This window comes from Eschrichtius robustus, chromosome 17 (assembly GCF_028021215.1).
Source record: "Eschrichtius robustus isolate mEscRob2 chromosome 17, mEscRob2.pri, whole genome shotgun sequence".
In the NCBI taxonomy this organism is placed as follows: domain Eukaryota; kingdom Metazoa; phylum Chordata; class Mammalia; order Artiodactyla; family Eschrichtiidae; genus Eschrichtius; species Eschrichtius robustus.
In genome coordinates this window covers 65,079,957-65,152,045 of record NC_090840.1, presented here as the reverse complement: position 1 = coordinate 65,152,045, position 72,089 = coordinate 65,079,957, and the positions used below count along the sequence as shown (strand labels likewise).

At 39.1% G+C, this 72,089-nt stretch overlaps 1 protein-coding gene across 1 annotated transcript; it reads right to left on the bottom strand.

Moving 5' to 3' along the window:
• Window positions 1–22,737: 22,737 nt before the first annotated feature.
• On the bottom strand, window positions 22,738–64,902 carry SLC30A8 (solute carrier family 30 member 8). Its single transcript, XM_068525855.1, has 10 exons — window positions 64,769–64,902; window positions 64,575–64,661; window positions 58,818–58,971; window positions 47,462–47,661; window positions 37,778–37,924; window positions 34,526–34,679; window positions 30,482–30,632; window positions 28,726–28,831; window positions 24,170–24,304; window positions 22,738–22,883 (listed from the first exon to the last, which is right to left on the bottom strand). The coding sequence occupies exons 3-10, from the start codon at window positions 58,886–58,888 to the stop codon at window positions 22,738–22,740; spliced, it is 1,110 nt and encodes a 369-aa protein (XP_068381956.1). The 5' UTR covers window positions 58,889–58,971; window positions 64,575–64,661; window positions 64,769–64,902.
• Between the last annotated feature and the right edge of the window lie 7,187 nt (window positions 64,903–72,089).

The following is a 72,089-nucleotide window of genomic DNA, read 5'->3' as shown; positions in this document are numbered from 1 at the left end:
CTTTTGAAAAAAGTATAGAGGTCCTCAAAAAATTAAAAATAGAACCACCAGTTGATCCAGCAATGCCACTCCTGGATATATATCCAAAAAAACTGAAATCAGGATCTTGAAGAGTTATCTGTACTCTCATGTTCATTGCAGCATTATTCACAATAGCCAAGACATGGAAACAACCTAAGTGTCTATCAACAGATGAATGGATAAAGAAAGTGTGATGTATACGTAGTGGAAATATTTTTTAGCCTTAAAAAAGAAGGAAATCCTATCATTTGTGACAACACGGGTGAACTAGAAGACATTATGTTAAGTGAAACAAGCCAACACAGAAAAATGCCTACTACATGATCCCATTTGTATCTAAAATAGAAACTCATAGAAGCAAAGAATAGAACGGGGGCAGGAGGAGTTTGGAAATGGGGAGTTGTTTACAGTTATACAAGATGGAAAATTGAAGAAATCTGCTGTTCTATAACGTGGTGCCCATAGTTAACAATACAGTGTTGTACACTTAAAAACTTGTTGAAGATAAATCTTATGTTAAGTGCTATTGTCTCACACACACACACACACACACACACACACACACAAAACCAGAAAAGCAAGAGGTCACAAGAAGTCTTTTGGTGGTGATAAATATGTTTATTACCTTGATTTTGGTAATGTTATCATGAGTGTATGCTTATGTCTGAACTCAGTAATATGTATACATTAAATATATGCAATTTTTTGTATATTTAAGTTTATGCCAATAAAGCTATAAAAAAAAAGAAAAAATTTTTAAAATGAAAAGTAAGTGAAATAAACAATTACACTTAATAGCACATTTCAGGTTTTTAACAAAAGATTAATACTACGATTACATTAATAATATATGTATATTTAATTCCAGTTTAGAAAAAAAAAAGTAAAATAAAAATCTTAGATCAGATTTTCACACTACTACAAATATTTTTTTTCTCCAAACTGTTCTGCATTCTCCTTTCCAAAGCAAAATCTGAGAAAATTACCCATAATGTACATTGGGTCAACACTAGTGTATCATGCTACATTAGGTGCCAATGAGTAAACTGACACCATCTGGACCGAAACACGTTGTCTTTGCTTGCTGTCAAAAGAGCAAAGACAGCAGAAGTCATATTTAGTGTGCTGAAAACTTCTAAGTATCAATCCACAGAAGGCTTCTGAGGTTGAAAAAGCCAAATCCTAATAGTCACAAATAGCTGAGAGTCCTGGAACTGGCCAGGAAGCTTGATGGAAGAAATGGACAGAGAACACATCTTGCAGTCTTAGGAGACATCACTTTCCTACCCTATAGGAAAGAAGTGGAAAAGCTGCATTTGTCCTCAACCCCTGGCACATACAGCCTCCAAGTGGGATTTGTGAGAGAAGGGGCAAAGTGGAGGCCTGAATCTCCATAGTTATGATAGGGGGGCGGGGCGTCTAGAGCTTGCTTTGGGATTACTGCCAAGCTGTAATGACTCCAGGCCCCAGTGGGCTTAATCCAGTGTGTAGCAGCTTCTGTTTCCCCATCTTGGTTTGAAATGGTTTTAAACGTGTTTTATTGAATTTGTAATAAATAAATAACCTCTTTGGTGTTTATTTTATACGTGAAGAGTGTTCCACTGTATCAGAAATCTCTGACTTCCAAGAAGGTAACTTCTTTTTTTTTTTTAAATAAATAAGGATTTTGACTAATTCAAAATTAATTTTGTAAGTGAAATAGGGAGCATTTTCTTTTTTCTTTTTTTTAATTTTATTTATTTATTTTATTTATGGCTGTGTTGGGTCTTCGTTTCTATGCGAGGGCTTTCTCTAGTTGTGGCAAGCAGGGGCCACTCTTAATCGCAGTACGCGGGCCTCTCACCATCGCGGCCTCTCTTGCTGAGGAGCACAGGCTCCAGATGCGCAGGCTCAGTAATTGTGGCTCACGGGCCCAGTTGCTCCGTGGCATGTGGGATCTTCCCAGACCAGGGCTCGAACCCGTGTCCCCTGCATTGGCAGGCAGATTCTCAACCACTGCACCACCAGGGAAGCCCCCCAAGAAGGTAACTTCTGAGTCATCAAAATCATGTATCCCTCTGAGCAACTGGTCAAACACGCATTAACTTCCCCATGAGACTCATGGCCTGTGCTCTAGCATGAACATTTCTGAGAGTGTCTGAGTTTTGTACAGTGGGCAGGTACATACACCAAATCGTAGACAATTCTTAGAATCACAGAATGGAGCACACATTAGACATTGCTTCTCCCAGTAGCCCATTTTAATTTTATTATTTTTTTAGCAATCAGTAAAAATTTACTAATTATATTACATACTTTTACACCATTAGGAGCACATTGTATGTGCAATTTCATGTCATATTTTCACTTTCCTTAGTATTATAATGTATATTTTCCTGTGTAATTTTTTAAATTGAAGTATAGTTAATTTACAATATTATGTTAGTTTCAGGAGTGCAACATAGTAATTCAATATTTTTATAGATTATACTTCAAAGTTATTATAAAATATTGACTATGTTCCCTGTGTTGTACAGTCTATTCTTATAGCTTATTTACTTACTTATTCATTTATTTATTTATTTATTTATTTTTAATTAATTAATTAATTAATTTTTGCGTGTTGGGTCTTCGTTTCTGTGCGAGGGCTTTCTCTAGTTGCAGCAAGCGGGGGCCGCTCTTCATCGCGGTGCACGGGCCTCTCACTATCGCGGCCTCTCTTGTTGCAGAGCACAGGCTCCAGACGCGCAGGCTCAGTAGCTGTGGCTCACGGGCCTAGTTGCTCCGCGGCATGTGGGATCTTCCCAGACCAGGGCTCGAACCCATGTCCCCTGCATTGGCAGGCAGACTCTCAACCACTGCGCCACCAGGGAAGCACCCTTATTCATTTATTTTATTGAAATATAATTGATATACAATATTATATGTTAGAGGTGTACAATACAGTGATTCACATTTTTTAAAGGTTATACTCCATTTATAGTTATTATAAAATGTTGGCTCTGTTTCCTGTGCTGTACAATGTATTCTTGTAGCTTACTTTATTTTATTTATTTATTTATTTTTGGCTGCGTTGGGTCTTCGTTGCTGCGTGCGGGCTTTCTCTAGCTGCGGCGAGTGGGGGCTACTCCTCGTTGCGGTGTGCAGGCTTCTCATTATGGTGGCTTCTCTTTTGCAGAGCACGGGTTCTAGATGCATGGGCTTCAGTAGTTGCGACACGCAGGCTCAGTAGTTGTGGCACACAGGCTTGGTTGTTCTGCGGCATGTGGGATCTTCCTTGGTTGTTCTGCGGACCAGGGATTGAACCCGTGTCCCCTGCATTGGCAGGTGGATTCTTAACCACTGCACCACCAGGGAAGTCACTGTAGCTTATTTTATACAGTACATGATAGTTTGTACCTCAGCTCCTACTCCTATATTGCCCCTCCGCCTTCTCTCTCCCCACTGGTAACCACTCGTTTGTTCTCTATATCTGTGAGTCTCTTTCTGTTTTGTTATAGTCATTTGTTTCATTTTTTTAGTTTCCACATATAAATGATAACAAAGTATTTGTCTTTCTCTGTCTGACTTATTTCACTAAGCATAATACCCTCCAGGTCCATCCATGTTGTTGCACATGGCAAATTTTCATTCTTTTTTATGGCTGAGTAATATTCCATTGTATATATGTACCACATCTTCCTTTATCCATTCATCTGTTGATGGACAATTAGGTTGCTTCCATATCTTAGCTATTGTCAATAATGTCAATATGAACTTTGGGGTGCATGTCTCTTTTTGAATTAGTGTTTTCATTTTCTTTGGGTTTACACCCAGGAATGGAATTGTTGGATCCTATTCCAAGCAGCCCATTTTTGAAAGTGGTAGTACTTAAAAGTAATTTTAGTTATTGGTACCCACATTCCTCTCTCGTTTTACATTCAACATAGTAGAAAACTACAGGGTTTTGATGATCAGCTACCCCACTGACAATTATATTTTCTATCTTGTTTATAGCTCCTTCTCCAAATTTCTATACACTTGCATACATCAATTTTGCCACAATAATGCTGTACAGAAAACTTAGTAACTCGAAACAAGCATTGCCATTTCTCACAAGTTTATGGATCATCTGGGAATTTCTCTCTGGGCTTGGCTGATGGTGGTTGGCCTCACCCTGAGTCTGCAGTTACCTGGTAGGTTGTCTGGGGACCTCTGATCTAGAATGGCCTCTCTGACGTGATCAGTGCTTCACTGAGATAACCAGGTTGGCTGTTCTGCTCCATGTGTCTCATCCTCTAAAAGACTAGCCTGGGCAAAGGAGGAAGAAAGAGAGCAGAAATCCACAAGACCTTTTAAGGCCTAAACTTGGAACTACCATTTCTACATTTCCAGTACATTCTGTTGACTAAATCAAGTCAGGGTCAGTCCAATGTCAAGGACTGGGGGAAAAGATTCCACCTCTTCACAGAAGAGTTGGAACAGATTCGTTGCAAAGGGCATGGTTATCATAAACCATTGATAGGTGCTACAGTTGGTAATGTTATCGTTTTGTATACTGGAAATCTTTACAACCATCTTTTATTTAGAGATTGAAACATTTTAGCTTATTTTGACTTTCAGAGTGACTTTTCAGAATGGGACTTAACAAATCCCTAAGGCTCACACTTTATTAGATCCCAGAGTGGGGCATCCTGATTGTGCTAAGCAAGATTCAGATAAGCACAATAGATCAGACTGCCAGGGCCCTTAAGAGAGAGAACTTCCCAACCAAACCAACAGCTTCTAGCCTCCAGGTACTACTGTGCTTGAACAAGAGTGCTCATAACAGTACAACCTGACTTAAAAGTTGTCTGTAAGCTTAAGTACAAATCAGCATGATGGTGGGACCCTTGTCCAGAGAAGGTTAGCAGGGAAGCCCCACAGGTTGATAAGGTAAAGCTGACCCTAACCTGAGTCTCACATCTGGAATAGGTATTCAGCACTTGAGCCAGTCACTTTACCATCACACTCATGCCCAACTGAGCAGATTAAAACTTCAAACAAGCCATCCAAGATGGAAAATTCTCTATGTGCCTCTCTATCTTGAAATTCCACAAGAAACACCCTTACTAGTGGCTCCTTTGCTTAGGAGCCTAAACTGCTGCTCGGACCTACCCTGCCACCAAGAGGAAAGTCCTCCATTTGAAAGCTACAAGTCGGGAGTTGACAGGAGGGGAGGGTAACAACCACATGTAAAGAAGGCCACCATGCCTCTGTCTCTGTTCTCCGCTGGCCCCAATAGCCTTGGGGCAAAGTTGTCTAGTGCTAACAAATGATAATTTTAAAAATCAACCCCCGTATAGGAGCCTATATATTGATATTTGTACAGAAGAATATATGTGTGTTTATATACTTATGAAATTGCAGTATCCGTAAGAAATTCACCAAGATCTTGCTTCCTGCTGACTTGCTAGTTGGTGGAGCTAAGCTTTTTGGAAATTTAAAAAGCAAAGTAATTTGAAAAATTGATAGCAAGGGCTTCCGTGTTATTCTCAAGTATAACTTTCAATTTACAAGTCTTTCATCTGTCCTCGCTTTTTATCTGCCCTTCTTCCTTTCAACGTTATTTGAACCACAGCATTTCCATCAGCATGAAGATTCTGAGGAATTGCCTGAAGGCTTCCCTAAGGAGTACAGAACCATCTAGTCATATATTTTAGGGTACTTTTAACTGCAGGACAATGGTCTCTGGACACCTGCCATATGTTGTATCAATCGGTGAAATCCAATCAGCTCAGGATTAACCTGAAATAATAATAATCATAGTACATAGTAATAGTAGTAGTAGTGGTGGTAGTAGTAGTAGTAATAATAGTAGTAAGGGTAATAATAATAGTAATAGTAGTAATAACATTCACCAGCATCTTGATCCCTTTATACACATTGTCTCAGTAAATGCTTTTGACAAGCCGTAAGATAGCTCTTTTAAAAGCCGAGGAAACTGGCTCTGATTTTTCAAAACCATACAGCTAACACATGGCAGAGGCAGGATCGAACCCAGGTTCATCTCACACTCTTAACTGCTTCTCTGTGTTGTTCCTAGAGAGACAAAAATCATGCTAATTTGCATTTGCACAAGTGCTAGGCTGACATACTGGACCAAGATTATTGGCGGCTTTACCTAAAGATGCTCAAGCTGTGGCTCATAGGGAACAGAAAGGACACAAGGGCAGGCCGAACACGGATAAAGGAGAACCACACACCTGGCAGGAAGCCCCATAATGGAGCATAGATCACGCCTGGGCAGAAAGACACATTGGAGTGTGTGGAAACTTGAGACAGGCTGACTCTGAGCGGAAAGCATTTTCACAGCTACTAGGGCAAAGGAGCAGAACAAAGTGACAGGTGACATGCCACAGCAGCCATGGCTGCTTATCGGGAATGTGGCGTAGGTAGGTCAGGTGCCACACTCTTAGCCTTGGGCGCTATCAGCGCTCAGATAATTGTAAGTCACAACACCCCCAAAGTGTCAACTTCTAATTGAGATCATGCATATTAGACATGCATTCATAGCTGTGATTGTTGTTCACTAGGCCAGGTGGCTGTGTAGAACAAAGCATAATCAACCCTTTTATTATTTTTCATTAAATACTTTTTCATACTTTATGTTAGATTCAATATATTTCCACCACTGGCTTCTGTCTTTGAAGACTATAGAATCTACTGGGGAGTTAGACACATAAACAGCTACTGGGATCTATAAAGCATGTTAGAAGTATTATAGTTGAATTTTTTAGAACCACGTTCTTGAGTTATGGTTGACATACGAATAGCTGTACATATTTAATGGACACGACCTGATGAGTTGGGAGATAATTGTACACCCATGAAACTGTCACCACAATTTATGTAGTAAAGCTGTCTGTAATCTCAAAAACTTTCTCCAAAGACTTGTAATAACAGGCCCATGTTGATAAACTGGGAACCATATTTATTATTGCAAAACACCAACCATAGCCAAATAGCATTTATTTATTCGTTTATTCAGCCAATACATATTTCTCAAACCTCTATTAAATGTCAGATACTATGTTCGTCACTGGTGTATACTTACAGTCAACATAGGGTGGCAGGAAACAGACATTTTAAAAGTCTATGTTTAATTATAGATGTAGTTAGTGCTACAAAGGAGAAGTTCAGGATGCTATGGGAATGTAGTGCGGGGGATCTATACCAGGCCTAATTGTGTGTCATTTAAATCAAGACTTGGATGAGAATTTAGCCCTTTTTTATAAGAAAGAAGGTAGGAATCTTCCAGGCAAAGGAATAGAATATGCAAAGTCCCTGAAGGAGAAAGTTGGGATGAGTAGAAATATGGCTGGAGAGAGGGAAAGAAAAGAGGTGCCAGTTGAGGCCGAAGATATGGGTCATGGAAGACATTGGCAACCATAGTTTATTCTATGATTGACATAGGACTTTATTCTAAGGACACTTTATTTATTTATTTATTTATTTAAATTTTATTTGTTTATGGCTGTGTTGGGTCTTAGTTCCTGTGAGAGGGCTTTCTCCAGTTGTGGCAAGCGGGGGCCACTCTTCATCGCGGTGCGCGGGCCTCTCACTATCGCGGCCTCTCTTGTTGTGGAGCACAGGCTCCAGACGTGCAGGCTCAGTAATTGTGGCTCACGGGCCCAGTTGCTCTGTGGCATGTGGGATCTTCCCAGACCAGGGCTCGAACCCGTGCCCCCTGCATTGGCAGGCAGATTCTCAACCACTGCGCCACCAGGGAAGCCCTAAAGACACTTTATATACATTAACTCTACAGGTGGAAATCTGATCTTCCCTCTTTTATACCTGGGGAAGCTCAGCCTTAGAAAATTTCAGAGAGAACTTGGATTCACACCAAGGCAGTCTAGCTCTAGAGCCCAACTGAATTGTTACCTGACACGGCCTCTAATGATTAGCTTTGTGTTTCAGAGGGGAGTGCATTGGTAAGCGTGGTCCATACATCAGTCATATCAGTGGGATACATGAGTGAACAGGAGTAGACTAAGATTTCAAGAAGAAATCACTGGTCATCCATCTGCCTTGGGTACATACAGCTGCAGGAGGCGTTTTGACAAATGCAGCCATCACTAGCACAAGTACTTTCTGCACCTATTAGACATTTTGCACTTAAGAGGCTCTGCAAAAATGGGAGGTAGAGTCCATATTTCAGCAACTTCCATTAAACTGTCATATACCTTCCCTGCATTCCCTGCCTTATAGCAGACCTTGGATTAATAAGATCTTTTTCACTCAGTAAGAGTTTTCCCCTCTCACCTGCGCAAACATCCTGCATTCTACTCCTATCACAGTCTAATAATTTTAATGTGAGATGCACAAGGTCAAACCCAGATCTTGGGCCCTTGGGTGATTGTGAATCATTTAGCAACTATACCCAATCTTTAGTGAAGGCTAGAAAATATTGAGAGTATTGAGCTTTTCTTTTCCCCAAAATGAACTGTGCAATAGAGCAGTGATAATCACTCTCACAGGCAAATGTGCCTTTTCTGAAATTCTAGGTAAAACTCTGTCCCACCCAATCCCTGAGTATGAGAAACAAGGGGAATATAATAGTAGAAAAAGCTAATCATTTAATTTTGTTTTGTGTATTTTTGTGTACGGAAAGTTGACAGACTATAGATGTACAACTCTACGGATGTAAGTGTATTATAATTTAGCACTTCAAACTATTGAGAGTGACTGGTTTTCAAAGTTTATTTTTAAATAAGTAATATATTCACACAAACACAATTTCCCACCCATCTCACTGAAACATTATATGTATACATTTATATCTAAATACATATATGTATATACATATGTACATAAACAAAATTCTAGTTCCTCATTCTTTAAGTAGAAAAATTGAGGCATATTCAAGATCAGCTGGTTTCTTAGGACATTCAGTGTTCTCAGGACATTGCATGTGTGAGTTGCATTTATAATTCTATAGCTAATGAACCTTATAATCTTTTGAGTATTATTCGACAGCTGAGAAAATTTTCTCTGAAGCTATGTGGTCATCATCATCGCCATTATGATTAGGATAACTGCCATTCTCAAATGGGGCAAAATTCACTACTCCTCAGGGTAGTGGGTCCAAGAGACAGAATGCAAAAAAAAAAAAAAAAAAATAGCATCACTTGACTTTCTTCACTTCTAGTCTGCTCACTTCAGCCCCCATCTCGTCACCTCACCGAGAAATTTTGCTCCTTTGGTGACAAATGAGGGAATTGAAGGCCCCCTCTTGACCCTCAAGTCATTTTTCATGTTATTCATGTAGCCATAATGAGCTGGGGCGGGGGGAGGGTTATAAAGTAAAGTTTTAGAGCATGTGTTTTGGAATGTCACAAACCTGGGTTTGCATCTTAGTTCTATTACATGTTAGGTTTGGGAAGGTCACTCATACAGTTTGGGCTGTTTCCCATCTGTAACATGGAGGTTATCATACATACATCATGAAATTTGGTTGAGGGTCAAATAAGAAAATGTATTTAATTTCTCAGCGCAGTACCTGACACCTTGCCAGGCCCTATTAATGTCATTATCGATATTATATCAACAATATATCACTATTATGATTATCCTTTATAATGAGGAAAAGGTTGGACCCTGTTCTCTCCTTCCAGCCGTCAATTCAGTATCTCCTGTCCCCTGTCCAAGACTTTTGAAGGGATATGCCAAGTTTGGGCTGTTATTGCTATTTTGATTATTTAATATTCACTGAGCATGGAGATGGTGCAGCATTTGTGGGGCCCATGAGGAGGTAGGGGCAGCCTCTCCTGCTCTGAGTTGAGCTGGGAGCATGAAGCTGGCTGGATGTGTGGTTGAGGGCAGCACAGCCAAAAAAGACCATCTGGACCAGTGCAGTCAGGGCTCTCAGGAAACCTGTAGGGGCTCTGACTAAGCCAAGTTATTTGGCTTCTAATCAACTTAACATTAACATTCCCCCAGCCCTCCTGTCTAAGATGCTAATTCCTCCTAAAGAGGTACGTGATATGTAGAAGCGCACATCAATCAGGATGCTGATTTTTCTTCTGCCTCATCTCACTCCTGTCAGCTGGATTGATCCACTGGAAAACAGAGACTTTTCCTTTATAATAAAGCAAAACCCTAATTTGAATAAACACCACTGCCAAACTCTCACTTTAAGAGACGCGTTTGGCGGTTTATGGCTTTGTCACTCCAATAATACTTCTCCTGGAACAGATGCCAGATTCCTTTTCTTGTTAGGAAACTGGTCAGGCTTTTTTGAACCAATCGTACCTTCTAGAACCACCCAGCCCTCAACTTCCAACACTTCTAAAAATTGTCTGAAGGCCAAGGGTGTCCTGAATTCCAACATAACTGTAGTACAGGGCTTCCCTGGTGGCACAGTGGTTGAGAATCTGCCTGCCAATGCAGGGGACATGGGTTCGAGCCCTGGTCCGGGAAGATCCCACATGCCACGGAGCAACTAGGCCCGTGAGCCACAACTACTGAGCCTGCGCGTCTGGAGCCTGTGGTCCGCAACAGGAGAGGCCGCAACAGTGAGAGACCCGCGCACCGCGATGAAGAGTGGCCCCCGCTCGCCGCAACTGGAGAAAGCCCTCGCACAGAAACGAAGACCCAACACAGCCATAAATAAATAAATAAATAAATAAATAAATTTTAAAAAAATAAAAAAATAAAAGTGAGTCATGCATTTAAAAAAAACAAAAACAAAAAAAAACCAGTAGTACAGAAGCTGTCTCCTCTATCATGTTTATCATATGATAAGATTCTATTCTAAGTCACAAAATGCATCCTGTAATTGCTCTCTTTACTTCATTACCTGCTTCAGCCAGGTAAACGGCATTCAGAGAAGTCTAATTGTACCAACATGCTCACAAAAAATTAAGCAGGACCTTCATATTAAAACCCTGTATTATAAAGTTGGCCTACAGTGCTGGGGCAGGGGCCGGGGGACTTGAGATCACTCTGCCTTATTTTCCATTGAATTACCTTGAGTTCCCAAGATACAGTGCCAGGCGTATAAAGCTGCTCGGTCAGTGTTTGCTGAAATGAGAACAACAGTTAACTACCAGAAGAATTATTTCTCAGCCTCCATGGATTTGTATTTGCAGCCCCTCAGTCAAGTAGTCTTACAGGAAGATCTCAATAAGCTATTCTCCACAACTCAGACAAGCAAAAAGTGTGTATGTGAGTGTGTGTGTTTTCGGTAGTTGAAGGTTGGGGAGGGGAGGCAGCTATACTCTTGTGGACACAGGTAAATCTATTGTATAATTTCTACAGTAGAGTGCCATGCAGTAACCACTGCAGTTAGTAATAATAATAATAATAATATCTGCTGATTATATGATGGTTTACAGTTCATAAAGTGCTTTCGCCTATGCTATCCCATTTGGTCTCTGTAACAACTGAAGGGAGATTCTTATTCCCATTTTACTTGTGGGGAGACAGAACTCCAGAGTTCGCTGTGAGTAATTTACAAGGACAGAACTGGCTCTGTTGACAGCTGTCCTGTTACACTTCCTATTACCTGTTCTCATCTGCTGTCTACACTCCACTTCCTTAAGGGCTTGATCAGAGATCATGAGCTGCTCCTATGTTTCAGAAGTTGACATATTCCATTATTATTCATTCGACAAGCTATCCCACGATTACTTAGATGCTAAGCACAATGACAGTTTCTAGGGGAGGATACAAAGCTAAATAAGATAAAGATCACTGCTTTTGAGGGGCTCAAAATCTAACTGGGAAAGTCAACATTTAAATATTTAAATATTTATGTAAATAAATATTTTTTGTGGAATGTGATAAGTTCCTACAAAGTGTTGAATAAACAAGGAAGATGGAGGAACTAACTTCTGAAGGAGGAAGGCAGAGAAACTTCAGAGTCAATCTTTGGCAAGACTTTGGAGGATGAATAGGAGAGTTTTTGTTGTGGTTTTCTTCCAGTTTTATTGAGGTGTAATTGACATACAATATTTTATAAGTTTAAGGTGTATAACATAATGATTTGATACATGTATAGGTTGCAAAATTATTACCACAATAAGTTTAGTTAACATCAATCACTCCACATAGTCACATTTTCTTGTAATGAGAACTTTTAAGATCTACTCTTTTAGCAGATTTCAAATATACAATACAGTATTGTTAACTATAGTCACCCTACTGTACATTACATCCCCAGAACTTATTTGTCTTATAACTGGAAGTCTGTAGACTATGAGATTTTTGGGGAGGAGGAAAAGGGAAGAGAGGGCAGCTCAGGAAGGGAAATGAGCCAAAGCATAGAGCTGTGACCTGTGAAGGCCTGCTTGTGAACAGGTGAGACTCTCAGTATAGGATACTTGTGGGCAGTGATCATAGACGAAACTGGAAGGTGAAATCAGGCCAGATGACCTCAACTGCGCAGTCTAGCTTTTAACCCTGTGTATGATGTATATGTTCAGAATGTAATTGTTTAAAAGGCAACAAGGTTTGTAAATAATAAACTTTAAAATACCTTCTCTGGAGAAAGGCCAAGATTGTCCCAGATCAGGTACGGATAAGATATGGGCCTTGAAGTCAATGGTGGGGATTGTCTGGGTACCATGCCTTTTCCTTGGTGGCTGCATGAAGGAAAGGGGCAGCTCCTACAGACCCAGAGGAGGAATTCATGCCTTAAAAGCCAAAACAAAACAAAACAAAACAAAGAGAAAAGGAAAACCAACTTTGGGTTTATTTTATCATAATCTTGTTTAAATGTTGGTGAAGGCAGATAGGAGAAAAGCTCCCAAGGAGAGATGCGTCCCAGGAGCGTGGAGTTTACTAATCATCTAGTCATCCTGTCTCCCCCCGCCACCTGGTGATTCTCCTCACACTGATCATGGGGTGTGTTTCCCTGAGTGTAGTGTTTCCCTTTCTCCCTGTGTGTGTGTGTGTGTGTGTGTGTGTGTGTGTTTAAAAATGAAGCATTTCTTTACAAAGGATTTTTTGATACTTGGTAAATCTTTGATGAATTTGTCTGAAAATGTATTTTGCAAAAAACACAAAATGCAGAGCTACAGAACTGTAGCAGACCAAGTTTCTGGTGTAGTTCCCCCTTCCATCCAGTGGAGATCTTTGCATTTACTAAAATTCCAGCTTTTTTCCTTGACAGCCCAGCCCAGCATGTCCCTCTTTCCCTGGCCTTGCTCATATGCTCAGGCACGCTGACTTCTTTTCTTCAAACATGCCAAGTTCTTCCTGCCTCGGGCCTTTGCACATGCTGCCCTCCCCTTTCCTCCACCACTTTGCATGGCTGGCTCCTTCCTAACATCCTGGCTCAACCCAGATGTTATCTACTCATAAAGGGCCTACATGATCGCCCTGCATAGATAACTGCCCCCCTCTATCCCACACCAGTCATTACCATATCATCTGCTTTCATTTTCTTCTTACTACTTACCCCTATCTGAAAAATGTCTTATCTAGGTCTTTGTTTATTTCTTTATTGTCCATATCCCCTACTAGAATGTGAGTATCATCATCAGTCCTGGATCCCCATGTCTGTCACAGAGCCTGGCACGTATTAACCATTAAAATCTCATTTAATAAACTAGTGGATGAAAAAGCAAAGGCAGTTTTAGGTGACTTAAATTCTGCCCTACATTGGCATTAGTATTTAAAATACCCCAATTTCTATTTGACTTTGCTAAGAATGGAGGGAAACAGCCGTCTTTTATTACACTTGCATCACATTATTTTGATGTCCTCCATCCAGGATATGTGTAACTTATGAATCAGTTTTACCCGATTATCCTCAACCTCTTACCCTTCTCTCTACCATATCCCATTCTCCACCGCATATCTCCACTTTCCCAGTTTATTCTATTTCTGTGCACAATGGGAAAGTAATTTACACTTATCTTATTATCTGGGCTGGTGCCCTAGCAAAACAGGCACTGTGCTAAGCATTTTAGATGCATTATCTCAATGCAATTTGCTTTAAATACCTTCCAAATATTGTCAGGTCCTATAAATTTGCATTATAACTCCTTTTGAGGTTATATCCAAAAAAGTTATTGCCCAAACCAATGTCAAGCTTTTTCCCTATGTTTTCTTCAAGTAGTTTTACAATTTCCAGTCTTACCTCTAATTCTGTAATCCATTTTGAGTTGATTTTTGTACACACTTTGAGATAAAGGTACAGTTTTATTTTGCTGCATGTGAACCTGCAGTTTTCCCAATATCATTAAAGAGACTATCCTTTCCAAATTGTGTGTTCAACGAAGATCAGTTGACCATAAATGCATGGATTTATTTCGGGGGTCTCTATTCTATTGCATTGGTCAAATGTCTGTTTTTATGCCAGTACCATACTGTTGATTCCTGTTGCTTTGTGATATATTTTGAAATCAGGAAGTGTAATGCCTACAGCTTTGTTTAGCTCAAGATTAGTTCGGCTCTTTAGGCTCTTCTGTGGTTCCATATGAATTTTAGGATTGCTTTTTCTATTTCTGTGATAAATTGCAATGGAATTTTGATAGTAGTTACATTGAATCTGTAGATAACTTTGGGTAGTATAGAGATTTTAACAGTGTTAATTCTTCCAATATATGAACACATGATATCTTTCCATTTGTGTCTTCTTCAGTTTCTTTCATCAGTGTCTTACGGTTTTCAATGTACAGATTTTTTCACCTGCTTGGTTAAATTTATTGCTAAGTGTTTCATTATTATTTATTCCAGCACTAACATTCCAAGCCTATCTAACCCTCAAGTCATTGCCCAATAATTGCTATTGTACAGTGAGAGACACTGATATCTCAGTAATTGGAGAAGGAAGTGAAGTGAAATACTTCACCAAGTTTTAGAACTGTCAGTAAAATTTCATTAGGAAATGTGACTTATTTCATGATTTGATTACACCTGAGCAATATCTTTATAAAATACATTTTTTAAGGGAGAAGCAATGCAGGTGTGTTTGCTTCTCAGAGTTGATGCCTAGCATATGAGTATTAGGATTTTTTCAGCACCGCCAAGGTTTAGTTATTCAGTCATTTCTTAATCTTTGATATAAATAAAAGTCTTCTAGACTAATATAAATGTATCTGACCAATATCATACTCCCATACACTGTGCCTGACATGTATTTGATCAATAAATATTAGTAAAATAAGTTGAAAAAATGAATTACATGAATTAATGAAAAGTTTCAGGGTAGGGAATTAGAAGTTTTCTTTGAAAATCTATATACTGCAGTATATATTGTACAAATATTTATACCCAGGTAAAACATCCTCCATAGTTGGGGTATAAGTGGTAAAGTCTAGGGTGTTTAAAAGCTATCAAAATAATATTAATTATGAGAAGAAGAAGAAGGAGAAGGAAAATAATTGCATATTCTCATCAGCTATGTTTGATCATAGTGCCTCCTTCAGAATTTTGTCTTTAGTCAGCATTAAAGATGATCTCATCTAAGATCCTGAAAAACCTTCTCCATGGTTTTCTGTTTATAAAGGATTGGAGATTGAATGGAAAAAGAATCTGCTTCTTATTTACAAATTCAGGGCTTCCTGAGCCAGGGAAATCTGAACTGTCCTTTCCTCATCCAGATTCATACAAGGTGCTGAACTCTGTGAGAAAGTGGAAACCAGAAAAGGAGGCTTCATCTTTCTGGGCTATTAATTACTCATAGAAGGTATTGCTCTAATGAAACGTCAACACAGAGTACTCATATTTTTCTGGTTGTGGCTTCTGCCATGTCAGAGACACATTTGGAGTGGAGAATGGGACAGTAAAAGAAATTCTTGTTGATAAATCCCATGTACAGGCCAAAGAAAATCCCCTATTCACCTCTGTAAAAAAAAATAGGGGAGGGGATGGAAAAGAAACAGGGTATTAGTTTATGAAGTTCCTGCTGAATCCCATTTGAAGAATTCGGTTCAACTTCAAAGAAGACCCCAAGATCACATCTGAAGCTGATTCCATTGTACAGGTTAACTCACCATGGTTTACAATATCTTCAGTGCAGCTGGCACCCTTTCTTCTTCTGTAGTACCCCAAAACACTCCTAGACTCTACAGGTCTAGGGAAATAGCATGTGACGGTGCCATTGGACTGTGTACATCAACCACGTGGTTTTAATGGCTGCAAATAGGACAATTATGTTTTCAGCAAATGGGTACCCCTTTGAAGAAAGGAAATATAGGGCAATTATATTGATACATTATCTCCTGGGGCTTGCCTGACATACCTGAAAAGGGTGCAATTCAGTTTGACATCTCTCGTCACTTCCTGGCCTTTATGGTTGAAGAAGCACAAGTGTGTTTGATTTTTTACAACTGTCAAGGGCTACCATAGCCTCTGACCACCATCCTCTTCCCCCACTGGGGTTTCATAGCAATGACCAGGGTGATTTCAGAAGTGCCTCTGATTCTTAGGTCACCTTTGATCTCTCTTAGACCAATCTGCTCCTCAAATGGGTTCTTCCCTCCAATAAAAGACTGAGACTGGATGTGTGTATTCTCAATACAGTCCCGATTGGTGTCATGAGAAACATTTTCTGTCATGATTTTAGTGATCAAAAGACGATGACTTAACCCAAATTCTCTTTTTCCTCATTTTGTTTTAAACATATATTAACATTTTAAAATAGAATTTAAACAGATGCCCAGTAACAGAATGACAAACATGAAGTGTGAAATCTGAAAGTTAGGAAACTTAACCACATATGGTCACCGTTTTTTTCTTAACATACGCCTGCGCTGGACTATTAGGTGGTTTCATCACTTTCAGGCCAAGCAGGACTTGTAAAACTGGGGAGGTGGGTATTCAAAGACAACATTTGCTTGGTGCCTTTAATGATTTCTGTAATTAGTCATTTAAGCAGATTGCCCTGTGATCCCAAACAGGGAGTACAGGGAGATGAGCTGAGAAAATCATTTCCTTAAGGTACTTGAAAGCTAATTGCAGAAAATGAGGTCTGTCTCTTTGTGGGGTTCTCTGGCTCCCGTTTCATTGGGTGGGGATGGCGCAGGAGAGCAACATTCTCCAAGAATCTATAAAATGTATATGCCCAGGAGAACTGTTTTTTTTTTTTTTTTTTTGACACCAGAGTGCTAAAGGCCTTTGTTGGCTTGCAAAATTTAACAGGTAAGTAAATGATCCGAATATGGCAATGACAATTTAGAGACCAGCAGAAGGAAATGCACCCGGTTAGAGCAAGTCTCAACTCCATGAGAGAAAGAGACACCAAGAAACCAAGGAAGTGATGTTTCATAGGAACAGGGTACAAGGTCTAGGGGGTCTATGACTCTGCCTTCATTGAACTGGACAGTTAGACTTTGCTAACAAACGCACTTTGAGTGACTCATTCAGCTTTTACTTCAAAGATAAAAGTAGAAGTTATCAAAGCATGTCAGAAAGGGACGTAACTATTTTAATGAATCCAGGACTCCCTTACTAGGTAACACTCTCTCAGACAAGCCTTCATCTCAGCAGGCCTCAGTCGCTCCCTGTGAGAGAAAGCCCTGTTTAATTCTCACCAATAATTGGGCCATTCTCTTGTGGGAGTGTGTTGATGACTCAAAACCTTTTAAAAGTTGGCATGATATAGGAGATACGGGGATATATGTATATGTATAGCTGATTCACTTTGTTATAAAACAAACTAACACACCACTGTAAAGCAATTATACTCCAATAAAGATGTTAAAAGAAAAATCTCTGTGCACACATGCACACATACTCACTTTGTACATAACAATAAATAACAGTTAAGATTTACTGAGTGCTAACTACCTGCTATGCACAAATGCAACTTCCTTAAGTGTCCTCATTTACTAAATTCTCATGCCTCTGAATAGGGAAGTTTTGCTGATCAGGAAACAGGGACAGAGCATTTAAGTAACTAGCTTGAGGTCACAGAGCTAATAAAGGGAAGAACTAAGATTCAAACTCAGGCAGTTGACAGAACTGCTGTTCAAAGGATAAGCATTCTTTCCTTCATGTCCTTCAACATTCCCATTTTCCATCTCTAACCAAACATATGGAACCCATAACTTTCTTTTATGGGCCCTAACATCACCATAGAGTCCTAGATAAATCTTGACCGGGTGCTGGATGCCAGTGAAGCATATTAAGGATGGAGGGGGGCGGCAGTACAATTGGCCTGATTTTAGTATTCTGCTGAATAAAGCATGTTGCTTTGAAAGTCATGAAAGATCATTAATGTTTCAATAGCCAGAGAGAGTACAATGCCACGAAGTAAAGAATTCTTCTACACTATTCCAGTAACTTCAATGGCCTGGAGTTCTGACCCCGCCAAGGAGGGGGAAAAAGGAGCAGCAGACCTTCAACAGTGATGCCTGGCACATGAAGTCCCTTGGTGGCAGCTGCTCTTTCATCTCAAATCCTTAAAATCCCCGTTGCAGATTGTCTTGACTTTAACACAAAAACATCTACCATCCAGAGTTTTCAATCTAGTCAACTAAAGAAGTAGAATTTCAAGGGAATAGTAGAAATGGCTTGGAGCCATGGGCCATTCCTTTGGTTGACATACAAGTCCATCTCCCTTATGATTACCTGGCATTCAATGTGTTTCTGACATAAAATCGAAGATTAACACGATTTCAAAAAAGAGCAGAGCAGACAGTGCCACTAGAACTTGTGTGTTTGCCAGGTCATCTGTCCTTTAGAACTCTGTCCTGTACAAAATATAGAAAAGCGTAACCATTCAGCGGCCCTTCAGACAGGAGACATGAGTTGGCGTGAACCATCCCTTCTGTTCCGAGAGCCAGCTGAGGCAGGAGCCACTAGGAACCTGAGTGCCCCTCATTCTGGTTGCCTAAGCGTGCTTCCTGAGGTGTGGGACAGGTCTGTTTGTCTCCACCGAGGAGGGCGAGCCGTCAGCAGAATGCTAAGTAGCTCTTTCAGCGGTGCTGATTGATTTGCAGAGATGACACAGATGTGACCTCCTCAGTCAAAGTCAGTGTTTTCTTGGCCCTCACAATTTCAGAAAAATACAAATGTAAATGAAAAATAATGACAAGGCCCACATATAGCCCCAGAGTCATTGCCTCAGCAATTATTGATGCCTGCTAGGTTTCCAGCACCCTGCTAGATGCTGACAATGACATAAAAATCATCAAAGGCAGAACTCCTGTTCTCCTCAATATTAATAATGACAAAGTAGCAAAAATTACATCGTTTTAAACATCACATAGTTAATCGTTTTCTTTGCCACATATATTCTGCTTTTCAAATTAAAAACCAGCAGAAAAACACAAGCATGACTTACTCATAGTCTTCCCTTTGTCTCAAATGCCTGGAGGACCTCCATATATAATTCAAAGTCTAGCATGGCTGTCAGCTCAATGGCATGAAGTCTCAATGGCCATGTCCACACTGCAATCTCCACCACTCTATGCTCCCTTCGTACCCCATCCACATGGCTGCAACTTAAGAAATTATTATAGGTATCTGGGTATGTGTCTGAATCCCCCACTTAGGGACCTCCTTTGGCTGAGGTTCTTCTAGACTCTGGCTGTTCTTTAGAATCATCTCCGGGTATGTTAAAAAATACAGAAGTTCAGGTTCCAAACCAGACCCACTGAGGCCTGCACATCTTTATTTTACTCTCCACAGGTGAGAGCCACACAATAATAGCAGAATACAAATCAAAATAGTACGTCCTTAATATCTGAGGCAAGATCCAATAACCCAGTGAAACGTTTCCGCATTCAGAACACAGGGCTCCAGCTGGAGGCTGACGTGAGCCTTCCATTTCCTTCCTACTACTTAAATCTAAATCTTGAGACCAGCACATTCAATTCCCCCTGTGCAAAGACGGGGTGGGAAGGAAAGATGGATGGCCAGATCTGCACAAAAGGCCTTGGTGTAACTTACCCACTCAGCTCTCCGCTCAGGGGAGTTGGAAAAGAAAAGAAGAGAAGCATGCCTGGCCTGGACCAAGGAGACACACTGTGCCTGGGTTTATTTACCATGAGGCAAGGAGAGAAAAAATGAGATCATGTGTCCCTGGCTATAAGACACAGTAACCCTGTCTAGGAGAAAACCACAGCCCAAAGAACGTCCTAGTCTCAGACAAATCATGTTAAATACTCCTGTCCCCTTGTTGGAGGGTCTGGAAAGTGAACAGAAGTGGACCTGGAATGTAAGGAGCAGGCTCAAATTACTTCCTCTTATCCCATTGGCTTCTTGTCAAGAGGCAGCCGTCCTGAGTGCCAAGACCTCCATGCCCCACTCAACTGCTATATTTTCCCTTTTAGTCTATAAGTGTGTGTGTGTGTGTGTGTGTTGGAGAGTGCTAGTAGTAGCTAGTGGGTAGAGCCCAGGGATGCTGCTAAACATCCTATGATGATGCACAGAAACAACTTTTTGCTGTTGTGTTGGAACAGTTCGTCCACAACAAAGAGTTGATCCAGCCCCAGATATCAATAATGCCAAGGTTGAGAAACCCTGGATTGGAAAGAATATCTATGGAGCACTTACTTTTTACCACACAAAGAACCTTGTTCTTTTTTTTTAATATTTATTTATTTATTTGGCTGCACCGGGTCTTAGTTGCAGCACGTGGGATCTTTGTCGGCACATGTGGGATCTTTTAGTTGCGGCATGCGGGCTTCTTAGTTGCGGCACGTGGGATCTAGTTCCCTGACCAGGGATTGAACCCAGGCCCCCTGCATTGGGAGCTCAGAGTCTTAACCACTGGACCACCAGGGAAGTCCCAAGAACCTTGTTCTTTACATTATCCCATGTAGTTCTAACAGAAACCCATTGATGAAAATATAATCCCCATTTTCAGATGAAGAATCTAAAGCTCAGAGAAATGGAGTAGCCCCTGAAGGTCCCAGATCTGGAAGGCAGCAGAAAGGGACTCACACCAGGGTTTCTAATTCCCTCTCACGTTCATTCCTCCACCACAAAGTCCCCCGTTTCCACCATGTCACTCCCCTCTCCCTTTCATGTCCCCATTGTCACTGGTATAATTCAGGGTCTCTGGGGGCAAGGTCTTTTGGTAGGTCAGCCTACAACCACTTCCATTAGTTTAGGTTTCCTCTTTCTTTCGCCAGACTTTTGTGTAGACAAGATACAAATTTAGTGCTACCTAAGACAGGATACATTACAGAAGCACTGCCCTGCCTTTACTTTTAAACTCAGCAATTTATTCATCCCATTCTTGGAGGAATGTAGGCTCGTCTTTAGCAGGCACTTCTGAAATAATGGTTGATTGTCAATGCAGACTACTTGGTCAAAAAGAAACAGCCAAAAAAAAAAAAGTGTTCAAAGAGAAAGTGTAGATGGGATTTTGGCCAAATTAGATCTGGTTTCAGCTACTTTCAAACTTGGACTTGCTTATTCCTCCTGCTCTGGTCCTTCATATTCTTTAACTCATCCTTCACTTAGTATGCTCCAGCCACAGGGACCTTCCTCAATTCCTCAAATACACCCAGTTCTTTCTTCAGGGTGTCCTCTCATTCTCTGGCTTCTTCTAGAATGTGCTTCCCTCTACAATGCATTTGGCTATCACCTGTCTTTTCGTTCAAGTCTCAACTTGGATGCCATTTCTTCACAGGGGCCCTCCATTGACCTCCCCCAATCTCAATCAGCCTCTTCTTTCATATCACTTGCTGCTATTTGTAGTACATTCTTGGTGGTGTTTATTAGTCTAATGCCCGGCTCCCCACATAGGGGAAAGAGTTCTATGAGGGCAAAGGCCATGTCAGCTTGGTTTAACCAATGCTCAGCCCATAGCCTGCATCGAAAAATGTTTTTAAATGAATGAATAAATGACATTGGTTACTTTACTTAACGTTTACGCCCATATCTATACAATGATGGTATTAATTTGAACTTTTTAAAGTTATCATTAGAATGAAATAAGAGGACATATCTAAAGAGCCCAGTATAAGATAAGAGCCAACTAGGACAATAATTGGTGCTCCATAAATATTATTCAAGACCTGGGAGCTCTTATCTTAATTCTTTGACTAAATTATTTATGTGACTTGGGGTAGATATTCTGCCTCTCTGTGCCTCCTCGCTTTCTTTTATTATTAGGCCACACCATATGAAAACACTCAAAAAGCAGCAGTTTCATCATTTTTCATTTGTACAGGTGCCTTTTATACAGGGAAGTAAAATATAATTCAGCAGTTTCAGACATATCACAACATAGTGTGCAAGCAAGATAAAGAGAGGGAATTCTATCCCATTTAGTGAATAGTGATATTGATAAGGAGTAGAAAGATAATGCCCCAAATTATATTACAGCTTAGGGGGAAAGTCAAGCTCTAATGCAGTATTAGACCTCCAAATTCTCTTTTACCCCTGACTTGGCTCCTCTCATTTTTGCTTTTCGTGTTTCGGAAAATATCTGTGACTCTCTCCTTGCCACTGATTCCTGATAAGACTTTCGTGAGTTCAACTTTACCCACTCAGCCTCGGGATGCGTTATTGAAGGGAGGTGAACTTTTTATCACCTGTGGTTACAAACAGCTGTTATTTCAGCCCCAGTCAGGAATAATCTATACACACATTCCTGGAATTGAACACAGCTACTGATGGGTTGATAATCCAATGGACTGATGAATCTAAACGCATTTTCATTCATGGTGGATGGAGCTAAATAAAGAAGGATAAAATGTGCATTGAACTGTATCATGAATTTCTCAAACTTCTTCCTTTGGTTTCTTAGAAACTGCGGAGCAGCACGTAGTGGCCTGTCAAACCTGGGGAGCTGGCAGTGCGACTGAGCTAGTCCCGGGGATCTTCACAGAAAAGGCAGTCGGGGTCTTGGTCGGCTAGAGGTTCCATCTGAATGGTGAGTGAGTGCACAGGAAAGCTACTGCTGAGGGCTTTCGCAATTTCTCTCCGAACCACCTGGCTGTCCCGGCTGGCTGCTGTTGATAAAGAACCACAGTGAGATTGGCACTGATTGTACACACAGGGGCGACGTCTCATCTGCAGCTTTTGTCTTTGACCTGGTGGGGTGGGGCACAGGCAGTGCACTCAGAAGGAGCCGTGATGGCTCTGACCATCAGCTACATTCACACAGACAAGACAGGGGACATCCTAGTGCTGCAAAGCACCCCGTCACTATGGGAACTCTTCTCGCCCACAGCCTCTCTGGAGTCTGGCGCTCCTAGGAGCTGAGTATGAAAGTGGAGACAAGCCATGAAAAAGCCAAGTCAAAACTATTATTTCTTATACAGCCCTGCTCACCAGTTGCTTGGGTTCTCTGGGTTGCCACCCTTATAGCTAATCAGAATTTATATCAAAGATAGTGACAAGAGCCAGGAAGCATTTAGAGCAGCAAACCGCACTGCCATCTTTTCTCTTGTCCCAAAAGGTATCAGGAGGCTGTAAAGTTCCCGCCATAGTCACCTGATTGTTTACTAGATTCTTCCATTTGCAGTGAAATATTGGTGTAGTAGAGGCTGTAAATTCCCTGCAGCCAGATCCATGCCTCTCAGCAAAGATGAGGATGTCTGAGAAAGCACAGTCCTCAAATGACTCTTCCTGTTCCCTGCATATGAGTAACTTCATGAGTTATTTCTTTAGCAGCCTAATGTGTCATCCTTAGCCTGAGCTGTCTCCCGAGGCAGTGCCCATTTTCTCAGCCCTAGGATGTATCACGAACAAAATCACCTTCTACTTGAAAAAGTAGTTTTTAGGATAAACCCCAAATCCTAAGAGTTATCTCACATGGTTACAGAATTTCTAACCATTCAGTAAAGGAACCACGATTAGTTCTGACTAGAATATCTTTTAACTTTTTAGAACCTTAAGGATGGGACCATCTTTCTGTCTTTGGTGATAGGCAAAGCATCTTACACACCAAAGATACTCAATGAAGATTTCTTCTTAAATTCTTCCTCTTAATTAACCGATAGGACATCAAGTCAAACAGAGGTTAAGGCCTTGAAGTTTGGGTGGCATTTTAGCCTTTTGTTCTACTCTCTAACCCTCTGCAGTCGGCCTCCAGGGTTGTCATAAGTATCACTCTTGCCATGACGACACTAGCAAGGGGGATGATTTTCAAAGGCCCTTGGTCACACAAAACACTTTACAGTTGTTTTGGCAGGGGCAACAGACACTAAGGGCTACTCTACCAAAAGGAGGGAAACTACGGACTTTACAGGACAAGGACTGAATTTCGTGCAGGGTGTTTACAAAACTCACTGACCTGCAGTAACGTGAGCTGAGAGAATCACCTGGTTCACTGTTAGCGACCAGACGTGCAAGCTGTGCACAGACACCACCCCATCCACTGCTAAAATGAGCTCTTTCACACCACTGTAACTCAGGTTCTTTGGCACACCTGCCAAGAGGACAGAGTGGGAGGCTGTTGTTATTTCACTAAATACAGCTCAGTGCAATGGCCAATCGAGGATGCAAAGTCCTTAGTAAAATATTAACTTGCCCTCTCCATTTATGGTTTCTTATTTCAGATGTTTACAAAGCAGATTCACTTGACTATTTCAGAGGTTTTACCATCAGTCACAGGTTCACAAAGAATATTTGCAGATTTTACTAGGCAATCATCAACAACAGTCATCACCCTTCATTTTCAGAGTGTATGGTTTACCCAGTTATCTTTGAAATTATCTGGAAAGCAAAAGGAAATCACATGGGATTTGGTATCAAATTATCCCGGGTTGGCATTCTGACTACAACTATTGTGAATTTACCCAACTCTTGGAACTTGTCTAATCCTTAGAACATTTGTAGTAAAATAAGGATGATAAGAACAATATGTAGTTAACAGAGTCCTTTGGGGACTCTGAAAATATCTCAGAAAATATCTGTCCTTTGTAAACTCTACTGCTATACAAATGTTAGTTATCCAGCAGGTCATTTAGTGAACGGTGTTAATAGGGGATCCTAATGTTTTAATACCATCTCATTATTCAGTCATTAGAATTTCTATTATTTTAGGTATCTTAGGGTTTAATATTTGGGCCACAGAATGCAGTAGTTTGACTTTCATCGTTGTTTCTAAAGGAACAGTGTGGGACACACAGGAAGGTGGGAAGTCTGGCAGCCAATCAGCTATTCTTTGGGGCTGAAGGAACTGGGGTGTCTCTAGCCTTGAGATGAGAAGGCTAAGGGCAGTAGGATCACTGCTTTCAAACATTGCAAGGATTGTCACATAGAAGATGACAGGATATGAAAGTGTAAGGGCCTGAGTCAATGGTTGGTTAAAATCATAGAAGACATCAGTTTGATATAAGAATTAAAAAAAAAAAAATCAACTCAACTAGTACAACCGTGCTAAAGCCATTTGATGCAATAGGTAAATCCTTGTCAACTAAAGGTGATCCAAAGAGGATGCTGTAGAAGAGATTTCTAAGGATAAACACTTTTTAGCTTCCACTTCAATAGTATACATACATCACAAACACCTGGTGTGTTTGTTAAAAATAAATATGCCTTGGCTCCATTAAAATGCTCCTGAAGAAAATGTCTATGGATGAGGCTCTGAAATCTATATGCTTTCATAGTGGATCTTGACCTTGGATGCACATTAGTGTCACCGGGGATTTTAGAAATCCTGATGATTTCTAAAATGATCAGGAAATTTAGAAATTTCTAAAATGAATTGTTGGGTTACACCCAAGACCAATTAAGTCAGATTCTCTGGGGATAAGACCCAGCATCAGTATTTTCTTAGCTCATTTGGTGATTCTAACTGGGTCAAGGTAGAGGACCATTACACTAATATTTACCAGCTACTGGGCAGCTCTACCCTGCAGTGGTTCTCAAGCTTGGCTGCATGTTGAAAAACATCAAAGCCAGCCCCTATTAAATCAAAATCTCTGGGTCTAGGGCCTGGGTATAAGTATTTTTTAAAAGCTTCCCGGATGACTGTAATGAGCAGCTAGTAGAGAACCACTTACTTAAAAGGAATAGGGAATCCTTAACTCTCCTTTTTCAGGATTTAAGAACCTTGCTCATGGGGATTTCCTCCTTGAGGCTAACTTAAAATTCACTACAGTTTGAGTTGAGTTTAGTCCCACTTCATATTTCATAGAACTGGTCAACATGGCTTTTTACTCTATGAGCTGCACAAAGCTCAGGGTACTAGAAACAAAGAAGTTCTTGTCTCAGATTAGCCATAGAATGTGCATGGAGTCATGGGTGAAAACGTTACATCATAATAATAATAACACCTTTATTGAGAAGCTACATGTCAAGGTTTGTATTGAGCACTTTATTTATAGTGATTATTTTATTTAATAGTTATAAGAACTTTAAGAGCTAGTTAATGAGTGTTACAACTCCTGTTTGACTGGAGAAGAAAGTGGGAGTCAGAGAGGTTAAGAAGACTTGCTAAGACCACATAGGTAAGTGGGATGTCAGATTCTAAGGTATGTGCTCTGGGTGTGGAGTGTCATGCAAATGCTAGACTCCATGTACTGTAACCCAAGGTTGACTATTATGCCCAATGTGTCATCTCTGGAGAGTTTCCTTTGACCCTTTGAAGACCTGCTGTCATTCATCTAGGACCCTTGAGATGAAGCCATGATCCCACTACCTCTTTTTCTCTTGCCTCCTTTATCACTTGACTTTTATGGAGAATGCAAGTCCACTGTTACTTATTTTACTCTATGAAATAATATTGACAAGCAAAAGGATATGTTCCCATTGGCCTCAATGTTTCATCACACCTTAGAAAACTTTTTCTTTCTGGGGGAGAGCCTGCAAAAATATTAATGCATCCAGGAAAATACCCAGATTCGTTTTCAAAAAAATAATCACCCAGGCTAATAAGTATATGAAAAACCACTCAGTATTCTTCATAATTCAAGACTTGTGTATGGAATCAATAAGATAATATTCACCTATCAGATTAGAAGAGAATCAGCAGTTTGACAATACCCAGTGATGGTGAGGATGTGAGGAAATAAGCACTCTCATATGCTGTCAGTAAAAAAGAAATTGATATGGTATCTTTGGTAGAAAGGGCAATATCTATCAAATTTTAAAATGCACATAACTTCTGAAACAGCAGTATACTTCTAGGAATTATTCCACAGATATACAAGTGCTAAAAATGTAATTGCAGCATTATTTGTAATGTCTGTCAATAAGCAGGTATTGTGATACATGCTTACAGTAGAATAGAATACTTTGTACCCATGAAAAAGAATGAGGTGTATCTATGTATGTACTAATATGGAAAGATCTCCAGTTGAAAAAAGCAAGGTACAGAACAAAATATGTATGTAATCCCAGTTTGTATAAAAAAGACATACACACATGCACTATATATATATACACACATATACACACATGTATATATGTATATTACATGTACATATATGTGTAAATGCATAGATATTTTTGGAAAGATATATGTCAACTTATTAGTAGGTGTTACTCCTGAATAATGGGACTGAGAATTCAAAGGTGGAAAAATGGAGAGACTTTTTCTTATCATTTTATACCTTTCCATCTTTTTTTTTAAATTTTACCAAGTACAAGTATTATTTTATGCTAACCTAATTTGAAAACCTAATTTAAAAATTAAGCATCTTCCAGATAGGAGTTACCTGCCAGTTTCAATAATTAGGTACATTTTTGCTTAAATAAAAAAAAGATAATCATGAGAGAAGGGCTGTACTGAGAGATAAAGTGGAATATGGTCATCTCACAGTGTACACACATTTGTCTTTTCTCCACCTTCAAGTCAGTAAGTTCCATAACAGCAGTGACAGCTGCAGCGCAGCACTTGGCCCTCAGAAAAGGAAATGGATGCATCTGTGACTTGACAAACCAAATATTGTCCCCTTCTGAGCGAGGACATTCACTTGTTACTCTGTGATGTTTGACTCCGTTTTCTGTTTCACTGTGGTCAATCAACATTATCACCTACCAACGATTATCATGCCCTCTGAGAACAAAACCTTTAAACGTGTACTGGGCAGTGAATGCTAAGCTAGGGAAGGGTGACCTGTCGTGAAGGCAGCTGTACTCTTGAGACTGTGTCTACCTTCGGTCAAAATGTGCTGGACAGGAAAGAGAAGCTCAGCCGACGTATGGCTATTTTTGATCATCTGAATGTTTGATAAGATGCAAACCTCTGCTTGTGATTGAATTTTCTAAGTGCCGCTCCCAGTGCCCTCATGGAAGAACCCTTTCAGGGGTATGAAGAGACTAGTCCAGTGGTTCTCAAAGTATGGGCCCCCGCCCAGCCGTGGCAACGTCTTGTTAAAATTCAGATTCTCAGGTCTCACCCCAGGCCTGCTGTCTCAGGAACTGTTGGGTGGGCCCAGCAGTCTGTGTTTTAACAGACCCTCCAAGTGGTTCTGATGCCACTGTCTGAGAACTGCTGGCCTAGTCTAATGAGCATTTTAGGCAAGTCTTTCATAGTAGCTATAATGCTGCCTGAGGGATAGATTTATTTAATATTTCTTAGGTATTTGCCACATATTTAGGGATAAATTTATATTTTTGCTGTATCTCCCTCACTGAATCACTCATTCTAGTGTTTGTAAGTATTGTTTTTATACTATGCCATATCATTTAACAGTTGCTGAAGAAAACAGAAGCCAATCCTTTTTATTTATGTATTCCCATTTGAATAAAAATCATAATTTTTTTCACAAAAATTTCTTGTAAGTTTACATTTTCCCTATAATGCAAACTTACAGTGAGCATGCCTTGAGGCCATTCCCTTTTGTGATTATAAGGAAGAGAAAACACAGATGCTGGGAATAATAGGGAAATCATTCCTACCTTCCATGAGTAAGATGGAGAAGTCCTTTAAGATAGTGATGGTGCTGGCCAGAACCAGGATGGAAAAGACAAATGTGCAGATCGGGTCAGCCATTTTATAGTCTGGCTAGAAAATATGGGGATTTCAGTTAATTGAATCCAGGCCTCCCATGCAGAAAGTCTGATTGATAAAATAAGTAAACCTTCACGCTTCCTTCCCTCCCTGTCACCCATTCACCCTCCTGACGCCGAACATCCAACTCAGAGGCAAGACTTCCTGAAGACTCAGTCCTTCTTCTAAGCTTTCAACTCTCAGTGACTCAAGAAAGGGAGACCATAGGACATGCTCTCCCCACAATTTAAGAAGTAAAAAGAGAGATATCCTTGAGTGCTCTCTCAAAAGGCCTGATTTAACTTCTCTCAAATTAATAGAAGTACAGAGAATGTGATGAAAATATGCACACATTTGTACAACATTCAATGACTTTTCAGCCTTAATTATGATGAAAAGAAAGGATATCATTTGTTCAGAGGTTGCATGTAACCAAGGTATAGCCAGAGCTTGGTCTTGGCAGACTGGGTTAGTTTACTTCTTTCCTTCTTAAATATGACACATACTCAAGGCAGGCATCTTTGATACAGTCCAAAGAATATGTACTGAGGCCTCATTTTCGTGCTGTCTCACCACTGGAGCCCTTGGCCTCAGGGTGAAACACCTGCTCTTCTGCCCTTGATGAAGTTTTGTGCCACAGAAAAATTTGTGCCTCATTACTTCTAAGAAACCCGGGAAGAGTAACCTTGGTAAGAGTACTCTCAAACTTCACTCACCCTACAATTTTGAAGGATTTTGTCTTAAACTTAAAAGCTTTTAGTGAGGATTTGCTCAATTGAATTCAGAAATGTCTTTGTAATTTTTATTTACATGTTTTCATTTTCCAGTAAAAATAATAGAGTCCTTGCTAACTGGGCAGTCGTGATGCGAAGAGACAGAGCTATACGCTCCTCTCCTCCATTACCCCCCTACCTCCACGCTCACCCAACTCTGTTGGTTCTTGGTATTACCAAATAGAGATCTGTAGTGAATATTTGTTTGGGGTCAGAGGCCCACTCAGGATCTATTCCAAGTTTCAACTGACACCCTGACTTTTTGGAAATAAGTTACCTGTCTCCCATGGTGGGAGAGTCAATCAGGTGCTCTACTGTCCCCAGCCAAACAGCAGATACAAGACCCAACCTATGTCAATTGGGCTCCATTTCCCAGAAATATGAATCTTCAGCAGAGTGACAAGAACAGGAAAAAAATTAGTTGAGTCACATTCATTTCAGCATGGTGCCTAGGACAGAAGTTGGATAGTTTCTGAAATCTAGATACCAAAAGTTGCTCTTTATTCTACCTTGATTTCTGTAGAGGAGTACATCCAATAAATTTCAGCCAATGAGTCTACTTTTTGCTTAAGTGAGCTACAGATCTTTCCTGTTGCTTACAACCCAAGAACCCTAAGTTATTCATGGTTCCATTGCAATCCATCTTAACCGCAGAACAGAAGGAACTACTTTCTTGAAAGACTGGCAGCCCTACAGTTAAAGACATAGCTCTTAGGAGTTTGGAAAGTCTAAGGTTTCAAGCTTTGAAAGTTTCTTTGTTTAAACCTTGTAAAGTAGTTTGTGTAGGCAAACCGGCTGTCCACCCTCATTTAAGTTAATAATGGAGGGTCAGCTTCTGTACCACCTAATCTATAAAATCACTAAGACAGTGAGTAAACTCAAACATACTCACCTTAAAGTAGATAATAAGTGCACTGATTAACACACTGATGCTCTGAAATAGATCTCCAAGGGCATGTACAGAAGCGGCTCTGACACTGGCATTAGCTTGCACTTCTTTGTGATTGTGGCCAGGGTGTCTCTGGTGCAAAATCACACTTAGTCTGGAAGAAAAAACAATGTCCTTGGCCCACGAGATTAACCCTTAAAAATCTATGCAGCATAATGGGGGAGTTGACAACAGCATGTATTACCCAAAATGGCAAAGAGTTGAAACATTAATGCTTTATAGTGGACTATTTTGAACTAATTTTGAACACAAGGGTATCATGGAATTTAAAAAATTTCACACACGGATAGACAATGAAGATTCACCTCAGTTTTCTTTTCCATCTAATTAATGTTACTCTGTTTCATTTTAAAACTGGAAACCATCACCTCTTAGGTAAATGCCAAGTATTTGACAATGAGGAGGGGAAATATCATTTATTGAGGGTCTACTGAATGTCAGGCACTGAGCTAGGCTTAAAGCTGAGCTTTGGTGGGAGCTTAATTAAATGTGCTGGTTTCAAATGCAAAAAAAGCAGCAGAAAACAATAAAACAAAATAAGTAGTGAATTTCATCAAAGTTGGATTTTTTAATCTTTCATTTTACTTAATTTTGTTCATTTCCATGAGAATTGGAAATTTGAATAATTCCCTAATGGCCAATGATGAGAGTACTGTGCTTATGTATATGTAGCTATTTATCAAGAGACTGAAATATATTAATGTATTATAATGTATATAAATGTTATATGTATATATAACATATTGCAAAATTTAACAGCTCCAATCCAAGTCAAAGAGACTAATAGTGGGCCCTATAAATTATGTACCTGATTCTATTTACCCACGACTTTAGGAGTAATATCTCTCATGTTTTGCCTAGAAACGCTGTCTGTACATTTTGGAACAAAGGTTTAAAAAAATAATTTTTTAGTACCATGTATCCCAGTCTATTTGCAGGTAAAGTGTCTGTTAAATCTCAGGCCATCATCACAAAGCGGAGAGACTGCTATCCACCAAGATGTGAACATTACATAATTTACAGTTTTTAGATTGTCAGTGTTTGGGCAAAAATTCACCCTCAATTAGGAGTTACCATTTGAAGCTCTTCAGACAACCTAACATGCCTGGCAGTTAATAGACTTTCTTTCTAGGTCTGCCATGTATGCTCATCACATTGTTATTCATTCTTTTCCTCATTTTATATTAAAAAAAAAAACTTACTTAGGGATTCTTATATGCCAGGCACTATTAAATGCTTGGGGCATAAAGGTGAAAATAGACGTAGTCCCTCCCCCATTGTAGCTTTAAGTATGATGGAGATGGCAGAGATTTTAGAAAGACACACATAAATGGAAAATTCTAATTATACTAAGTCTATTAAGAACTGGTGCTACAGATAGTACAACGGGGGACTCTGATTTAGTTAGACAGACAAGGCAATTGAGTTGGATTTGAAAGGATATACTAGAGTTAAATAGGCTAGGAAATGTTGCAGGCAGAGAAAAACTTGGCCTTAAGGCGCTGTCAATAATCTTCATCCGAGAATCCCTTAGCAACTTCTGTTAGAACTTTCTGCCTTGATTTTGGGCTCCCAAGGAATAGATTTATTCCCGAATTATGGTTCTGATATCTCTGTGGTCGGACAATACAGCATCTAGCAGCACTTGAAACCTGTAATCCCAGTTCTGGGAGTAAACATTTAAGTCACTCAGTATCCTTATCCATAAATAACTGCCTGCTTGCACAGGGAAGTCAATGCTTTTCAATTCCCTGGTCTTTGTAAGTATGAAAAGCACATGCAATATTAGGGTCGAAGTTCGAAAGCAGTTGCAGTAAAAAGAAAATTTGGATGGTGTATCTATTTAGAAAGTCACACTCGATCATCAAGGTGCCAGATTTATGTGGTAGTTAGCTGGGTGCATTCTTCATGTTTATGCAGCATACACACTACCTATGTGACATATGACTCGGGAAATTATTAACATTTTTATTGTTCCTGCTGCCCTGGGGACATATTGTTCTTCTTATGCGAAGATGATGATATTGACTCCCAGTCAGCAGGACATGTGGTCTGGCTTATTTGTCTCCTAGTAGTGATAGATTTGCATTGATCTTCCCATACTTTTTCTCCCAGTGCCAATATGAAACACATTTTCAAGTTAACTGGGTAGAAATAGTGATCTAGTCAGTGACAGCAGATCAGATACCACTCTTCTAATTGTTTAGCTTAGAGATTTTGAGCAATGGGTCCCAAACTAAGGGATGAGGAACTGAGGCAGGTACAAGCTAAGGACATGAAAGTGCCTGGAGGAACTTATTCAAAGTACACACGCTCAGACTACCCTCTAATTCCAGGGATTCCTTTGTGCCCACTCTCAAAAAACAAAAACAAAAAAACGCTGTTTAAAATGCCATTCTTCGTCACTATCTTCTTCACTTTCATTCGTGAACCTACCTCATTGAATGTATCATGTTACATTGCAACATAGACAGACAGGTGATACATAGATGGTTTTCTATTGCTGCTGTAACAAATTACCACAAAGCCTTTGTGGCTTAGAACAACATAAGTTTATTATCTTATAGTTCTGGAAGTCAGAAGTCTAAAATGAGTGTGCAGGACTGCATTCCTTCTGGAGACTCTAGGGGAGAATTCATATTCTTACCTTTTCCAGCTTCTAGAGGTCACTTACATTCCCTAGCTCCAGGCCCGTTCCTCCATCTTCAAAGCTGGCAATGCAGCATCTTCTCTCCCCTCTGACCTCATGCTTCCCTCTTATAAGGACTTTTGTGGTTACATTGGGCCTATCTGGATAATTCAGGATAGTCTCCCCTTCACAAGATCCATCCTTAACCACATTTGCAAAGTTCCTCTTACCATGTAAGTTGACATATTCAGAGGTTCCAAGGATTAGAATGTGGAAATCTTTGAGGGGCCATTATTGTGTCTACCACAGATGATAGGTAGGTAGGTAGATGGATGGATGGATGGATGGATGGATGGATGGATGGATGGATGGATGGATGGATGGGTGGGTGGATGGATGGATGGATGGATAGATAGAGTTTTAAGTAACGTTGCCCAAAATCAGACTATCAAATAGGAAAGATCAAATCAACCAAAAAGGATCAAAGCCCTGGCTTCAACTCCGCATTGTCATGAGCAATCAAATAGTTCATTTGGGAAGACCAGACCAGTATGGCAATGATCACATGTCCAGCAGGGCATGATCTCATTTCCTCTAAGAATGATTTAAGACTGCTTGGACGAGAGAATGGACCAAGAGATGGAAAGTAAAGAGAGGGTTTAGCTAGCACAGCTTAAGAGTTTTCATGCAGTCATAATGATGCAAAGATAAGATAGACTGCTTTTGAGAGAAATAAATTCCCTATTATTCTGTTAAAATATATGAAACTAATGACCACTTTATGGGGATATTACAAAAGAGAATTCAAAAGTAGAAAGGGGACTGAAGTAAATAAAATTTATGATCTCTTCCAACCCAGGTCTCTGGGAACTCATAATGTGTTCATGTAACAAAAAGAATAGGAGTAAGTCACATCCCACATGGAACCATCAATTTGTGTGAGAGAGTAGAACGGCTAGAAGCTCAATTCTGGGTTTGGTGGGTCTATTTTCAAATCCTGCTCTGCACTGTCTCATTGGCAGTTTATTTAACCTCACTGAGCTTCAGTTTCCTAATCTGTATGGTATGAGTGTTGTGAACATTGAGCTTGATAATGTAAATAGATCAAAAGATCTCAGTGCAGTCTCTGACACATAGGAAGCATTCAAAATGGTAGCTATTAGAAGCCAATATTAAAACACACTGTAACTTAAACTAGCACAACCAGCCCTATTTTCAGTCTTAGAGCCATTTGAACACTCTGTCAGGTCTCTACCATCCTCACAAGTGGTGGAATTAAAAACAAACAATAACAACAACAACAAACCCACAAATCTATGTCCAGACAAGCTTCATGGGCAGTATGTGGGGTGACTTACATAATGTTCACTGCCACCGCACAGCTCGAAACAATGATCATCACGGTCGCCTGGATCTGGTAATTGGAGTACAGCAGGCGTTCACACGCTAGGTACACCAACACACCAGTCACCGCCCAGACACATAGGATGGACAGCAGGGCACCAAGGATCTCTAGGGATTCAAGCACACAGACACGCATAAACAAAGAATTTGTGAATCACCTTAACCTCCCCAAGAGTCATAAGATATTAATGCTCCATCCCCCCCCCCCCAAAAAAAGAGAGGCTTCACACTAGCTCACTCGGTGATTCACAAAGCAAAAGTGTGGATGGATTTTAGCACTAAGATGAGACACTTTAATGTTGTATTCATAAAACACCAGTGTCTGAGTTCATTATGCTCCATATTACTAAGTAATTTTCAGCAAATTTTTAAAGCATATTAATGGCTGCCTGCCCTTGCTGTTTTCCTGAGGGATTTTAATTTAAACAGGTGCTAAAATGATTGAAACTTATTAGGAGATGAAATAACGGGACACAAAGAGTAAAATGTGTTTAGAAACTCTTAATTTTGCCATAAAACATTTACAACTTGCCAGCACTGTAAAATAGTAAAAAGGGAAGCCTTCAGAGACTTAATGAAAATGAGTTTCATATGCCAACCCAACATATTATAAACACAGAGGCAAACTCCAAGGTATATCAACGCTCTAACTGCATTTTACAAGCAAGAGTAAGGAAAAGAAGTGTCAGAATGGAGACATTTACATGAACATTTAAAGATAAGATACCGTTCAAGCTTCCCACTAAGTGAAGTATGTTTGCTCACTTAGAAGTTCCTTACACCTCACCTTGATCTTTCACTCAACCTTGTAAATAGGTTCTAAAAGCCTACAAGGCTCTAGAAACATTCTGTGAGTCAGTAGTCAGGCACATTTCATAATTCTGACCTTCCCCCTTTTAAAGCAGAGCAATGTAACATATTATTTCCCAGACTTCAGTCATTTACATACACTTTCATGATTTTTATCATATTCACATGCCCCCTGTCTCATTGGCCACTTAACACTCTTTTTTTTTTTTTTTATTGAGGTGTGGTTGATGTACAATGTTATGTAAATTTCAGGTGTATGAGATAGTGATTCAAAATTTTTAAAGGCTATATTCCATTTATAGTTATTATAAAATATTGGCTAGATTCCCTGTGTTGTACAATATATCCTTGTAGCTTATTTATTTTATATATAATAGCTTGTAGCTCTTAATCCCCTACCCCTATCATGCCCCTCCCCGCTTCCCTCTCCCCACTGGTAACCACTAGTTTGTTCTCTAAATCTGTGAGTCTGCTTCTGTTTTGTTATATTTACTAGTTTGTTGTATTTTTTATATTCCACATATCAGTGATATCACATAGTATTTGTCTTTCTCTGTCTGACTTATTTCACTTAGCATAATGCCTTCCAAGTCCATCCATGTTGTTGCAAATGGCAAAATTTCATTCTTGTTATGGCCAAGTAGGATTCCACTGTATGTGTATGTATACGTATGTATATATGTGTATATATATACTACATCTTTATCCCCTCATCTGTTGGTGGGCAGTTAGGTTACTTCCATATCTTGGAAATTGTAAATAATGTTGCTGTGAACATTGGGGTGCATGTATTAGCATTATCTTTACATAAACTCACTTTTTGTACTTAGCTTCTTCCTAAACAATGTTAACCATGAATTTACATGTTTGATGTGCTAGTTGATTTTCACCTATATGTCTATGGAGGTGCTGCCTAATATGGTAGCCATCAATCACATGTGGCTATTTAAATTTAAAATAAGTATAATTAAAAATCCAGTTCTTCAGTAGAACTAGCCACATCTAAAGTGCTCCATGACCACATTGTATTATCTATTATACAACATTTCCCTTGAAGCAGAAAGCCCTATTGAACAGCCCTGGTCTTCTACAGTGTCAATGCTCATGGACTTCCATCACCAGGATGAGAAAGTTCAAGCAGCAATCTAAATTCTGAGTCTTCCCTGTGTTTACAAAGCAGCTTTGACCAATGGTATGAGAAAGGGTAAAATACATGTAAAAATTTATGCAGATAAATGATAGGTGCTCAGCCAAAGGTACATGTTTTCCAAGTGTAGCCCTATTCAGGGACTGAAAAGCATCTTAAATCACATTGTCACCAAGTCTTTTTATTGATGTTTATTGCCTCACCCCTCCCTTTCTCTCTCTCTCTCTCAGTGTTAAAGGAAAGGCAATCCAAAACACCTGTGTTGATAAGTTGTTTGACATGAAATTAGAACCTCCTATCATTCTAAACTTGAAAAACCACAATCCACAATTGTCAGCCTATAAGCTGTGGTCTCTGTCTATTGGCACCTTTCGGTGAAGGCTGGCCGTGTTAGCATGTTGCCCAAAGCTCTGCCCTCAGATCTCCTCCACGTTGATTTTCTCAACTGGTGTGAAAATACAGAATTGTAACTCTTTGTACACATGATTTGTACATTCAGCCAGTAGCTCCTCCAGCTGATATAAGGAATAATACAGAGGAGGAGAAGTGGAGTGACAGTATGTGTTGGAGAGAGGGGTGGATTGTAAAAATGAGCCAAAGTAAAAGCTTCCCAGGTAGTAAACCCTCATCATACCTGGGCCCATTCCTAGACAAGAGCAAGCCATAACTCGTCAAAGAACCAGATCTAAGAAAGAGGAAAAATAAACTTTCATTTCCTCTTCCTCCTCTTCCTTCTCCTTTTCTTGTTGTTGTTGATGGCTGATTGAACAAGATATCCAGCTGAGCCATTCACTGAACGGCTAAATGCTGTGTGAGCAGGAAAGTCCATATTCTATTCCCAACCCCCCATAAGAAGTTCTTCAATCTCTCCAACTCTCTTGGGCTCTCTGTGCTTTAATTTGCAAAATGGTGGAAGCTTCACCCCACCCTCTCTCCCAGATGCCGAGTCATTTAATGAATAATATCATGGCTGTTACCACACACTGAGATTCTTGGACTGGGGTGGTTGCTAAAGTGAGGTATGTGTTCCTGTTGTCCCATTGGAGTAGAGGTAGCGCCATTAATCTGGCTCTTAGCGGAATTAGCGTTGAGAACACACATTACCACGTACACATCTATTTCACTCTGTGAACCAGAGATGTGCCTCCAAGGGATTTTCAAACAAGGCTTTGCACTGTCCCTTCCATTTTTATCCTCGGTTTAACTCTGCAGCGTTACTCTGTGTCAGTGCTCAGTTGATGAACTGTACCTGCTCGGTGCCATCCAAATGTTAGCCGCTTGGAGGGGGGTTTCGATGACAACCACAAGGAGAAGAGACTGAGCAGGAAACTGGTCAGGTCAGTTAAGAGATGGGCAGCGTCTGTGATGACAGCAAGACTCCCAGCAATGTGTCCACCTCGGGGATGCAGAATAGGATATGGGGTTAGGGCCCCAGAGTGCAACTAGATCATATACATACTAACCGCAGCTGGTGAAAATGCCACAGACTCACAGAACTGAAGACGAGGAAGGGTCTTAACTTTGATTTAATCCACCTCTTTTTCCCAATTTGACAAGTAGAGAAACCACGATCCAGAGAGTGGGTAGGATTTGAACATGTAGAAGTGAATTACACAAGAGAGGCCATTCCTGGGAGAGCTAAGGTACAGAGATAAGAGAATGTGGGGAACATTTGAAGAACATCCCGGTTAGACTGGGGCATGAGGATGCAAAAGAAATATAAAAAGAGGAGGCTGGAGAGGTGCAGGCCAGATTGAAAGGGTCTCCAGACTGAGGACCTGGACTTTGGTCTGTAAACCAAATGACACAATCTGGCCCACCGATGTGCTGTTATTTGACTTGTAATTTTACCATAGTCTTTTACCGCTTCCTTCTGTTCCACTAATTTATGTTATCCACCTGGTTTTGAGATCGCTGTTATGAATAGTGGGGAGGAGTAAGAAGAAAGGGCAGGTACCTTCCAATGAGATTCTGTTTTTTTAATTTCTATTTTATATTGGAGTAGAGTTGATTTACAATGTTGTGTTAGCTTCAGGTGTACAGCTAAGTGATTTAGTTGTACATATACATATATCTGTTCTTTTTCAGATTCCTTTTCCATATAGGTTATTGCAGAACACTGAGTAGCATTCCCTGTGTTATACAGTAGGCCCTGGTTAATTATCTATTTTATATATAGTAGTGTGTATATGTTATATATAGTAGGTTGTATATGTTATATATAGTAGTGTGTATATGTTAACCCCATACTCCTAATTTATCCCACCCCCTTTCCCTTTGGTAACCATAAATTTATTTTCTATGTCTGTGAGTCTGTTTCTGTTTAGTAAATACGTTCATTTGTATCATTTTTTTAGATTCCACAGATAAGCGATATCATATGATATTTGTCTTTCTCTGTCTGACTTACTTCACTTAGTATGATAATCTTGAATGCATCAACAGTCCAATAAAGCACAGAAAGAGAACCCAAGCCATGGGACACCTGCCTTGTTTTTCTCTCCATTTGGTGTGTTCCCTGTACTTCTGTCTAGTTCTTCTTTGTGAAAAGACCTCCAACCTCTAAAATAGAAGTCAAAAGGACAAGCTTGTCTTTTCCTTCTCGAACAGGGCTTGTTGTTTGAGTGCAATAACCTTTATTGTTCTTACTACAATCTCCCAGCAAAGAGCTTCCGCTGACTGATTAGTCCTCCCAGAAGCTGTTTATTGCCTTGTGTGCAACAAAGCGACGGAGACTGTCAGTCATCAGCCCCTCCATCATCAGACTCACCTTGTCTCAACGAATGATTTAAAAAAATTGCATATAAGGTTCATAATTGCAATAAGCCCCACAGATCACTGGCTCTAGCTATAGTTAATATCTGGTTTGTCAAAGTTTAATGGTCTGAAGCAAAGTGGTCTTCAAGCTTGTTACTGAGCTGTCAGGGCAAAAATCAGAATGATTCATTAGCCAAAAAGCAACATTTTGCTAACAAATCAGCTGTCCTTCCAATTATCCTCTAATGTTGCTCTGTCTGCCAAACTTGGGCCTGATAATAAAGCTGTGTTAATAATGCATTATTTCTTGCCCAGGGAATGACTACATGCAGATAAGCAGCATGCCGCAATCTTAGCAATGAATGATGGTGATGAATGATGGTATATGCTGGGCTAAAATTTTAGCTTAAGTCAAGGAAATGAAATCTTACAGGGGTTCTTCAACAGGCTTAGCTGAGTCAGGAGGTAACTGGGAAAGAAAAAGGGCTTGCTTTGGAAGAAGCATGTTTATATGGAGACCCGGGAACTGAGAACCATTCTGCAACCATCCAAGCTGCTTATAAGAACAATCCAAAAAACTGTGGGCAATCATGCTGAATCCTATGGAGTAAACTGTTTGCAAGTGGTAGTCTGTGACTGAATTTGCATTTGCTTCTGAAAGCATGGGGTATTATCGACAATTAATTCAATCATCCAGCCAGGATGTATTGAGACCTTACTGTGCACATCACAGGGATAGGGTACACAAAAATAAACAAAGTTAAACAAAGCACAGTTCCTCTCTTCAGTGATCCCATTGTCTAACACTCACTGTATAGAAAACAGGCATCATGGTCTAGGGGTCTAGGGGATCAGAAAGCCACTGTCACTGGGAGCCCTGAAGAACTTTCCACAGGAGGGAGGGGTAAGAATTAGCTAGAAAGGAAGAGTTTTTCAGAAAGAGATAAGAGCAAGAACAAAAACAGAGAGAAGTGAAAGAACAGGGCACCTTTGTGGAAAAGTAGGAGGTGTGGTGTGTTGGAGAAATAACGGGAAATGAGACTGGAAAGGTGGCTTGGGGACCCTTGTGTACGGTGTCACACGTAATGCTAAAGGATTTGAATGTTATCCTGTGGGACAAAGGGATCTTTTTGTGATTTTGAGGCAAGGTTGTGACATGTTCAGATCTGTATTTAAGCGGGAGATCTTTGCCAGCAATAGGGAGGATGACTTGGGCTGGGGGCGGGGGAGGGAGAAGCTGGAGGTTAAGACACAGCAGAACTAGCCAAAGGAAATTGAGATAAAGGCATGAAGTAAGGCAGTAACAGACATGTTCCTGGATTACATGGCAAAATGCAGAGAGTCATGCAGTTAGAACAAGATAGGAGAGGCACTAAGGACTGGAAACAGACTCTTCTAGGGTCTGTGGGATGAAGAGGACAGTAGGAAAGCAGGGGAGCCACTGGCCCTGGGTCTCATATTCACCCCAGCTTTGGAGAGTTGCTGTTAAGTACATGTGACGTTTTCTGTGGAGAACAGACATGCTAACAGGATTGGGAGAAGTAAATATTCATCTGACAATTGTAGTCTTGTGTCCCATTTCTAGACAACCCCAGTGTATGCTATTTATTCATATTTTTAAAATTCTTTGTTTTATGAATAGTATTATTACACTAGATATGATGTTATGTCAAAAACTCATGAAGTCATTATTTAACATGTATTTAAAACACACCACAGTTTGCATTGGCACGTTTTGACATTTCTTAAATTTTTAATACCAACAACCTCAAAACAATAAGTAGCCTAAGCCACTGAGATGCCCTGGCTCTAGTACAAAATAAGCACCCTTAGCAATAAAGCTTGTGCTTATCACATCACTCAGCTTTAGCTTTCTCTTACTACGAGAGAGGTTTTTTTTTTTACTCTGAGATACTTACCATCTTCCCCAGCCTGCTCCCAGATCTGTACGCCTTTCCAGCAAACCAATGCTTCCTCCATTCTTGCTTAACTCTAAATAGTCCTGCTTCAGGATGTCTTTTCCTGACTACTCTCATTTTCTTCCAGAAATGGCCATACTTGAGCTTGTTTTTGTGAGTTCTCGGTTTCTGTATGTCTGTCTTCTTAAAAAGGGATGCATGTTTACATATGTAGTGTAACTCCTCTTTATGGCCTTGCTACAATAGGAATTTTCACATTCAATCAGAAAGTATCCCAATTCAGTAGGTTCAAAGCCTTAGCCTCCTTCAATTCCCTCTTCCTATCTGCTCTGCACCCTGTGACCAGTTCTTTCTCTAAACACAGCTCTGTGACCTGGTTCTCCCCTGTTCTAAACGCCAGTTACTCCCCAAAGCCTACAGAATAAATCCAGCTTCCCCAGCCGGGCCTCACAGCCTCCTAGAACCCTCAGCCACCATTCTAGTTTCATTCCTCACTAACCATGTTTTACCCCACACCACTGCCTTAGGTTCTTTCAGTGGTAAGTCATAAATGCACAACTCAAACTAGCTTAAACAACAACAAAATGATCATTTATTGGCTCAAATAACTGAGAACAAATCTGGGTGGGGTTGGATCGGGCACAGCCTAATCGTAAGGGTCAAAAAATTTTTGTTGGGGCTCTGCTCTGTCTCCAACTATTGCTATTTCTTGTTCTGCTGAAGACAGGCTTCCTCCCCCTCAGCAAAAAAAAAGGTGGGCCTCTGGGTTTATATCATTTCAGCATAGTATTTTAAAGGAGAGAGAGAGAGCTTTTTTCCCAGTCTCCCTATATAAAGACCCAGAGACTCCGATTAATCCAGCTTGCTGTCTCACAGCCAGCCGTGCCTGTGAGCATGAGGGACTTGGGCCAGGAGGACCAGAGCTGCAGCCAGGACAGTAAGTATGAGAAAGCTTGCTGGGCAGGCAATGCCAGTCCACTGCAAACGGTGCCACCCAAATGTGGCTAACACATCAGAATCACTTGAATTTCCTTCTAAGAATACAGATTTCTTGTCCTATTGCTGACCTAAGAACTCAAAATCTTTCCAGGTAAGGCTGATATTTACTAACTCCTGGACCGCATTCAAGCCCCTCCATCTGAAAGGCCCTTCTCATCTCCCTCTTAGTCACCTCTCCATTCCTACTCATCCTTCAAGGCTTTGCTCAGATCCCATATCCTGCAAGAGGACCTCCCAGATTCCTAAAAGTCATCTGAGAATACTACTTGCTTTCTCTGACATGGTCAAAAATGGTTTTAGGAAGGAGGTGAGTTGTGGGTTGGGGTCTTGAATGATGGTCAGGGTTTTGATGGCTATGGAGAATGAGAGGGTTTTCCATGTAAATCAAAAGGCATAAGCAAAAGTTACAGAGACCTTAAGGTGCAATGATTATTTTGCATAGAATGAATAAATAGCTGAAACAGAAGAAGAGTCATATAGGGAAGTAGTAAAAGAAAAAGATTGATAGTCAGTTTGGCAGGCAAATGGTGGAATAACTTGAAAGCCAGAGTAAGAATTTTTCATTTTGTGCAGGATGCCAGCATTTTCCAGTATATTGATCTCTCTTCACTTGGTGCAGCTGAGTAGGGCCTACCACAGAGAGGGCCCCTGAACCAGCCTCTTTCTGCTACAAGAATACTTGTCAGTTTGCCCCTGTGCTCAGTAAAATTTCCTGTGCTTGACATGATGGGGAAAAAGTTGTGAAGGACTGAAATGGCAAAGGTGAGCCACTGAAGAATTTTGAAAACAGAATTAACACGATGAGAGCAATGTTTCAGGAAAATTAGCTCAACATCAATACAGCTCAAATTCCAAATGATTTTCTGTCAGTTTCCACTTAATTCCTTTACTGACAACATCACTTTTTTCTGACCCTAAAGCCAGATTTGAACTCATAGACTAATTATTAGGAATGAGAAGGAAAGGAGGAGATTGATTTGCTCACTCCAAGTGAATAGCTTCCCATTTCCCCTCTAAAAATTTTAGAAACAAATTGATAGGGCATACGGAAAGGTACAAGGAGAAAACTGAGTTTTGTGAATGGGAGGCCATCTCATTTCAGAATATTAATTAGATATCAGCTGGGGAGAATATGCGTCTATTCTCAGCATCCACGTGTTTTCCGGGAAAAGCAAGAGAAGAAAGTTGTGCAGAAAACAAGCCAGTTTATACATCCTGCTGAGCTGTGTTTGCATGGGGTTGCGCAAGTACTTTATTTGGAAGGCTATGAATGTCCAGAACATCAGCTTTTCAAATCATGTTTCAAATGGATTATGTTTTTTAGATTTTCCGTTTTGTTGATCTCTTATGTGAGCAGTTGAAAATTGTCCATAGTCTCGTGACTTTCAATAATAAAAAAGAATGCCCCTCTAGTATAGATATCAATGGATTTCCAGAGGGAGTTTTCCAGATTGGAGCTGCTAAAAGTAAATTCTTTGCAGCTCTATCAAGCTATTAAGTCATTCATTCAAAAGACTCACCCTGGCTCTAGAAATAGTGTGGTATCAATTTTTAAAAAAAAATTTAACTGGAAGGTTATTTACCAACTCTGGATTCATCTTGGACCGGATTGGGTCTAAGCTCTCTTCCAGTTTCCAAAAGCTATAAAAGTATACGTGTATAGGTCAGAAGACTCCATAACTTGAAGAAACTAATTCTAATTGCTTGCTATTATAGTGCTAAAAAAGAAAAAAAGCTTAACAGATTCTCCTCCACTATCAGATTATCATTAATTTAGCACTCTTTTGGGGTAATAAAGAGAAAATGAAGCCAAAATATTGGTAACAGAGTGTAACAAGTTATAGTGGTAAGAGTGGTAGTAGCCTATCGTGCTTATATAGGTAGCTTATAGTGTTCTTGTTAATTTTTTGGTAAAAAAATTATAAATAAGATACCACAGCATACCAAAATCTTTAGATTAAGTTTAAAGCTGTACATAGCTTTATTATTAATAAAAAGAAAGGATACAAATATATTAAATAAAGATATAACTTAAGATATTAAAATATGCAATAAGACTACAACTCTGAGAAAAGAAAGAGGAAATAAAAATATTTTTAAAGCCAAAATTATGAATTAGAAAACAGAAGGAAAATTAAAATAATAATATAGTCAATAAAAAATACATATATCAATAAAGTAAAGGAAAGTTTTATCAAGGAAAAGAAGTAAAAATATACAAACAATATTAAAATGAGAAAGGAGCTGGAATAAATAAGAGAATACCAATATAAGACTATCATGTTCCATTATATGATAATAAATTTGACAATTTCAGTGAGATGAATGACTTGGGAGATTTATAAATAACCAAAATTTACTCAAGAAGTAGAAATTTTGAGTATGTCCATGAATGAGGAAGAAGCTAAAATATATGAAAAAATTATCTCCAAGAATGTCTCTGAAGTCACACAATTTATCAGGGAGTTCTTAAAAAGAAAGAATAATTACAATGTCATATAAATTGTTTTAGTTTTTTTAGAGAGTTGGCCAAAAAGTTCGTTCTGGATTCTCCTTAACACCTTATGGAAAAACCCGAATGAACTTTTTGGCCAACCCAGTATATAAAAAGGAAATTATTAAAACTAAACTTTTCATTTTAATATGCATAACTCAGATTTCAAAAACTGAGAAAAATAGCTCCAAAACAGAAAACTATAGTTAAATTTCAATGATTAAAAAAATTACAATGATTTTTCAATGTAAAAATCCTAACAAAAATATTAGTGACTTAGATTGAGCAATGCCTTGAAAGAATGGTCCACCAAGGTCTAGTCACCATAGTGAGAGCCTAAGAACATGAGCTCTGGAATTCAGACTGCCTGCTCACTGATAGGTATGTTGTTAAAGTCGAGTACTTTACTCTTCGTGCTTCAGGTTTATGGTCTATAAAGTGCAATTCGTAATAGGACCTACCTCTCAGGAATTTCATCAGGATTAAGTAAGGTGATACATAGAAAGTTCCCAGCACATAGTAAGCATTAAACAAATATTAGCTGTTGTCATCGTAATACCAGAAATGCATCATGATCTCTTAATATAATACACATCAACAATGGGTAAAAAAGTTTTAAAACAGAATGAATTTAAAAGATAAGGTTTTTGATAAAAGTCAACACTCATCCTTGATTATCCGTTAACCATTAAAAAACTAGAACAAGGAGAATACTTCATTAACATAATAAAAATACTTAACCCCTCAGGAAACATTTCACTTAACAGCTAAATAGTTGAACATATGATTTGATTTAGCATATTATTTAACATGATAAAAATATGAAACATACAGAAGAGACATAACTATTGAAAGCAAGGAGAAATATAATTTTTTTGAACAAGAGAGGATTATCTCCTAGGAGGAGAGATGAGAGAGGAACAAGGAAAATTAACTGAGATACATTTAGAATGACAATAGTTCAAATACACTGTTGAGTACAAAATGAATATACAAAATGAAAACTTTCCAAAATCCAAAAAGTAACCATTTAGAAAGCAGGACATGAGAAAAGGAAGACCCTACGCACCTCTGGAAAGAATGAACCAAACACACAAAATAACTATAAATAACTCTAGCAAGAAGTAGGTTGTCCTTGTGTTAAAACAAGCAAACTAAAAACGTAAAACCTTAACTTGATGAGAGATGTAGAATATCTGGATAAATAGAGAAACATACTGTATTCCTGGAGGGAAAAACTGAGTATTTTAAGAAGATTTGTGTTCCCAAATTAATTTATATACCAATAAAATCAAAATTAGATTTTGGAGGAAACTGAACAAAATTATTCTCATGTTTAATTAGAGTAATAAACAGGAATGAACAGCCTTTACCTTTTTTCTGTTAAACAAAGGATAATGAGGAAAGAACAACAGATATTATAACATGTAAATCTACATTAAATATGTTACTACTGACAGAGATCAGCAGCACAGATAAAACACCTTAGAACCTAACTCTATTATTTATAGAAATTTGATAAATGATAAAAGTAATATGGAGAAAAATCAATGGAGGAAATAATGAATTATTCCATAAATGATGTGTAAATCTTTGTTAGCTCTTTAGAAAGAGAATTTTCAGTGCTAAGAGCATAGATAATTTCACATTGATTTAAAATTAAATGCAAAAAATTGAACAACAACAAAATGATATTTATCTTCTCAGTAGATAGGAAAGGCTTACTAAGCACTAAAATAGTGAAAGAGTAGTAAAAGAAATCAGCTCAAAATGAAATGTTTGATACAATTACCTCTATAAAATTTGAAACTTCTCTAAGTCAAACCAAAAATTAAACAAAAACTAAAAAGTAAACAACAAACTAGAATAGTACTTATAACAGATATAACAAAAGTTTAATAACTATATAAAGAGCTCCCAGAGATCAATATAAAGAATTACAAATTATCTGAAAAAACAAGTGAGCCACAGATATTAAGAGGCAAATAGGAAATGCATTAACAGAGGGAAATACAGATTGTTAATAAACATGCAAATAATATTAATAGTAACAAAGGAATGCATATTAAAATAAAGCATATTCATCTATACATTAGCAAAGACTTTTGAAAGATTAAAATAAGTTCTGGGAAAGATTTGGAGAGAGAATCATTCTCATGTAGAGCTGGCAGACATAGGAATTGTTTCAAGCTTTCTGGATAGCAGTTTGGCAATGTGCATAAAGAAGTAATAAAAATATTCATGTCCTTCAACTAGTTATTTCCACTTTTAGGAATCTCTTTGAAGGAATTATCCAGAAAAGCAAGCAGAGTTTTATTCCAGAGTTTTCATTGCAGCATTGTCCGTAAGCAGGAAAGAACTCCCTAAATTTCTAACAATAGAGAGATGGTTATGTAAATCACAGTAGAGCATATTATAGAATATTGTTCAGGCATAGAAATGTTTTTGAAGAGTATTTGATGGCATGGCCAAAAGCATTGTGTGCTCTCAGTTATGTTAAAAAAAAATTGTGAGCTATGAATAGAAAATATACTGTAGAAAAATACTGCATAATGTTATTGAAGATTATCACTCAAAAGGGGATTGTGATGAATTTTATTTTGTTTCCTTGTGCTTTCCAACTTATCTACAATGAGCATATTGTTACTTTATATTTACAGAAAATATTCAGTCTGTTTTTAAAAGAACTTAGGCAACTCTCCTGTAATGATGCAGGTTTTGTTTGTTTGCTTGTTTAATCAGAGAAGTCTTGAGAAATACTCACCGATGACCTCTGCAATCATGAAAACTAAGCATGTTCCTGAAGCAGCACAGAGTTTCCACTTGGCATAGACTTGCTCCTTTGCCCTGTTCTCTGTGGCCTTGGAGTTGCTGTGGCAGTGATACATGGCTCCTGACTCTGGCTCCTCTGGCTTCTCTCCAGGCCGTTGATCTTTATTCAAGGGTTTCTGCTGGAGTTCCATGCTGAGGATGAGTTTGACAGAGGCAAGAAGTGAACATGGTTGCAAACAAACCTCTCACTGACAGCCCTACCCATTATCAGAACTGCTATGAGGACATTTGCTGACTAGCTAGGAACTTATAATTCATGGCTCCTTCTACAAGAAATATCAAATGTAAGGAACAAGTGAGAAATTTCCTTCTGAATTCTCAACTACAAACAGAGTTTTGCTTTTATTTAGGCAAGCTCTTACTCAGTCTATACTACCAGTGATTAAAAGAAAGTAAAGGAAAAGGAGAAAGGAAGCAGATACATTTTGGTGCATTTCCTTCACAGTCAGTTCACTTTGAAAACATTTTGGACACTGCTATAAATTTTAAAAGGGGCAGTAATGAGGTTATTATTATTAACGAGTAATGTGTGTACGAGTCAGCCTGGTGATTCAGACACTCACTATTGCATGGCAACACTCTCCCTTTCTTCTGCACAACAACATTGTTAATAGATCATAGCACTTTTTCCTGATGATTCCATATGAACCCTCAGAAACCTTCTTAACACAGCTTTGCAGAAGTCTCTACCAATCTATCAAAGTTGTAATGAGAGTTAAACCTACTTATACTTCCAAAAGCAGGCAGTGCCTATCAGTTCTATTCAAATATAAAGCATTTATAGAAATATAGAGCCATTTATAGAAATACAGAATTTCACAAATGCAAAGATTGTAGATAACATTTAGTCCAACCCACAGTTTCTTACCTGAAGTAATTAAGATTCAGAGAGGTTAAGTAATTGCCTGAGGTCAAATAGCCAGGAAATGGGAGAGCTGGGACTCCAAGCCTAGTGTTTTTTCCACTATGCCCACACTGCCTCTCTACCTGAACATTGGTACACCTAAAACCAATTTTTACTGATGCCATGATCTTGAACTAATCAGATTTGTATTTTTTAATAAACTTATTAGAAGACATTAATAAGATTCTTAGGAGTAAGAACTTTACATTCATGACTTTGAAAGGTATAAAAATGGAAATAAATTATTTTCCTCCACTTGAAGAGTTACTTTGTCTTATCACCATCCACAAAAAGATCTGATGGTTTTGGCTTAAGTGATGATTATTATTACAATTCTAATTATCCTTATATTTGGGGGGTTTTCCTGAATAAAATAACCTACATATTCATTATAGAAAACCTGGAATTACAGAAAGGCACAAAGCAGAGGGAAAAAAATCACTAATAAATTACCACCAAGAGACAACTATTATTGATAGTTTTTTGTTTAGCTTTGTAATAAATAAATACTGTTTTTACTTAGAGTCCATATTAATTAGGATGTTTTTGATAGCAAGTACAGAAAACAAAGCTCATGCTAGGTAAATTAACAAATGGGAATTATTGGTTCTGCAACTGAAAACATCTAGAAGTATCAGGCTTCAGCCTGATTTATCAAAGCTCCAGATGCATTGCTCTGCAGTTCTCAACTACTCTTCAACCTCAGGCTGGTTTTCCTCATGTAGTGGAATAGTTGCCCAAGATAATCAGGACTGTGTACTTGTTTTTTCTTATACAGCGAGAAAGAGTGTTCATTCTCCCAACTGCAAAACAGGAGTCCTGAGTTGCATGCTGATTTGGCCAGCCTCTGTAGCCAGAGGACTATGGATGTGCTAATTGGCTTAGACCTTGTTACAGCCAGAAGATTGGCTAAACCCAACAACGCTGACTCCTGGAGCTGAGAGTGGGGGTAAATGCTACCCAAATCACATGACTGCAACTCAGTGGAGATGGGCTGGAATAGATGGTGGATGAAATGACAGTGTCACAATAGGATTCCACCAAAGATACAGCTTTGGAACCTAATTTTTAGCTGTATATATTGTTAACATTTTCTCAATTTATTAAATATTCTATATCATTAGTTTAACATACAGAGAGCATTATATTTAGTATAGATATGTCACAACATAAGTAACTATTTTCTATTATTGAACAATTGACTCTTTTCCAATTATTTGGCACCACTGTGATTCATATCCTTATAGTTATCCTTTGCTAAATATATTATTATCTCCTTAAAATGCAATTCTGAAAGGGGAATTACTTGGCTAAAGAGTATCTACATTTTAGGCTTCCCTGGTGGCACAGTGGTTAAGAATCTGCCTGCCAATGCAGGGGACATGGGCTCGAGCCCTGGTCCGGGAATATCCCACAGGCCGCGGAGCAACTAAGCCCGTGCGCCACAACTACTGAGCCTGTGCTCTGGAGCCCATGAGCCACAGCTGCTGTACCTGCGTGCCACAACTACTGAGCCCCCGTGCCGCAACTACTGAAGCCCGAGCACCTAGAGCCTGTGCTCTGCAACAAGAGAAGCCACTGCAGTGAGAAGCCCACGCACAGCAACAAAGAGTAGCCCCCACTCGCCGCAACTAGAGAAAGGCCGCGTGCAGCAACGAAGACCCAACGCAGCCAAAAATAAATAAATAAATAAATTTATTTTAAAAAAAAGAGTATCTGCATTTTTAAGGATTTTGATGTGTATTGCCAAATTGGCTTCAGAATGTTTTTGCCGATGATGTTAATAGCACTCAGGGTTTTGAGCAATTCCAAGTAATCTTCATATTGGAATAAGAACTATTTGGCAAGAGGCACATAGAGTACTCATACCTATAAATTTTCACCTTTGTAATGTGATACATACCCTGATAATAAACAACATATATAAGGTAGTAGTGTTAGTCACCAATGGTCATCGACTCAGAGGAGCCAGAGAACTAATAAGAAAACATGGTGGAGGTTTCCTTTTTCCTTGTGCTGAGAAGGCAGTGTGAGCAGGACAGGGTCACCAAATATTCTGGCATTGTTCATATGACCACTCTGGCCATATGAAGCTTTACTTTATTTTCTATTTTTCGTGAATCTTGTGGGCAGAGAAAACCAGGTGGTGAGTGACTGAGATAGAACTTATCCTGGAACAGTTTAGAAGGCAGACCAAGGCAGGAATTCCACCAGGGGAACAGCCTGTGAGCAATGCCACAAGAGGAAAAGTGCAAGAAACCTGGCCAGTTTTTACTTTTAAATACTGCTACCTTGTCCTAGACCTAAGATTAACCAATTTGGATACATTTTGAGCTGAGATTGTTCCTTGAAGCACTAAGCCAGAAATCCAGAACAAGACTGAAATTGGATACAGTGTGTTCACATGTGTGTATGTATGTGTTTTATGAGGGGAGGTGGGAGTCCACCATCTTCGCTGGGCTCCCCAAAGGGTCTGTGATTCCAAAAGAAGTTAAAAAACTGAAGTTAAAATATATTCCTCATCATCTCATAAGAGCAAAGTGGTCTAAGTGTCTCTAGATGCAGTGCAGGCTCTTGATCTGAAAAGTGATGCAAATTATAAGAAGAATTTTAAAACGAAGGTTCTAAAAAGCAAATGCTAGAATGCATCAAAATATGAAATGTGAATTTACTTTCAAAGAATAAATCACCAGAGGTCACCACACATTCAAATATGGCTGACACTTTGAAGAGTAGGAACAATAGGCCAGAGCAAAGAAACTTACTGTAGCATCAAAAAGAAAAACCGGGGAGAAACAGAGAAGAAAAATAGGGAAATATTACAAAAGTTGATGTCAATAGCCTAGAACTTAGAGTTCATCTCTTAAAATAAGAATTAGAAAATGGAGCTTTATTTTGTGATCTTGGAGAAACATTATCTTTTTTAATTTTTGATCTTGGAGAAGCATTTTTGTCTGTTGGTAGAAGTCAAACCCCTTTGGTTCTATATCTCTTAAGTGGAGCTGGTAATATTTTTCACACTCTTACTTCACATGTTGACTATATAAAATCACTTTGTTTTTATACTTTCACATTACCTTTCCCAAGAGCCTTAAATCACTCCTCCTGTTGAGAGAGGAGATAAAATCTTAGGTCCCGCCATGCATTTCTAACGCTTCATGTATTCATTCATTCAACAAATTGCATGCCTGCACCATCAGAGGTGCTAATGATACCATGCCTTTGAGACAAGCAAAGTTCTTGACCTAAGAAGCTTATATCCTAGCAGAGGGGAACACAGCAAACCAGCTGATAGTAACAGAGGCTGTGTAGTATCATGGGCAGTGACTGGGAGAGGAAAGGTGAGGCTACCTGCAATAGAGTGGTAGGGGAAGGCACCTCTGTAGATGATATCTCAGCAGTAACTTAAAAGATAACCAGGAGCAGACCCACATGAAGGAGGAACATCACAAGCAGTGGGCATTGCTGGTGCAAAAGCCCAAAGGCGAGAAAGAGCTTGTCTTGTTCAGAAGCTTGTCCTGAATAGAAAGGAAACTACACAGTGGCCACTGTAGCATGAAGAGAGAGTGAAATTGGATGAAGTCAAAGAAGTAGGCAGAAGTCAGATCATGCAGAACTCTGTGGGCCATTGTAAAGGGTTTCATTTTCTTCAAAATGTAAATGGAGGAAGTTGGAAAGTTTTGACTAGGGAAGTAACATTATGTGGTTCATATTTCTAAAATGATCATTTTGGGTGTTGCTTGGAAGGCTAGAGTATAGTGAGCAAAATATGGAGACCATTTATTTGATTAAATGTTATGAGGGAGTGGGGAATAGAAATGTTCACCTAACAGGTGTAATTTCTTGTCCCAGACCAGCTATCCAATGTTCCACCCCTTTTTTAAACAGCTTTATTAAAATATAATTCATATACCACAAACCCATTTAATGTATATAATTAATGGGTTTTAGCATATTTACAAAGTCATACAACCATCACCACAATCTAATTTAGAACATTTTCATCACCCCAAAAAGAAATTCCATACCCAGTAAATCCACAGTCTCCTTACACACAATCCTACCTCAGGAAATCGCTAATCTTATTTCTGTCTTTATAAATTTGCCTATTGTGGACATTTTCTATAAATGGAATCATACATTATGTAGATTTTGTGACTGGTTTCTTTCACTTAGTATAGTGTTTTCAAGGTTCATCCATGTCATAGCAAATATCAGTACGTCAGTACTTTATTGCTTTTTATTTCCAGATAGTACTCAGTTGTATGGATATACATCTGATGGACGTTTAGGTTGTTTACATTTTTTCAGCTATTATGAATAATGCTGCTTTGAAAATTTGTATACAAGGTTTTGTGGAAGTATGTTTTCATTTCTATTGTATGTTTTCATTTCTGTTTTTCTATCTGTGGAATATTGAACTCATAGAATAAGTTGGAAAATGTTCACTCTTATTTTTTGGAAGAATTGATATTAATTCTATTTTACATCTTTGGTAGAAGTCATCAGTGAGACATCTGGGCTTTCTTTGTGTGAAGCTAATATAATCTCTTTACTTGTTATTGGTCTACTCAGATTTCTATTTCCTCTCGAGTTTGGTAGCTGATATCTTTCTATGAATTTTTCCATTTCATCAAAGATTATATGCATTTTATTTTATGTGATTTATCTTTAAATCAATTAAGAGAAAAAAAGAGAGTAAATATACTGTCTTTTATAATTATCTACATAATTACCTTTACTGATGCTGTTTGATTTTTTGTATGTTGACTCCAGTTAATGGCTGGTGTCATTTGTTTTAAGCCTGAAGAATTTCCTTTACTATTACTTGTAAAATGAACCTGCTAGCAAAAAGTTCTCTCAATTTTTATTCATTTGAGAATTTCTTTATTTCACCTTCATTTTAGAAAGATAGTTCTGTTGGATAAAAGTTGATTGATTGGCAGGGTTTGTTTTTTTCTTTCAGTACTTTAAATATGCTGTCCCACTGCCTTCCAGCCTCCTTTGTTTCTGATAGAAGTCAGCTGTTAATCTTACTGAGAAACTCTTGCTCACAATGGGTCTTTTTTCCTCTTACTGCTTTCAAGATTTTTCTGTGTGTTTTGCTTTCAGTATTTTAACTATGATGTGTGTGTCAGAGTATAGATCTGTTTGCCTTGATTCTTCTTAGAGTTTGTTGACTATCATGGATGTATAAATTAGTATTTTCACCAAATTTTGAAATTTGTTCCTTTGAATGTTTTTCTGCTCCTTTTCTGCCTCCTCTCTTTCTGGTATTCCCATTATGTATATGGTAGGACATTTAACTATGTACCACATTTCTCTGAGGCTCTGTTAATTTTTATTCATTCCTTTTTCTCTCTGTACTTTATGTTGCATAACTATTGACCTGTTTTCACAGTCACTGATTCTTTCTTCTGCCAGCTCATATCTACTGCTGAGTCCCTTTGTTCCATTTATTGTACTTTTCAACTTCAGAATCTGGTTCTTTTTTATAATTTCTATCTATTATTACTGATATTCTCTATGTGATGAGACATTGTCATCCTGCCTTTCTTTAATTCTTTAAACATGATTTTCTTTAATTCTTTGAACATATTTATAATAGCTGCTTTAACTCTTTGAATGCTAAGTTCAACATGGGGGCCCTTTCAAAGGCAGTTTCTATTACCTGCTCTTTTTACTGTTTATAGGTTATCCTTTCCTGTTCCTTTGCATAGGTTGTCATATTTTTCTGGAAACTGGATGTTTTAGGTAATATATTGTAGCAATTCTGAATACTGATCCCCAGTGGGCTTGTTATTGTTGCTGCTTACTTGTTTGCTTTTTTATTTGGTTAGTGAATTGGCTTGTCTAGTTCAGTGGAGTATTTTCTTTGACCTTCCCTGCTGTGTAGCCTCTATTGCCATTCCTCAGAGAGTGCAGCCTTGGACATGTGCACACAGTTATCCTTACCTCCCCCTGTCCCCTTTCCCAGGGATGGTGATCATTTTCATCATGTTTGCTTTGACTGTCTTTTTCCATGCTCTCACTGTTAAGCTTCTGGCTGCTCTGCCTGTGTTGGTATCACACTCAGCTCTTGTCCTCCTTAATCACTTGCTGATTGCTCTAATGTTTTCAGCAGTATCCTGAGGCATAAATTACAATATTATCCAATTAAATTTGGGCCATGTATTAGTCTACTCTAGCTTCTATAGTAAAATACTACAGACTGGGTAGCTTGAACAACAGAAATTTATTTTTTCATAGTTCTAGAGGCTAGAAATCCATTATTAAGGTGCTGGAAAATTTGGTTTCTGGTTTTGGTGGTCCTGGCTTGTAGATGGCTGTCTTCTTGCTATGTTCTCACATGGTAGAAAGAGAGAGATCTCTGGTATCTCTTCCTCTTTTATAAAGACAGCAGTTCTATCTATCAGGACTTCACCCTAATGACCTCATTTAACCTTAATCATCTTAAAGGTCCTGTTTCCAATATAGTCATATGGGAGCTAGGGTTTTAGTATATGAATTGTGGAATGACAAAAACGTTCAGTCCATAAGAGCCTTCTTACAGGGATAGTATTTGAGGCTAATCTTTGTGGCTTGTGCCAACTCCAGGAGGGCTCATTTTACCTGTCTTTCCCTAGCTGTTTCTGTTAAACTTCTAACTGGTCTACCATTTAGCTTGTTGCTCTGATGAAGCAACCAGCCTGCTCTTGATTGCTCAACAGCAAAATCCTCATTGTTTTTGACAGTGCCCTTATGCTTGAAATATCCCATGTTCTGTTCCAAAGAAACTTTTAGCCGATGTATCATCAGTCCTCTAAGGGAAAGATGCATAGCTCGCTGTTCTTATAGCCTGATTCTCCCATGGGCAGAACCTCTGCATCACTGCCCCAAAACTGAGAGAAGGAACAGTGACCCACTTATCCTGGAGTGCCACCTCTGCTCCATAAGTGGGTGGTGAAGAACCTCACCCTATGTGTGAGCCAGGGCAGGGGTGTTCAGGAGCTTGCTGCTCCTGGACCGTGAGCAGGGATTAGGTGAAGGAAGGGGGCCCCAGTCCTCTTGGCCATGTCTGCATTGAATACAGGTTCTATAATATGGAGCTGGGGCCATTAGAGATTCCAGCAGCCCTTTGCTCTAGGGGTGAACTGTAGCCCCAGTTGGAAGCTGGGAGCAAAAATAAATTTCTGTTGTTTAAGCTACCCAGTCTGTAATATTTTACTATAGAAGCTGGGAGAGAGAGATCCCTGTCTTTTGGCCACATCCAACCAGAGTAGAACTTCCATCACAACAAGCTTGGAGGGGAAAGAGGTTAGTGGGGCAGATCATGGCTCAAATGCCACAGACTCTTTTTTTTTTTACTGAGATTTAGTAGATTTTCTTGAATAAATCTCAGTTTGCTGTATGCCCTTAAGACAATTTCCAGAGACTAAACTGTTGGAGTTTTTTTAATATTATTTTTACCAGTAAAATGGTAAAAACGTTTCACTGGGGAAGGAGGTCCATTGAGCTACTTACACCACCATTCCAGAAGTCCTGCCATCCCAAACACACATACACACACACACACACACACACACACACACACACACACACACACACATACACTTTAAGGCTTCACATTGAAAAGATTCCAGTACTTTGTCCCTACCATCTTGCCCTGCCCTCACATTCCCTGCACTTCTTTAATATACAACTTGGGAAAAAGAAAAGCTTGTTTCCAGTACCAAGAAAACCATATTGAGTATGTAGCTCAACTTTATACAACTATCTCTTTGCTACCATGAGCCTAAGCATAGGGAATCACATCACTGGAAAGAGAATTGGAGGGATTGGTGGGGGAGAGATTACACAGTAATACCTACAGGGCCTAATATTACTACTTCCTGTGGTAAAATGTCTCTAAAATTATGTCCAACAATTCCTGTCATCTTATATGCACATGCCAGCAAGAGATGGAATCCACTGTGCCACCCCTTGAATCTCAGACTTGGGACTTGCTTTAACCCATCAAATGTGGTAAAAATGGTGCTGTGCCAGTTCTGGTCTTAGGCTGTCTGACACCTGTCAGCTTCCACTGCTGCTCTCTTGCTCCCCTGAACTGCCATATAAAAAAGTCCAAGCTAATCTGATAAAATGAGACACCACACAGAGAGAGAAGCCATGGGAAGGAGAAAGAAGACCAGTCAAAGCTAACACAAAGACCCCAGACAAGTAAGTGAAGCCATCCTTGACCTTCTAGCACATCCCAGACACCAGCAGAATGCAGCCTCACAAGCAAACCTCGATAACTCCACATGGAGCGAGAACTGTGATTAATAAAATGATTGTTGTTGAAGCCACTACATTTTGGGGGTAGTTTCTTGCACAACAATAGATAACTGAAGCACTCTTGTTGTGTAATTAGAGAATACATATTCCTTCTATATAAGTTTCTTAACAGATGATAACAACTTAAATAGAAAGCTGATGATAAGTAGAAAAAAAGAGAAGGAAGGAGAAAAGAGAAGGACCTTCAGGGGACAAAGTTACCTCTGAAATAGAGATAGAACAAAATATATGAGAAAGGAGATTGGGAGAGGTGAGGAAAAGTGAATTAGTGAGGGGATCAAGGTTCATATGAGCTCAGGAGGAAAGAGATTAAGGACCCAGGAGGACACATGGTGAAAGTGTGTGTGCAGGAGAGGGGGAGGGGAGCAAAATTCACAAACAGGAGGCATGGTCCACATCTCAACTCTGCCATAATTAGACATCCAACCTTAAAAATGGCATTTATTCTCTCTGGAATTCACTTTCCTAACTGGTGAAATGAGGGATCAGGATAAATAATCTCATCTAGGTTCAATTGGTTTTTTTTGGAAAGAAAATAAAAATGAGTTTGACAGTTTTTATCATCACCGTATCCTGAAAACCATACCAGTTCATGAGGTGAATGAGACCCTATAACCATAAACAGTTGGCTTTATTTGCATAACAGAGTGCTAATGGTCTAGTTTCATGAGAAGGGAAATACTGCTATTTTAATAATGTAGAGATGCTCTATTAATAGTGTCCACAGTGTTAACAATTTGTTGTTCAAAATTTCTGCCTGACCTAATGTGAGGCTATGTCGTTTATGTCAATAAATCACATCTAATATTATTTTCTTAGAAAAATAGTTCTTACAGTGTGAGGTAATAGATGTGCTAGACTCTTTGTCATATGTATTTTTAAAGCAAAGTTATAAATATCCTAAGAAAAACTCCTTTTGCAGTTGCTTAAACATTCGATGCTGTCAAACACAATGCCGCTACTCTTTGGAATATTAATTTGTTTTCATGAAACACACAAAAACATTACACATTTTATTAATGGGTAAGTATTCTCTTAAATTCTGCTTCTAACATGAATTTATTTCAGATTCTCATTCATTTATCTATGTATTCTGAGTGTGTTTCTCTTTGCTCCCCACTTGGATTGAATTCCCCAGATGTACCAAAGTCTCATTCTTATTTGTCTCTGTCTTTACCAGGAAATTATCTCAGTCAGGAAAACTTTCCTAACACTACTTCCTATGTAGGGTTTCCCTAACCCTATTCTAACTCCTTTTTATTTTTTTCAGTTCTCAGCCTATCACTTCTGAAAAGCTTTCTCTGACTCCCAAAGTCCAGCAAAGACCTAGGTTCCCTTGAGGTATTCTTACTGTATACCCCCAGAATAACACACATGCTATTTTGTAATTGCCTGTTTCTTATATGCATTCCACATTAGACTCAGGCTTTCAAGAGGACAGAGATACAGGACTAGGAATATTTTAGTCTCCAGTATATATACACATGTTCAATCAATTACTGTTAAATAAGGGGGAAATGAATGAATATATTGCACATGGCGCTGTAGGAGATAGTAAAAAGAACTAGAGCTATGTAGAACATTAAGCTCAGCTATATTTATTGTAGGTGTGTATACGTGATAATGATATTATATACCTAAGAAAATAGCAATTAACTTAAGATCAGTGTGACCACAATTTGCACGTAGTTGAAAAGCCTTAATTCTTTCTAAATATAATTTAATAAAATTTACTATCTATCTTAAAAGTGTGAATAATTGAGGAAAAGAAAGGGAAACACATCAGACTGTGTATGTCTGTTTTTTAGAAGAAAATCTACAGATGAAAAATATACTAATAAAATATGTCCTTCGTACACTCAGGATATTTAAGGAAGCAAATCAACTATACAGAGTATTGCCTTTTTCAGGATAAGAATTATATAAGTTGGCCAACAGTTTATAAAATTTTACAAAACGCCCCCAAGTTGCAACAGCAAAAGTTTCCAATTCTGAAGCAGTAGGATCTAGGGACTTAGTGAATACTCAAGACACAGAGAATTGTGAAACAGCATCAGATGTCTGTTACCTGTCTAGTGTGAAGGCGTACATCTTGGTGGCTTTGTCATTCACAAGATAAGTTCTTTCAAGAAACTCCATGGTGGCCAGGATAGAAGATGTTGGTGTTGGTGTTGGTGATGGTGGTGGTGTTACTGTGGCGACGGCTGGTGCTCTTTAACTCACTGTCCAGTTTTGGAAGCAAAACAGCATTACGATTATTCACACACTTTCCAAAGAAAAAATGAAAAGGCTTCTGGGATTACATTAACAAGCCTCTCACGTCAATGTTCTTGATAGATCTGCTAAAACTACGGTCTGTTTGGAATGTTACCTGGCTTCATTCTCTCACCCACAGGAACTACCTTCCTGCAGGTAGGATCACATGACGTGTGTGTGTACGCGCGCGCGTGCTTCCCACGCCATCTGATTCCACTGTGCTGTCTAGGAGGTAGAGGAGCTCAAGGGTTACCCGCTAATTGCTGATGTAGGGGTTTGGTCTTCAGAGCACACCTGGGCGAGCTCAAACAGCTGCCTTTCTGTACACTAATATTTTTTCCCTCCCTTATTTTTTTTTTTTTTTTTTTTTTTGGCAGTGGATGGGGAGGTCTCTGAACCTAAAAGCATTTCTCCTAGGATTTAGTTCTAAAATGCCCTCTAAGCAGCTGTCAAGATTTACTTCTCTTCTCCTAGGACCATTTGGGGGTTTCACTACTGAAGAGAGGACATGGATCATTAGTTACTGAAGTCTCTAATCTGAAACAGTTCCTGGTGCAGCAGCTTTGAAACCCTTTTGACAGACAGGAGAAGGGCAGTCTCGGCTTCTAAATAAGTAAGAGCCCCCAAGCACAAAAGAACCAGAATGAGCTGTGTTCTCCCTGGCCAGGGTACCCTCTGCTGAGGACAAAAGACCAGCCCAAGGAACCCCTACCAGGCAAACCCATCGCAACTCTTAGAAATGGGCTCTTCTGAGTTGATCCCAAGAGACCTTCAACCCCCAGACTCCTATGAATTTTATTTCATTACAAAGAACTTTCCTTTCCAAATAAGAGAAAGGACTGTAGTCCAAGGACAACAGCCTCGACACACGGCAGACATTTACATGTGGGCCAAAGAGCATCCAAGACCTATAGGGATGCATGCAGGGGCAGGCGAGTGCAGAGAGGAGAAGAGGGCGTAGACCCTCCACCTCTGAGTCCTCATTTCCTTCTTCATCTGTTGACACTAACTCCCTAGGGAGAGCACTCAGAGTGGTGTAGTCCTGGAATAGCCCAGTGGCCCAGCATCTTGGAAATCTGCCCATACTGCTGAGCAGAGATCACCCACAATGACCTAGTAGAATAAATATTGTCTCCTGGAAGGAAAGTGGGGTTCAATGGCAATGGCTGTAGGCAGTGAGGGGAGAAGTCACCTTTGGCTGAGCGTGAGAACGCCAGGTCTTCTATCATATCTGTCGTGAAGCTGTACCTCTTGTTGATTTTAACATTTCAAACTCTCTCCCCTGGAACATAAATTCTTAGGTCTTTTCGTATGGCCCTATTGCCTACCTGGTCATTAACTTTGCTCTGACAGATGGAAACTGGAGAAATGGCTCTGGGAGGCCATTTTTCTTTGCAGGAGAAATTCTGGGTCTAGTAAAGTATTTCCTTCTCTTATATTCTTACTCTTAACTTCGCAAAATAATAGGCTATTCTGTGGAGGCAAAAGTAAGAAACCAGAAAAGAATTACTAATCTATCGTGTGACGTGTTGCCATACTTTACAGCTTGAATCAATTGTGAGTAGTTTCTAGCACATAATAAGAGAAAAAGAATTCGAGTGAATGAGTGTCAAAAAGTGAAGAAACTACGTAAAACCAGGCTGAAATCCATTAAAGATTAGTGCAAAGCAGAGGAGATAAGTATTATTTAAATGCAGGAAAGAGAATATTTGGCTATAGATTTCAACAGGGGAAAAGCAATCTGGAAGTTTGAGGTTCCACACCACAAGTTTGGTCACTAGCCCATATATAGCTGCACATATGTTTATGATTCTATAACTATGAAGATATATACTATTGATAGTTTGTTAATGTGAATTGTTTGTGAGACGAGGATAGAGTGAGGATATATGAGAAGGGCAGAGTAGGGCTGATATAGACAGAGTAAGGTGGAGATGGGAAAAGAGGAAATGGGAACTCAAGCAAAAAAGGACAAGAAAAAAAATGTATTCTATGATCTCTCCTGTTTATAAGTTGAAGTATATATATATATAAAATTGCCATTTTTGTAGACCCAATATAGTCTAAAATCAGCAATTTCATATGATTCTACTTAAATATATATGCACACATGTATACATACTTATAAAATGTATATGTGTACATGTGTGATACATTTAAAAATAAAAAATTAAGTGTGCATGCTTTAAAACTATAGGGAAATTAGGTACTATTTTCCTCAAAGCTTTGTGAATTTCCAAGTGCTACCCTTGGAGATAACTACTTTACTATAAATCAAAGCTTCTGGTGTAAGAGCAGGGAACAGCGGATTACAACAAATAAAACCTTTATGTTAAAGAAAAGTAAGTTTTGCTACTACAAATTTAAATGTAAAGTTACGATAAGAATTGTAAGCATGTTATGTTATGTAAGATACTCATCTGTTGATTAGCTTATCTTATAAACCCCTTTTTAACTGCACCATCATGCCCTTTCCCCCCAGTATTTTGTCAGCACAATGTTTATGAAAAATTACCCATCCTCCCTGACTAACCTTTGGCCCACTTTGGCATACACAGCCCACCAAGGGCTACTGGCCCAAATCAGACTCCACATGAGTCACAAAATATGTATTCAGAAAGCAATGCAGATCAAAAAAGAAAATCCCCTATCTTGTTGACAAGTCAGTTTTGGTGGGCATTTGCTGCTCATCCCAGTTTCCTAGGCAACCAGCTTCCAAACCGTCCTGAATTACAGGTTGTCCTCTCTGCCCACTCTCCATCACAAGCTTGTAGCAACTGAAGGGGCAACACAATTTATAATAGTTAACTCTGGGAAGAAATATTCTGTCAGCCACAAGAACATAACTGACACAACCAAAGATCTCGTTCTGCTCCCCAGTGCTGACTATTGTCGACAACAATTTCTTAATAGGATTTTACAAGTGGTAGCTAATACGTGTGCAAAAATAATTTACACACGTCTTACACATAGTTTGCTATTTCACTCTCAGAAAGGATGTGTGTATTTATGCAGAACCATTGTAATCATCCCTACACACTAAAGTACTGAGTTCTCACTATTTGCATTCCCAAAATTTAAACTCATATTTCAGGAATACTTCATCTTGTCATTGTTTGCATATGACTATTCCTTAAAAAGACATTTGAAAATGTGCTTGTTTTAAGTAATAAGTGTGGATTCTCATCCTGTTTGTATCTTTCTTGTTTATGTGTAGAGGCCGTGGAGTGAAGTGGTTTAATGTATGGACTTTCAAATGTACAGACAGACTTAGTTTCAGTTTCTGGTTTGGCCATTTTCTTACATATATGACCTTGAACAAGTTGCCTGACCTCTACTGTTTTCCATTTCTCATCTGTAAAATGGGGACATTAATAGAATCCATCTTACAGACTTCTTGTGAAGAGTAGAAGAGATATTGTGTATAAAAGTTCTCAGCGTAGTATCTGCCATGTGACCAATTTTATCTAGATGTGAGTTGCTATGTACTTGGCCATGTCTAAGTATAATACCTTGGCTGTCCCTGAGAAATTGACCCCAGCCTTAGTAGAGGCTAGGAATTACTCAAGGAATGGAAGTAGAGGTTTCTGAAAACAAGACCTGGGAACTTGAACCCGCCATCAGCTGTATGACTTTGAGTAGCTGCCTCAAATTCTCAGGGCTCAACTTTCTCAAATAATAGATTTGTGCCTGCCTTATGCTCCCCACTTGGTAGTAGAGTGCCATTCAGAATGTGTCCTCAATAAAGAGGACACAACAGGAGAGAAAATGCAGACTCAATCAGTATAATCACCTACTAAAGATTCTGGACTTACGTATTCCCACACAGACTATAAAGACATTATTTCTAAGTTGGGTAACATTTTCTTAGCAAGGTGGCTTTATGGTTATTACTACAGTATGAGCTTTTCAAAAGTTCCACCTAGAAACTTGTAAACAAAGACACTGGAAATTTAATTGGATTGTATTTTAAAGAACATTATGAAAATTTCATTTTAATCTAAAGTGAACATGTATAAAACAAACCATCTCCTGATATTTCATACTTTACTTGAAAATGGACTGAAAGCCATCTGAGTTTTATTTTCTTCTTGATAAATTGGCACTAACTCTCTTTTTTGCGGGGGGGGGGGGGGGGGGCATTTTTATTTTTAAAGAGATTGAGCTATAGAAATGTTCCAGTGCAAATACAGCTTGTATTTGTTGAGAAAAGAAAGACTTGATAAAATATCGATACTAAAACAATGAAAGAAATATTTTATTAAGGCTGATAGATGCAAATAAATAATATAAAAATAAACAGTGTTTTGGTGGGGAGAAATATTGGGGCTAGGTGGTTAAAATGTTTACGAAGTGTATATTTTATTGATTAGTCTCCATGCCTCATGCTTCCTTTTCCAAATATTCTGCAACTTAAGCTAATTAACCCTTAAATGCACCCTCTGAGCTAGATATAGTTGACTGTGTCTTGCAAACTCCAAAGCAGTTTTCTGCTGACTTCATATTCTCACCACAGTATGTGTCTCTCTTCTTTATTTTATTTACATTGGCAAGCAAGAAAAGTTTCCAAGGACCTAAGCCATGATTTTAAGGCATTGGAATAAGAAAGGCAGACAAAAACACGCTTCCTAATATTCCAGCTCCTTGATCTATAAATGCACAGAGCATCACTGAAAACCAAAGCACTGAATTCCTGAATTTAAAAGAGAGAGGGCTTCCCTGGTGGCGCAATGGTTGAGAATCTGCCTGCTAATTCAGGGGACACAGGTTCGAGCCCTGGTCTGGGAAGATCCCACATGCCGCGGAGCAACTGGGCCCGTGAGCCACAACTACTGAGCCTGCGCGTCTGGAGCCTGTGCTCCACAACAAGAGAGGCCGCGATAGTGAGAGGCCCGCACACCGCGATGAAGAGTGGCCCCCGCTTGCCGCAACTGGAGAAAGCCCTCGCACAGAAACGAAGACCCAACACAGCCAGAAATAAATATAAAGATAAATAAATAAATAAATGATTACTAAAAAATAAAAATAAAAGAGAGAGAGAGAGAGAGCACCCTCTTGTCATTATCTGTAATGCCACCATTTAATTTTCATGAGTACAGTTTCCTTTCCTTTAGTGAAAGTCTTGAGGGGCTGATGATTCATCTTAGGCAAAGGATTTTCACAGCGAGTCCCCAGATGACTGCCAAGAAAGCAAAGGCATAGCTCATTTTCTCCTCCGAATCTCAAAGCCTGGATTTATTTGACTCGAAGCTGACAAGCCTGCCTCTCAGGAGATAGTCCAGGAGATAAGACAAAAGCTGCCTCGAAGCTTTCCTCTGAAAGGCTGGGCCATCACTTTTGATGTCAAACCCAAAGGGCATCAGAGGACAGCAGCAGGGTTTTCTGCTTGGAAGCACAACCACAAGACATCACAACTAACTCACCTCTTCTTTCGGTATCAGTGAATTTGCACCCAGTGAGTCCACATTTTTAAATGCTGCTAATCCAACTGTAGCAAATTTCACCACCACCGCCAGGGGATGAGTTCTTTGAATTTGCATCCAGTAAGACAAGTGAGGCATCATATTACCTTTTGCACCCCAAGACTCTCAGTCACCCAGATATTGGTCGGTGAGAAAAAGATGGGAATTTCCATTTCCTTCACAGTCAGCTAACTCTGAAAGAGAAGAAAAATATTTAATTATAACAAGCTAACACATAACACATCATTGAAAATATTATATTTGGCAACAGATTTTTTATGTGCCTAATATTCCCCTTTACCCTTCAGAATCTGAAACTAAGATTTTTCTGAGTCTTCACCAGAATTGTGATACTTCATCATTCACTGAATAAGCATTTCATTTTAAACATTATAAACATTCAGATTAAACTGCTACAGAAATGATACCCAAGACACAGACAATGGCAATCAGTGTCCTCCTATATTTTAAATATTATTTATGCAACAAGAATCAACATGACAAAACAGTATGAACAGTTTTTGATACAAGTTCGCTAGAATGGGATTTGTCATAGCCTGCATTTCCTAGTCACAAGTTAGTTTCCGAGAAAGCTGGTAAATAATAAACTCAGATGCCCCTTGGCCATTTTCAGTTGAAGGAAACAGAAGGAGAAATCCATTCTATGATTAATGTAATGTCCCAATGAGTACTAATTCTCCATCACTTCTTAGAATCATTGTTATTATGGATGTTGCTGTCAGCAGATGGGGAATAGTTCTTTTTTGAATTTATTTTTCATTGACGTAACATTGGTTTAAACATTATATAGTTTTATGTGTACAATATTATATTTTTATTTTTGTATACCCTACAGCATGCTTACCACCAAAAATTTAGTTTCCATTCAGCACCATGTAGTTGATTCCCGTTTATCCATTCCGTCCTCCCCTTGCCCCCTTTTCCTTCTGGTAATCAATACTCTGTTCTCTGTATTTACATGTTTGCTTTGGTTTGGTTTGTTCATTTGTTTGTTTGTTTGCTTGTTTTTTATATGCCATATAAAGTGAAATCATATAGTATTTTTCTTTCTCCATCTGACTTATTTCCCTTATTTCCATCCATGTTGTCACAAATGGCAAGATTTCATCTTTTATGGCTGAGTAGTATTCCATTGTGTACATGTACCGCATCCTTTTTATCCATTCATCCACTGATGAGCACTTAGGTTATTTCCATATCCTAGCTATTGTAAACAATGCTACAGTAAGACCTGAAACCATAAAACTCCTAGAAGAAAGCACAGGCAGTACGCTCTTTGACATGTCTTAGCAATATCTTTCCAGCTATGTCTCCTCAGGCAAGGGAAACAAAAGCAAAAATAAACAAATGGGACTATATCAAACTAAACAACTTTTGCACAGCCTAGGGAACCATCAACAAAACGAAGAGACAACCTACCACATGGAAGAAGATACTTACAAATGACATATCCAATAAAGGGTTACTATCCAAAATATATCAGGAATAGTTCTTTTTAATCTGCTTTATAATACATAGTCATTTCTCCTTTTTAATAAAGACCAGGCCCCCAACTAGATTGAGGTATACTGGTTAGACCTAATATCTGAACACACTGGATTCATTGTCTGCTCAAATATACCCTTTCCACTATTGGCTGGCCAGATTACAGGCCTCAGGCATTCCACTCTAATCCACATGGTCATTTGCTACTAATTCAAACTCTTTGCTAGGAAGATGCAATTATTTAATTTCTACCCAATGGCTTAGACAGCATGGTATACTTCCCCTGTGTTGAACTCTTCTCTGAGGATATTGCTCCTCAGGGCTGGCTTCTTTGACACCTGGATCCAGCCCAGCCACCCATTTTTAACTGACGCTGCTGCTGCCCTGACCACGCTGTCATGCTGAATGCGCCCAGTTTGTGATTTGGCTGCTGCGAGCTCTAATTCTGTCCTTTTTACAGATTTTCAGTGCGTCAGTGAATACGTTTGCTTCTTTCTGCCCCAATTTCCTAACCGGAAAATGCTGAATGACAGTACTAAGCTACTTCAGAAGACTCTTCTGAGTAAAAATAATCCCCTTCCTCTTTCAGAGATAAAAAAAAGCACTTCCGAAGTATTTAATATTGTTGAATACTCACATTAAATATTGCGAAGTCATTTACTTAAAAAAAATCAAAGAAACATACCTTAAGGTAAATATCACCTACATAAAAATTTTAGCCTATTTTTTAATTTAAAAAGTAACATATATCCACAGCAAAATATCTTTACAATTTAAGAAGGTAGACATGGACAGTACGTCCTCCTACCTAAGATCCTAGGCTAAGATACAGGGAATAAACCATTTTGAAGAATATCCTGAATATCTTCATGGAATTCTTTGTGCGTTTATGGGCAGACATACACGAACTTTTTTTTACAGTCCAACTTAATGTGTATTTTAGGAATGACTTATAAGCCTGTCAGCAGTTAATTATTTACGTGTCATTTCTTAATTATTAATAGACTTTCTTTTCTACAACAGTTTTAGGTTCACAGAGAAATTGAGTGGAAGGTACAGATTTCCCATATACCCCCTGCTCCCACGTACCTGTAGCCTCCCCCATTATCAACGTCCCCACCAGAGTGATACATCTGTAGTACACCCAAAGTCCATAGTTTCCATTAGGGCTCGCTCTTGGTGTGGTATGTTCTATGGGTTTGGACAGACGTATAATGACATGTGTCCACTCTTATAGTAACATACACGGTAGTTTCACTGACCTAAAAACTCTTTCACACACACCTTTATCCATCAAATTTGCCCTATTTTTATGAGGTTGCTGTCTGGTGAATCCTAAGGTAGCATCAAAATAAAGCTCTTTTCTTTCCTTCTGCTCTTGCCGGGAGACTCCCAGGCCTGTCCACCACCTACTGGACCAAGATGATTTGATGGTTGTGGCTCCTGTCCCACAACCTCCACAAGTCAGCAAGTCCAGGTCCATGTCCCACCTCATGTCTTGTTTACCAGCAAATTGAACAGGCTAAAATTCCCAGCAGTTGCTTTTCGTTGGGAGGAAAGTTAAAGAAGAAAGCAAGAAGCCCTCGGAGATACCTCAGCTTTTTGTTCAACCCAACATTTGGCATCCATCTCATCCTCCCCTTCCTCCCAAGCCTTGATGAAATTCCTGCTGCTAATAGCTAAGCTCCAAGCTTATCCTAAGCTCTAGTGAATTATACAGACAAACTACTGCTCTCTGAGAATGTATAATCGAGGGTAGAACTGCCTTTGCAAAGCAATCCATTCGGTACAGTACTGGGTGACATACAACAGGTCATCACAAACCAGCAAACATGTCCCAGGACTGCCAACATATTTATACTTGAAGAATATATATAGCATTTGTTCACAAAACCTGAACAGAGTGAATATTAAAGTGAATATCACCAGCCCCGGTCACTTTCCATGCCAACATTAAAAATTAGAACTCCTATCTTAGCCCCTTGGATTATCAGATCTGGCTCTGTCAGTCAAAAACAGTATCACACATCATGCGTTATCTTACAGTTGCTCAGGGCTTTCAAAGAAAATCTCACTCTCTAGAGCCTGAAGTTACAGACACTGACACTTATAACATTGTTCTGAAGAGTTAGACAACTTAAAATGAAACGTTTACTTTGTCATATGAGTCCAGATATTTTCCTGTCTTTCAGGGAAATGTCACAAGAAGATGAATCTCGTCTGGCTTAGTCTTATCGCGGAAGTAATGGCAGTGCACAAGATATAATATCTCTTCCAACCCCCTAAGGACCAAATTATCCTTGTCACTCTACATTGCACATCTCTTTTATGGAGAATTTCAGTTACTTCTCTTCAGCATAGTGTTTGCAAACACTCAGCAAATTATTATTCAGTAGATGAGAGGAAATGGGAAGGATACCAAAAAAAAGTAATTTAACTAAGACATTAAGTAATGTGAAAAGACTAATTAGAAGTGTGACTTGCCCATCATTTTCCCCAAGAACTTCCACATGAGACTCCTTTCTCCTAAGTTTCAAAAATAAATGTGGTACATACAATAAATAGACTTGAGAGTTATCTAGAATGAACACCTGAAGATGTAATACTGGCCTTAATGTAGTCAACAGAAACCAGAGGAGTAGTCCAGTGACCTCTCTTCTAGAAAGCAGCATGGTGTGGTATTGATTGTGGATCATTTCCACTGAACTAGGTACCTGGTTTTTTAAATAGGCACTTAAAAGAGAAGCTTCCATTACCTGGAACTGGCCCTCTTAGACACCTCCCCGATACTGCATCCTCTTCTTGGGACACTCCTCCTTCTGGCCGTGAATGTGGATGCCACCTTCTCATCTTGAGGGTCTCAGCTCAGATATCCCCTCCTCAGAGAGTCCTTCTCAGATCTTTTTGTGAAAAGCAGTGGGGTCTCAGCCATATCCAGTTTCTCTCCTCCACAGTGCACTCTTCATTCCCTTCAGAGCCCTTATCACTATCTGTGTTACCTTCTTTGTTTTTTGTTTCTGGCCTCATCTATTCCTATAAGAATGTAAGCTTTTGGGGGAAGGGGCCTTGCTGTTTCACACTGTTGTATCCCCAGTTCTTGGTACACAGCATCTGGTATATCATGGCTGAATAATACAATTTTTAGAAATCAATAAATGAAGGAATGATTGATTGAATGGATGATTGGATGGATGGGTGGATAGAAGATACTAGTAAGAACTACATTCAGAGTAATGTACTTACTAGTGATTCAGAGTAAACCTTTTGCACTCATGTAGACTTGTGTATCTCCTCAGTAGCTGGGTTATCATAACATTTCTTAACCTGTTTTGTTATCTGTAAAATGGGGATAATTAGATTTTTCTCATAGAACTGTTATAAAGATTAAATGCAATAATTTATATAAAATGAATTTCACATATAAAGCTAATAGTAACTGCTTAGTAAATAAAGGATATCCATATTAATACTTCATATATAAAACCAGCCTGTAGTCACACAGGAAATTTTTGTCTTATCAAATATGAAAAAAAATCACAAAGTACTTTCAGATCTAGTTGTCAAGTTTCAACTAAGTTGGAGAAAAAGCTATAACAGACTGGACTTCTCTACCTTAAAAAAAAAAAAAATTGGAGCTGGCAGGGGTATTAAGCTTGAAATTGCACTGCTAACTGGTTAAGTCTTAGATATATCTATGCTTCCTTTGGATGCGGGTGGAGACAGCAAGAGGGAAGAGAAGATCATGCAAGAACATATTATGGAAGCAAAAAAACACAACCCTGACATTTACTAAATTATTATACACCTAGATCCTATTATAATTATTTTTCTTAAAATTCAGAAACTTTATTGCTGATTTCTTTTAATAAAACTTGCAGAATATATTTTATCCCAGTGCTATTTAAATTTCTAAGTACATTTGGACAGTATATATGCATTTTAAAAATGTATGTGGAAAGAGCCAATTTTATTATAAGATGCGAGGAGTTCTGCGTTATTTCTCATTGGTGCAAAACTAATTGGCTTTTCCCATTCATTGCACAAATATTTGTTTTTCCATTTTATCATCCTTATAATTGCAGTTGAAATTAAAAGAGGGCACAACCACCTGGCAAAATCTGGAGCAGGAAGCTTTGCACTTTCCAGCATCCTAGCCACATTGGCTTCCCAGGCCTCAAGAACCACTGTGATAGAAGTCATTGCTCTCCATAATGTCACTCCATTGACGGCACCAGTTTTCCATGTGCATCTCCAATTATACCAGCATTTGCTGAATTTTTTTTGAGCTGAAAAGAAATTCCTAAAATATACTTATCTAAGACTCCAGAAGTAGAAATGAATATTGGTGGCATAAACTCCTGGTTCCTCCACTGACCACATTAGAGTCATGCAAATCTGGGCTGGTGTCTCTTCATGTGAAGTAGAGAAGGAATAATGAAAGTATAGGAGAATGGAAAAATTTAAAGGAAAGAACCAAAACCCATAAGACAAAGTTACATACCCAAATTTGGGGACTAGATTCAAGAATCTCAATAAATGCAAGAAAGAACTTTCTTAGACACCTACATTTCTTATCCTGACAAAATCCTGGGTATATACTGATATAACCAATTTGGGATCTCCTGGATCCTTGAAAGATTTGGCTTTAACCCCAAATTCCATGGCCTATGGGCATCCAAAGTCTTCCCTGTATTTTGGCAACTTTCTTGGGCATAAGGAGTAGGAGGGTGTCTGCCTTCAGCTTCTGTTTCTATGTAGCCATGCATTAAACCAGAAAAGAAACTTTCCTTCATTTTTTCACAGAAGAAATCTGTGCACACAGTGCATTGATGAATGTAGCAGACTTATTGAAGACTGCAGGCTAAAATGAAGAAGTTAAATTGCAGCCATGTAAAAAATCTAAACTGGACCTGTAGTCATCATTGTTCTGAAAAGATACATCAGTTATCTTACTAAAGGACTTAAGGTTTTCCATGATCTTTTACTCATCTTGTCTCAACCTCTGCATCTTGCTGACATCTATCTCTTTATTCTTTTTCTTTTCTTTTCTCTTCTTCCTCTTGGAATCACAGCAAATTCTTAAATTTATCACACTCAGAGTAATTCAGGGATAATCTTCTATTGCCTGATTAGTCAGCTCTCAACCCTCACACTGAGATGCCTATCAAGATATTTTCCCAAATGAGAAGAGTTTTCTCACTGAATATAATTCTGATGCTAGAATTTTAGTATCACAACTCCCCCCTCCCCATTTCATTAAATAGTGCTATATATGTGGCAGTCTTTACTGCCATTCCCTGATTTTTATTCTCCTCTCTTTCTGGACACAGGGGAGGACTTCTCTGCCCTCTTGAGACTGGATGCTAATTCAGCCCAATGGGCTGAGAGTGAAAGTTACATGAATTACTCTCTGTTTGAGGTATTGAAATGTCAATGTGAGATCCCCCAGTACTGATTTTGCCCCGTGATTTTGACAACCACAAAAATCTGCGTAGAAGTTGAGTCTGCCTCATCCTGGGTACCTGAATGACAACAGTGAATCAGCAGAGCCTCCCTACTGACCTGCACTGGACTTGTAAAACAAAGAGAAACAAATCTTCGCTACTGTGAGCATCTAGGATCTGTGGCTTGTTTGTTTTTACAGCATAACCTAGCCTCTTCTGACTTATACGGTGTTCTTATCACAAAGGCTTGACACAAACCTCACTCACCTCTCCCTGCAGTAAAAGACTGCATCCCCTTAAACCAGATTTTACTCTCAGGGGAATGAGCACTTTAAGACAGTTTCTACCTTTTGACAATGTTCTCTTTGAGTCTTAAGGCCTGAAAAGGCATCATTTTTGGAGAATTTGCTCACGGGGATTAGTGGATCTTTTTGCCCATCCACTCCCCGCTGGAGCTTTGCCTCTGCTTTGGACATTGCCTACCAAGAGCCTATCAAGTTGCAACTAACCAAGCACTTGCTTCTCAACTGTGAACAGAAGGGAGGTTTCCCCACAGCAAGTCAATATACATTTTTACTGGCCAGTAACACCCAGTGCAGAGTCCTTGCTCATTTTCTTCATCAATAGTTCCCAATGTCTTAGTGTCCTTTCTGTACCACCACATCTCAAAGT

Coding starts and splice junctions, on each gene's coding strand:
- SLC30A8 (XM_068525855.1), bottom strand. CDS start 58,888: ATGGAGTTTCTTGAAAGAACTTATCTTGTGAATGACAAAGCCACCAAG. Junction 37,925..47,461: donor CATGATTGCAGAGGTCATCG/GTGAGTATTTCT, acceptor TGCATCCCCGAG/GTGGACACATTGCTGGGAGT. Junction 22,884..24,169: donor CTCAGCTCACGTTACTGCAG/GTCAGTGAGTTT, acceptor CTTTATCAACAG/CAGCCAGCCGGGACAGCCAG.